Genomic DNA, 61,762 nt, shown 5'->3' with positions numbered 1-61,762 from the left:
GGACGAAGGCATGTCCGTGAGAAGCCAAGTGATTCGTATGTGTTTGGGTCGATGACTCAATATATATTAAAGTGTCTATGGTATGGCAAAGCCATGTGACTAGAGGATCCGTGGGACATGAGAGGACTTGCGAGTAAAGTTTGATCGCAGATTAGAGGTCTATCTGAATACTGGTCGAGTGCCATCCGTCCGACCAGGACATAGAGTGGTCAGCTGCAAAGATGCACGTTTTGACCATGTCTTAATGAAGTTCCAGAAGATATGAGAGTTACAAGATAACTCAAGTTACAATTCGGCAAGAGCTATTCCTACATCAACGTTCAAGAAGCTCAAAGGACTACAAGTTCAGTCATATGATATGTCAGCCGACTTCTTCACCATGTTTACACCAACCACACGCCCATGAAATTTATCTATCAGATTGGGACATGCCAATTAAAGGACCAGTTCAAGACTTGGCGCCCATGAAGCTAAACTATCAAATTGTCCATGCGCCAACTTGAAGAACATACACGGGGGTACAATTCAGAGGGAGTTCATGTGTTGTATTCTTTTTCCTTATCCATGGTTTTGTCCCACTGGGTTTTCCTGGAAAGGTTTTAATGAGGCAACATTAAGCATGTTACAAGCCCTGAACCGGATGTGTCGATCAAGGGGGAATGTTATAAACCAAGTGGTGATCGACCCATATCAGGCCCAAACCGTCCGGCCCATCAGCTATCCATCCGGCTCATTCGCTAATGACTTAGGCGAATAAAAATTTACATTTATCTATACTTGATGTTTATCATGTTTCATATGTATTTAGGATACGTACTATTTCTTATTCTTATTAGAAATATGATTTCTTTTTTTCTTATGACGATCTAAATAACACGGTCTAATACTTGTATAAATATAGACTTTTGGTCATGAGCAATAATAGGCTTACGCAACGTCTCTTTTATAACATATATTGAATTTTAATAATGTGGTATATGCAATGCGATGGGTATATCTTCGACATCTTATATTCCTATGTATGTATATGTACAGAATGATATGATTCCAAAATTAATAGGCTAGTTTCCTTGGAAATTTCGGAGTAAATACTGGAAATTTGCTTACCTTTATCGCACCTTCTAAATTATAAAGACTTCCTTTTTCCTCTCACAGTCAAATTATTTTTCATTTGTATTTAAAACATATTAGACTATTTCGTAAATGTAGGATAAACTTGGAAGGTTAAAACTTAAAAAGAGCCACAGTTATTGTTGACTATTTGGACTTTTGATTTTCCCTTATTTAATTAATTATAAAAAATTCTTTTTCTCTTTTTAATTTATACTTTCTCAGAAAACACAATATATACAATTTATATATTCATAATATAACTTGTTTATATTTCCTTGGCCGTCTACTAATTTATTCACACTACAATCACTTGTTTCTTTTTCTTTTTGCTTCTCCTCTCTCTTTCTTCTTCCCCAAGAACCCTTTAGATGATTTTATTCGAAGAAATATAAAAGTCTGCCCATCTGATCCACTGAAGGAATCCACTTTCTCATACCCAAATGAATCTGGTACAAACCCTTTATACATCTATATTTTTCCAATGAATTTCATCTGTTTTTTTCATTTGTATATCATTTCATCATAAACACCAATGAAGCTTCAAAATTTATGCAGATCTCATCCTTTTCTTTGCTTATAAATCACTAGATTCGAGTGTTTGGTTTCACAAAAAATGATATATAAGAAAAAATCTGCAGAATCCATCCTTTACGCCAGTCTAATATATTTATTCATTCTGTTACAAAAAAAAAATATTCATTCTAAATTTCATTAAATTTTCAAATTTCTGCGGATCCATCTATTTCTATTGTTTCAAACGAAACCCTCTAATTAAAGTTTCAAATGATTGCATGTAAAATCATTTTATATAAAATCAATAAAAGTTCTAAATTTCTACAGATTTGATATTAAATTTTGAAAATAAGTCGATTAAAATTTGTCGTACAACCATATTTATAATTCATATACATCTTAGTCAACTTTCCAAATTTCTTCTGATATTCACAAGAAAAGTTGTAACTAGAAAAAAATATAAGTTGCAGAGTGAGAAGAGAAGAGTTGATGAAGATTGGATTACGGCACTATTGTGCTTAGAGTTCTTTGGGATATGTATGAATCATAAGTATCTTCGAAAGAACGAGAAGAATGTCTTTTGCATTGACTGTAATGCCCAAATATGCAGACATTGTTGTGACACAGAAGCACACTTCCTCCATCGTCGTCTTCAGATTTGCAAATACGTTTATCAAGATGTTTTGCGTCTCCTCGATATTCAACACTACTTTGATTGCTCCGAGATACAGGTTTTTTCTTGATATTAAATCATTATAAAAATTAATTAAATTTATTTGAAACTACTTTTGTTTTCTAACTTCTGTTTTGATCGAGTCTTTGAAAATTCCAAATTAAATAGACATATCGCTTTTGCTTTTCTTTGTATCGGAACAATTTGTCTCTGGAAAAAGACATATAAAATAAATGGAGAACAAGCTATACATTTGAATTCGCGGCCGCAAGCAAAAGATGCAAGACCTTCAACAAAATCCAAGAATGCAGGTTCATGTGTGACGTGTAAAAGATATATTCAAGATCGTCCTAATCGATTTTGCTCTATCTCTTGCAAGGTAATATATGTTATTTCAATCTCTTTTAAAGTTTTTCCCCTATGCATTGTTACCCTGTTAGTTATGCATTGTTTTAGTAGTTTTTATATTAGTAGTTGGCAAAAGTATACAAAACGTTCTGATGAGAAGGTAACCAAAATGTTTTTTGATTATATGGTATACAAATTGTTTTCTTGAAACTTCAAAAGAAAGTTAAGTCTTCAATGAGACATATCTCTGACATAAGATAAATATGCGTGTTTTGAATTCTACACATTATCAACTATACAGTTCACACTTCAATATATACATTTTCTTGGTTTTAGAGTCAACAATATGCTATACTCGAGGTTCATTTTAGTTTCTTCTCTTAAAATAATTAGTTTTCTTTTTTTAGGTTATATTATATCATTCGAGTATATCTTTAATCTTTTAACATGGATATATATCTATAATTTTGACGTGTAACCTACATTGACATATGAGTATTAACTTCTTGAAACGTTAATTTGGACATAATTTATAAAGTGAATTGTATACACGTCGTGAACACGTTTCAAAACATGAAATTTGCACAATTCATTTGAAATCAAATAACGTAATTTATGTTAAGTTTATGGTCTGCTAATTCAATGACAATTGCTTTTTTTTTTTTGTAGATTTCAGCTTCTCCAGAAAAGCACAAATTTTGTTTCTCTCCGGAAATAAACCAAAGTGCTTTGAAGAAAGAACATTATAATCAAGAACAAAACTTAGAAGAGAAAAAATCATGCACATCATCACTCACAGATGTTTCAGAAGACTCGGATGTTTTATTGGGTAATTTTTCATTGAGACCACTCGTTAGGATACTCAAGAGAAAAGGAGTTTCTAGAAGATCTCCTCTTAACTGATTTTTTCCGTGGATTTTGTTATCAAAACCGTACATTATTTATATTTTCTATTTAAGAAGGATATTATATCGGTTTATGTTTAAAATAAAAACTTTTTTGAGAGAAATATAGTTTATATAAGTTTCTTTTCTAAAAAAAAAATTATAAACAGAAATAATGAATGTTTTGAAATAAAACTTTAAAAAGGACCAGAAAGATTGTGATGTGGAATGGCATATGAGTGATTTATTTATTATCCATCATAAAGAAAAAGAGGTATGGGACCAAAAAGTTTTCAGTGTTTTGGTGTGCATGAGATTGTGTTGATTCACTGGAACCCACAAATACAAAATGTGAATGTTATGCAATATTCTTAATGCTTTCCAGGAAAAAAAAGTTGATTGGTACATTCGTCTACAGAATTGACGAATGAAGAAAATATAAATGTATTACATTTTTTTTCAATGAAATGTGTATACTACATAATCTTTGGTATATACCAGAAGGCAGAAAACTAAATGTAAATCAATCTTTAATAAAACCTTGAGAAAATACATGCGTACATTATAACAACTGATCATGATAATGGTCTGCGGCGACCTGTTTTATATATTCATTATATCACAGAGTTTTATTCAATTAAAATAGTATCACCATCGTTATCATTTATTATGATAATATATACTCCGTCCGTTCTAAAATAGATGATGTTTTAAAAAGTTTTTGATATTTCAAAATAGATGATATTTTGATATTTTTATATTAATCTTAAAATTGTGTTACCGACGATGTTTTATACTTACTTTTAAGAATTGGTTGAACTAATTTTAGTTTATATTTTTAAAGTAATTTTTTAGAAAACAGTGTGTATCTTAATCGTTGTGCATACATCCAAAACATCGGTATGAATGGTGACCAGGGAACGGCGAAGAATAATGCATTCCCTAAAGTTCTTAAAAAAAATCACAATTCACGGAAATAATAATTCTCTTTCATTCTCTTTCATTCTTTTTTTTGTAGAGAATTAAAGAACAAAATTATTCTTTGTTAAATTTGATAAGGAACAACCATTCCTTTTCACTTCTGCTATTTTATTTCCGTACATTTTTTTTTTTATTCGTTCTTCTTGTTTTTCGAATGGTCACCAGTCAGACTCCAACTATTTTAGAATGGAGAGAGTATTTTTTATTTAAATATAGTAATGTTAGGAATTCATAACTAAAAAGATAGAAGCACCGACTGAGAAAAAGAACATACGCATAACATAATCGCGATATATTCTCCAGATTTATAAAATGTTTTTGCATGCTTTAGTAAATTTGCACACAAACAGCTGAAATTGAGGGCATTTCAAAAATATAAGTGAAATGAAACTCTTTAAAATATGAAGCCAAATATACATATGTAAGTAAAGTTAATATTGGACAACTCGCTTAAACTTCGAAGAAATTTGTTAAATTTTATACTTAAGCTATTTTGATTATTAAATGTCTTAATAGTTAAATAAATATAACAAAATATTTTAAAAGAATAATAACCACCTGGGCCTCGCTAGTCGACATGGCGCGTTTATTGGGCCAGACACCTTCGTCTCGTACAAAATAAAATAAAAAAAATTAGTTTTTTTTAAATGCAAATTTATCATGATATTACAATTATGAAAAAGATTACATAGACGATTCGACAACCGACAATACTACCTGTTTTATGAGGATCTACGCCTAACTGCATCACTAGAGCCGTCCTAAGAAGACATACGTCTGACTGGATTTACTTGCACCATGTTGAAGTTCTCTTGTAAACATTTCTTCCATAGTTTACATAATTGTTTAATAAATCATTTTTTTCAGGAATTGAAACATGAACCTCTTATAATGCGCAATCTGCAAAAAATTGCATATCCTAAGATTTAAATCCTAGACCTGAATGTAGAAACTATTAAATCTAACCACTGAGCTACTGTGCTTTCGCATGAAAAAAATAGTCTATAATTATCTTTTAAACCTACTCATAAGAATATAAAAAAATCTTTAAGCATAGAGCATCCTCGTCTTGTGGCTGGATCACTGACACTGTTATTGATAATTTATTGCTCAACTTATTAAAAGATATGTAATCAATGATAGAAGAAGAATGATGGACATAATGTTTTGGCAGCAAAATCCACTTTAGAAATTTAAAAATTCAAAAGAAAAAGTAACAGGAAAAACTACTAATTGGGTATGATTATGGCGGACAAAAAGTAAAGAATGAAAGAATGTTGTGTGCCAATTGAATATGACAGATTTAACCGAAAGAGTCTTAGAGACATTGGTTGGAAAGAAGATACCGTATCAAAAATATGAAATAGACTTAAGTAATATATAAGAAATTTAAGTTAATCAATGTACTACCAATTAGTTTTAAATTGAAAGCCTAAAAAACTTAACATGTTATCAGAGAAGGCCCATACCCTGACTCATTAATCTGGACCGGAAAATAGTCCGATCATCCCATTAGCTGATGACCTATAGAAGTCTCAGTTCTGCCGAGATTGCTAGAAAATAAAATATTGTCTCGTATGGGGTATGATGGATTATGTGATATTAATGGTTATACGCACTATTATCTCGGAGAAGGATGTTAGAGAGAAGATTCCACATTGGAAATATGGACTTAAGTAATATATAACAGACTTAGGTCAATCCACTTAATACCAATTGGTTTTAAGTTGGAAGACGAGCAAAATTGACATATATATATATATGAACATATGCTTTCAAATTGCTTAAAAGAATATAGAAAACTTTACTAAATTATTTATAACTTTTAAAATCTCAGGATCTACTTTTAGTTAAGTTATATATCTTTTGCTACAGTTATACAATATTTTCTACGTACATATATATGAAAATGCATATACATTTTTCAAATGCAATAAAGCAAACATAGATAAAATGGTTTGGAAATTTTCACTATGAAAATGCATGATGATAGAGGAAGCTGCAAAATTCAAAATATTCGATAAATGGTCAGTGAATTACACAGATTTTTTATCAATAGTTTTCAAAAGAAAGGAAGCTCCGCATTTCTTGTATCTTAAGCTATCTATATCCAAAAACCCTGCTACGCAAAGTTAGTAGCTAGAGCTAGCGAATGTCGACACTGCGTTTCTTGGAACCCAAAACACCTGTAGCAGGAAAACGCCGAAGGCACATCGTCACCGTCTTCTATTGAATGGAACTTAGTGTGGTGCCAAACCTTGCAAGCATCACAAGCCACCATTCTCTCACCGTCATCATCTATAGCTCCACATTTGCAGTCAACGGTCCAGTTATCAAACCCACCTTCATACCTAAGCACTGTTCATGTGTCCAGACCAAACCCAGTCACCAGAAACTCCGTCCTAATCTTATTACCACCTTCTGATTCTAGACTAGAGTTCTCTCCAATCTTCTCAAGATCTTTGTTTCTGATCTCCAACACTTCAAAACTCTCCATTATGCAGTAAGTGTCCCTCAGCGCTTTCTCTACTGCAGACTTCAGCACTCTGATGGTTGCGTTTCGAGAAACCGTCACGAGCTCTCCAGGAGGTAGCTTCCGGGTCAAGTCTCTGAGCAGCTCTTCGTGATTGGGCAGAACTTGGCAGCCTACTGTTATAGACTCCTGCTAGTCCTGGTGAGAAGGTAATGGCCACTCTTTGAAAAAGCTCTTGCAGTTCAAGATAACCTCAGAGGCATCACTGTATACTTCTAAATCAGGATACGTTAACAAGAGATTCCGATACAGATACAGAATGTCTTCTTCATACGGGTTCAGTCCAGGAGTGGTTGATGCTTCTTGATTGACTTTGATGAGGGGGAATCGGATCCGTGATCCCGGAGTTGTGAACCTCTGAATGATTTGGTCTCCCGTTAGAACTTTGTCAATGTGTTTGAGCAAGAAATTAATCAATCCTTTATCACGAATGCTACCACTAACAGCCTCATAAAGCTCTCGGCGAGTTAAGACGATGTTTCGGTCTTTAAACGCATTGAGAACCGCTTGTGCTGTCTCGCTCAACCTCTTTCCAGACCATTTACAGCCTTCTCCCGCAGCCAAAGCATTGAACGAGTCATACTTAGTGCGACTCATTGTGTGTTTGCCAGGGGATGAGAAAGAAGGGTTATCCCAAGTGTCCTCTCCAGGAACTGGACTTGAAGAGATTGCTGCTAGCGCTATTGCGGTCTTTCTCTCAATGGGAGCTTTGGACCTGAAGGCAAGCATGAACTGAAGCAACTCAGAAAGAGTGACCAGTGGGGTTTGGCTGGATTCTCTGTAAAAACCGATGATCATCTTCATCAGTCTCTCTTTTCTTACTCCGGAGAAATCTTCCATGAGCTTGTCAAGTTCCATAGAGCTGAGAATGAGGATAGCTCGAGTATATTGATCTTTTTTTACCCCAAAGTTTCCATGAGAGAGTGTGTAACCCATTTTCCCGAACCATGGGTGACCGTATGCAACACCATGGAGCAGCCTCAGATCCATTGATCCTTTCCTCGATGTATCATCCAGTGAAATCTTCCTGAAGCCATTATATATATATTAGAAAGACAAAATCACCGATTAACAGTTTCTTCATAAACACTATTTGGTTGGTGTTTTATAAAATACATTCTTGAACTCATAATGTATTTTAGTTAGAATATCTAGTAATCATAAAATGGACAACAACATGGTTTTTGATATGTTGGAAACCAAAAACAAAAGTAACGCTTGATTTTTGAAATTTATGTGATTCCATTTCAAAACTAACAGGTGTAAGACCATGATTAACTCGGGATTCTTAAAGCGGGGTTCTTGCCGGAAGTTAAGAAACAGTTTTTTAACTTCCGCTAAAAACCCTCATCCTAAGAACTTCGGGTTAATCATGCTCTAATAAATAGATTATTAGTTCAAACAACTAAAAAAAACTAGCCTAGCATGAAAATGCCACAATCTCTTTTAAATTTTTTTAATTGTCATATATCAATTCAACAATTTTTCTGATAGTCCAACGTGCACAAAAACACTTCTACTAAAGGTTATTTTATGTATATCTCATGCAAACATAAAATATAATTTTACTAAATATAAATAGTATTAAGAATTTCCTCAAAAAATACCGCAATGGATTCTTAATAGTAGTCGTCTAATAAATAAAATAATCTTTTTTTCCTTATTTTTTGTGAGATGCTATAGTTGAAAACCTTTTCAAAATGCTCTAGTACCACAATCTTTTTATAGTTAGTAAAAAAAAATTCATACCAAATATTAGATTCCATTATATTATACTATAGCATCAAATCTTATAAAAAACAGAGTTGTAGTCAAGAAACGTAAAGAAAAGAATCCAGTTGACCTGGTGTGAAGAGTAGAGCAAAGACGGTCTCAAAGATCCATGGCCCGGTCGCCAGAGAAAAAACTAGAAACATTATCACTCTTGATGCAGAGCAAGTGACCAAATCCATTGCAGTGAATCACACCATGCATCAAATGCCGAGAAGAAGATGAAGTAACCTCCAAGCTATCTTTCCTTAACGGCTTCATCCACTCATCACTCGCAGGATTATCAAATGATACTTCCTCTTCGATACATAATGATGACTCCAACCTGTACAATTCATAAATCAAAGATCAAGAAAAAGAAAACGATCACGAGAAAAAGATCGAAGTCTTTTTTTACCGACGCATCTACAGAAATCGCAGAGAGGATTGGGAGAGCAACCGACTGAGACTTGTTCTTCGATGACGAAGAGAGGGAAACCGACGCCGGTTGCTTGGCTGGCGAGGAAGAGACGTGAGACGGTGGTGTTGTTTCTGTCGAGGGTGTAATCTTGAGTCTCGGCGTCGTCAGTGAGGAGCGATCTGATGTTGTCGCGAAAAGGGGTTGCGGGGAGGTTGACTAGGGAGGCAGAGGAGGGGGAAGAGTCGTTGAAGATGAGGATCTTGGTGACTTTTTGCCTCTCCGTGGTTAATGCCATGAACTGTTGTAAAGGACTTTACGACGACGAGAGCAAGGTTTTGGGGTTTATATAGGAAGGAGTAATCATTTTGGGTAGATTACTACGTGACATTGCGATTTGCTGAGGGAGTGAACAGTACAAAGGGTCTCTATTTTCCGTTTTGAAGTGAATTGACGTTGTGGCCCTTATTCTGGCAGCGACGTTGCTAGTCTCGTACCTTTTTTGTCGTTTTGCGATTCTGGTTCTTTGGTAATTAATTAGTTTGTCAAAAGCAAGAGTGAGGTTTCCGGTTTATGTGGTTTACATTTGGTTTACCCGAGCTATTTTCATTTATTATTTATTTCTTTTTTTTTGTCGGCTTAATTCCATTTAAGGAAAGCCCAGTGGACCATGGTAAACTTGAGATTCCAGTCCCACCCAATTACATTTTTATAAGCCCAACCCAAGATAACCAACCTAATTTATCGATCGGATAACTATCAAACTATGTCTGCCCCCATGTTTGCCACGTGCCCTTCTCCTCTTCTTCCTAATGATATGACACGCGTCCACAGTCGAGGCTTCATTTACTAAACCGCAAACTTAAAAACCACATGTCAGACCACAAAGTAATGGTCAGCCCGTGGTCGTGTATAACAATGTGCATATTTTTAACAAAGTAATGCTCAGTCCGTGGTCACCCTTCGTTAAGCTTGAGACCAGGGTTCAAATCTCTTGTTATGTATTTTTTTACAAAAAAAAAATTACTCAAAACGACGTAGTTTTAGTTTCAGTTAAAAATACACACTCTTATACACCAATACATGACCTAAGGCTATATTGCGGGTTGACCACTACTTTATGATTTGACCCGTAGATTTCTAAGTTTGCGGTTTAATAAGCAAAAAAATCATGTTAGTGCAGAAAAACCCTTTGTTTAATTATGGCTATCTTTTTTTGGAAATGTGTTTGTCAATAGTTTGCTAATAAGTATAGGTATTAAGTTTTTTTTTAAGTTTAGTTTGAAAATTTTCAAATAAATGTTTTTATATATTTATTAATAATCAAACCTGAAAACGCGCACCAGACCTCCGGATAACCGACAGAAAAACAGTAAACCTCAATAACAGATTAAGGCTATCACTATCGCATATGAAAAAGGTAAGTAAAAATAAAGTGGGAAGAAAAAAATTTAGACTCCTAGGATTGGGATTGGTCTCTCATAGATCCGCGGCCAACGACGATGCCGACTAAAAGGAAAATTGATGAATAAATTGTTTTTACAAACATGTAAGAGAGTTAAATTATAGTCTTGGTAGAAAGTGTATATGATTTTTGGGTCATAGATTGAAAATTATTCAAAAAATACACTAAAAACTATTCAAACAACTGTGCAAAAGAATTTGGTTTTTGGTTGGTTAGAGAGTTGATAAGGCAAACAATCATAAGAAACTTTATGGTGAAATATGTCCGGAGAATACTTTGCAAGGTTGGTCCACGTCATTCTTGAAAAGATTCTACGTTAAAAATAGGATTTTTAACGTTAAAACCACTCAACTAAGTTTGTGTAGGATAAAAACCCTCAAACTAAGTATTTAACGAAAAAATCCTCAAACTAATTTTATTTAATGAATTAAACCCTACCAGGTCATAATTACCGTTACTATCGGTAAATCTGTAGTTTAGGGATTTCTACATTAAATAATCATAGTTGAGGGGTTTTACCATTAAAAATTGAAAAAAAAATCAAAATTTTTATAATATTATCTAAAAATATTAGTAACTGAAATTTTCAAAATTACCACTTTTAATTGTTTTTTGTAAATATATAAGTTTGATATGTTTTGAACATCAAAATCATATATGTATAAATTTAAAATTTAAAAACCCAGAAAATATAATAAAAAATTATCTAAAAATTTACCTGTGATAAAATTACTAAAATGTTAAAAATGTAAAAGACAAAAAAATATAATAAAAATTATATCTTATCTGGTAAAAATGTAATAAAGATTTACATGTAATAAAATTACTAAAAGGTTAAAAATGTAAAAAACAAGAAAATATAATAGAAATTATATCTTTTCTAATAAAACTGTAATAATAAATCTTTAGATAATTTTTATTATATTTTATGAGTTTTTACATTTTTAATTATACATATATAATATTGATGTTAAAAACACATCAAACTCATATATTTACAAAGAAAATTAAAAGTGATAATTTTGAAAATTTAAGTTACTAATTTTTAGATAATATTATAAAATTTTGAATTTTTTCTTTTTTTGATTTTTAATGGTAAAACCCCTCAACTATGTTTACTTAATGTAGAAACCCTCAAACTAAAGATTTACCGGTAGTAATGGTAATTATGACCTGCTAGGGTTTAATTCACTAAATAAAGTTAGTTTGGGGGTTTTTTCGTTAAATACTTAGTTTGGAAGTTTTTACTCAAAACAAACTTAGTTGAGGGGTTTTCACGTTAAAAATCCTTTAAAATACTATAGAAGCATTCAAACTGTTGCCCAACTTAGACTAACTCAACAAAGAGCATCAATCATCAAACACAGAACTCTATAAATTTATGAAAATTTCAGAGTGGATAAAGAATTTGATAGGCGAAATTAGAAGTCATTCCGTTGGTAGGTTAAATTTATTGAAAAATGGACAACAAAACAAATAAATTTCGGAATTTTGAAAGTATTCTAAAATTTAATCAAGTTATAAAATCAGTTTTTAATGTAGAGTTTATCACTAAACAAATGAAAATTGAGAAGACTATTAAAAAGTTTAAACGAGAGCAAAAATCTAGCTTCTCATGCCTTCAACTTAGAAATTCGTTTCTTCTTTTTGGTAAAATAACAATAAAATTGACATGTAATAATAAGATTTTTACTTGTATTTTAATTAGCTTGATTAAAATCTCAATAAAATGATCTGAATGGAATTGGAATGGTTTTCGCTTGTACTTTAGTTAATGTTTTAATTAATTACTAGATTCTCATCAACGCTTTGAAAGCGCAATTTTTTTTTATTAACGAATTTGTCAATTCGCCTGGTTGTTCTCTAATATATTTAAGCATGGACGTTCAATTTTCTGTTCAGTTTCAGTTTCTTTTAATTCAGTTTCGGTTCTGTTCTGTTTTTCGGTTCAAAAGATATAGGAACCGTTTGGTTATTATGAATTTAGGTTTGGTTTTGGTTTGGTTCGGATAACCATTTTAGATACCCGATAAAGTTTTGAGTTCAATTTGGTTCTGGTTCGATTTCTGTTTTCGGTTAATTTTGAACAATTCAGGTAAAAATCACATTTTAAGATTTTTGATAAAATATCGGATAATTTGAATAATTTTAAATATTTCAGATAAAAATTAGTAGGATAAACCAGTTTTTTAGTTCCGTTTATAAGAACTATTTTTAGAATATTGATAATTTTTAAGACTAAATATAATTTATATAGATTTATATAGGTTTTTGTTTTTTTGTTATGTCTTGTATTTAATAAATAATTGATTTAAATTATTTTTAACAATAAATTTTATAAATAAAATGTTAGGACTGTTGTCAATTAAAATCATTGAAAACATCCACTTAATAACTATAGACTATTGTAAGTATTTTGATGTTTATAACTATGAGTTTTTATTATATCTCATATAAATCAAGATGTTATTTTTGAGAAAATATAAATCAAGATATTACTTTCTAAAATAACATATATGTGAAACATTTCATGGTGGTAACACAATATAAAGTTCAGTTACATGTGTAAATAAATATATAGTAGATGATAAAAAGTTCTTAATATTTTTAAAATATAATACATCTCAATGTTCAATTAAAACATTTTGACATGTATGATACCATTTGGTCTGCTGAATGAAGATGATAGTATGGAGGATATTTATTGTATATATAGTATATATATAGATGTGCTAGGGCTTGCTTACGTATACTTTAATATGTTTATAGTATGTATTCAACTAAATGAACTTAAATAAGGTCACAAGAAAACTTAAATAAGGTCGAATGATTTATTCATAAATGGGTTTATTTATTGTTGTATAAGGTCAAATGATTATTCATAAGTAAAATAACCTAATATTGTTTTGAGATACATTTATATCTATATTATTATTTGAGAAGTGATTTTTAGCATCCAAGCTCTCATGTTAAAACTAGAGCAGTTAATATCACTATTACCTTTAATTAATTTTTATATATAATTTATTATATAATTAAAAACGAATAATACATACTACAGATTTATATGTTCTATTAAATAGCTGATTTTAGTTTAATATACTAAATTTTACAAAAAAAACTTATTTGAAAAAATTAAGATAATTTTTATATATATTGTGTTATTATCTAAAAATAATAATTTTCTATCCTAACTTTGAAAAAATTAAGATATAAAAAAATTTATAATTAAACACAAATCAAGCAAAAACCTTTTAGTGTAAATATATTTTCTAAATTATTTTTAATACGTGATTGCTTTTAAAACTTCAATACAATAATAAACATATATTGATTGATAAAAATCAATCATATGTAAACAATTTGAATTTTAAATTGATTTTTAAACATAAATAATAATTTTTTATGCTAGTTTTTTTTAATCAATAAGATATACCCTTATAAGCATTCATAAGAAGAGTATACATACATGCCCGGGCAAAACACATAGTTTAAAGTAAAAAAATTTACACTTACCTAACGTGGATTTTGGTAATAAATAAAAATATTATTTATGTTTAATTAAAATTTAAAGGCAATATTGCTCATGTAAATACTATAAAAATCAAAAGAAAACTTCAAAAGGTAATTCAGTTTTAATAGGTTAAATTGAAGTTAGTTTTCTACGCGTCAGCTAACGTTAATTTTCACAATGGTTGATTTCATACATACCCTTAATGAACTAAAAATATTATTATTGCAATTAATAACAATTATTTATTTTTTTTTATTTTTCTTAATAAAATTGTGACTAACTTTTTAATTTAACTTTCTTTTTACTAAAGCACATAAATAATAAAAAGGAAAGATTTGTAAAATATAAACATAGACTTTTATATAAAATAATTTTAGTTTTATTATTCTTTATGTTTCCAAAAAACCAGGAATAAAAAATATCTATAAATTTTGAAAATATGTACTTATAAATATATATAAAACATAAATTCACAAAACAAATGAAAAAATAAGATAATATCTTTTCTATAAGATGAAGACATTTTTATTATAAATATCTTTTAATCAAATAATTAATAAGAAAATAATTTTAAACATAATAAATTATTATTATTATATTATTTTCATAAATAATTATATATTATGATTATTTTAAAACCAAATAAATATTTAAAAACATATTTATGTATTTTTAAGTTTTTGATTTAACTTTCTTTTTTTTACTAAAGCACATCTCTATAATATTATTTGAAAAGTTTGTTTATTACGTGTCACGTTCACGTTAATTCTCATGATAGTTAATTACATTGTCAACCTAAATAAATTAATATTATTTTTTATTGCTATTATCAAAATTTCTATTTTAGCTTTTATTAATAATTTTTTTCTTAAATAAAAAAATATATATATCTTTATATTTAAAAATATATATTATATATTTTTATTTTTGTTTATTATATATATGTATATATATATATAATCATATCAATATCATAAAGAAATTTAGTAGAAAAAGACAATATCTTAAAGGTAAAAATACATAGCAATTTGTCATATTTAAAACATGTAATTTGACAATCAGGAATTTCCTTTTATATAAAACTCAATGTCATAAACTATTTTACTAATTGCCATTACTAATATTATCTATTTATATTTTCGTTCTCGATATTTTTAAATAAGATCATATCAATATCATAAAATAATTTAGTATCAAAAGTAATATCTTAAAACTAAAAATATAGTCATTTTTAATATTTAAAACATGTGATATAAAAATAAGGAATTTCATTTTATATAAATCTCAATTTCATAAAAATTCAATTTAGTTACAAATCAGTATTTACTTTAATACACTAAAGAAAATTATTTTTTCTTAATTATAAATTTGCTAAAATAATATTTGATTTTTTGGGTAATTATTCAATTTCTTATTTTAAACAAATTCTCTCACAATTTCATACAATTGTTCTTTTCCTAATTACAGATTCTCAAGCAATTGTTCTTTTTGGTTAATATTATGTTCTAAAACTTTAATGATCGATGTGTTTTTAAGAGATTGCAAATTTGATTCACTTATACAACTTCTAATCAACACTTTAACTTTTTTCTCATAAATTTAAGCCAAAACAAGATATATCGATTTATAAATACAAATTTAGAAATTTAAGAAAATAAACTGAACTAAATGAAATTATAAATAATCTAATTTAATATAATTAAAATTCAATTTGAAAAATAGGGACAACTCATTATACCACAAAATAACTTAACCGATCCAAATTATTATACCCTAAATCATATATTTAGTTAAGATAACAAAATAATGTATTTTAAAACAATATTATATTTGTTTTTATAATATATAAACTACAAGACAATTTAAAATTATCAATAAATAGAAATAAAAAGTTAATCAATTATATTGATTTTATTATTTTGTAGATGTTTTTATCCGTGCACGAGCACGGGAAAATCACCTAGTAAATAATAAAAAAGAAAGATATGTAAAATATAAACATATAATTTTATATTAAAACGAATTTTGGTTTTATTATTCTTTATGTTCCCAAAACAACAAGAATCAAAAAATCTATAAATTTTGAAAATATTTAATTCTATATATACATAAACATAACTTCACAAAACAAAATTAAAAATAGGATAAATTCTTTTCTAAAAGAAGAAGGTATTTTTATTATAAATATCTTTTTTATCAAATAATTGATAAGAAAATAATTTAAAACAGCATAAATAATTATTTAATATATTATTTTCATAAATGATTATTTTAAAAGCAAATAAATATTTAAAATTTGAGGGTGCAACAAAATAAATAATATTTCTAATTATGAATATATTTTTGATTAAATAATTAGAGTTTTAAAAACATTATTTAGTAACACTTTAATTTTTAATTGTATCGAAAATGACATATATTAAACTATACGTAATCTTGCAATATATATTTATCATCCTAAGCTAAAAGTAAAGAATATCTAACTTAACAAGATGTTCTGATTTTAGTTTAATTGTAACAAAAATTGTGATCAGAAACAAAATCTAATATACTAAAATATGAATAACCAACCATTCTTATTATGAACAGTTGAATCAACCATTTACTATGATTTAGTATTTTAGCGTGTAGTAGTGTTAAAAAAAAGGTGTGGTATGAATTTTCAAAATATTACAAGTTATGTTTATCAATGCAACTCTGATTTAAGAGTTATGTTTCCTATTTTTTCTAAAACAATATATACCAACTTATACAAAAAACTACAAATATATTTATAAATATAAGAGGATTAACTGAACTACATGAATTTAAGAAAATAAAGATCCAACTTTAATATAATAAAAATCATTGTTGAATTTAAAATAATATATTTAATTCAACACATCAAAATAAATATTTGAAATAATACAAAATATTGTATGTGAAATATCACATATCTAATTAAGATGGAAACATAATAATACATAATATATTTTTATTATATATATAAATTACAAAATAACTTAAAACTTTTAAATAAAACGAATTTTTTTATCAGTTGTTATAATTCAATTATTACATAAATGTTTGTATTCGTGCATTAACACGGAAAATCACCTGGTGATAATGATTTTATAAACCATAGAAATTTAGATAATCTCTTCTTATATGGTTCATGTCACATGAGACTTTGAATGTTTCTAATAATCTCAACTCTGCTCAGAAAAGGTAAACAAGAAATACATTAAAGTGTGTGAATTGGAGCGTCGCATATGGCTTCATGTAAATAACATTTTCTCATCCGTTATTCTTTTGCAGACTTGTACACTATAATCTGTAAAGATTTGTAGGCTTGTAGCTTTCTCATGTAACTTTACGCAGAAAGTTTCCTGTGTCCACTCCACGTAGAAAAGGCATACGTGGTTTCTTGTTGTGGACGAGCATGTGGCAAACACGCGCACTTTCACCTGAGTTCTGATCAAACCTCAAAACCTTTTCCCCTTGTCTTATATAATTTGTGTGGAACGCATAGGATCTAATCGGTGAATACAGTTTTCGGAGATGAAGTCAAAAGATTTTAGTGGTTGGAGTTAACTCATAGTGTTAGCTCGTGTTGGTTTTCCGTTGCATATTAAGTTCTCTTCTAACGGTCGAACCGCCTTCCCGCGTTCACCAAAAATCTGGCAACATCGACCTTCTCCGATTAATAATCCCCACAAACTTAATCGTTAGATAGGTGGATCCCAAAGTTTTGTGTCAAACACTTAACTATATTTGGAAAATTTATCATTTAAATCACCAACTTTCAAATTTGGTTGGAAAAAAAACATAAACTTTCTCGTGGACCATTTAATGTTGGAACTCGTTTTTGACAAAGTGGTGTAAACCATTTTTTCGATGGGTTTTTCGACGGAGACGTCTGTCGGAAGAACCAGAATTTGGGCACGATGTAATCGTCACCGTAAACACTATGAGTTAGTGTATTTGTTGGTCAAAATCGGTGTTGTTTTGAATGAGAAATGAATGTTTAAAGTGAATGATAAGAAAAGCTTGTAAAACTATTATTTGGCTAAATATAAAATTTAACAAATATTTCACTTTAGATAATTGGGTTTGAATTTTGATTTAATAAGTTGATTAGACTTTAATGTCAATTAATTTGTTTTAAATCTTATTCGTAAAATATTTTTATATTTGGTTAAATATAAAATATAAACTCAATTAAAGTATATTGTTGGCTTTGATGTGGTCAATGCAACTTTAAGACTTGATATACTAACGTCTTTTGAATCGTAGTCATGGGAATCAATTTCCTTTATTGCTATTATGGTTATATACGTTAGTCGACTCATTCAATTACATAACGTGTTTCATTCTTATGAAGTTATAAAAGGAGCACTTGTGTTTACTGGTACACACACCAAAATATACAATCCTCCATATTTCTTTTTATCTTTCTCTTTAATTTTCTTTCGAGTCTGAGAGTATACACAAAACTAGTTTCGCCAGGCTTCTGAAAGAGTGACGCAAATCAGAAGATTTTTTGCTGTTGTATCTTGGGACTCATTACGTTATCGAACCGTCGCACTACGGGACGTATTTTGAGTTAAGGAAGGAGATAATATCTCGCTTCTGCAGTTAAATCATCTTTTTCTTAATCTTTGGTATAATCTTATCATTTTTATTCTTTACAATATTTAGTTCTTCGTAGTTTATATAATACGGTCCCATCATTTAAAACATCAACTTATCTTGACTAGCCGTTTTAACCTCTAACATATTTTGACTAAGCCATTTTTAAGATGTTGTTAAAATGGTTAACAGATTGAGTTAACGGGGTTAATCTCCGTCTATAATCTCTGTTAAATTCATACGACGTCATTTTGGAATTTAAAAAAAAAAAGTATTCAGAGGAATTGAACCCGTGACCAAAGCTCCTCATGTTACAAAGCTAAACCACTAGACTACTTACAATTTCATTAACATATATGAATACTAGTAGTTAATATTATTATACCTCCAAATCATCTTCTATCCCCCTAATTCATTTATGAGTCTAATAATCCCCAAATTGTTTCTTCTAAAAACATGCAGAATTGAATTAGGGATTTAGGATGAGAAAAGATGATTAGGTTCAAATTCACGATTTGTAGTTTCTAATTCCGACAAAGTTATATCCTTTAGAAGCTGAATTTGTCACAAGCAAACAAAATCTGGTTTGGTTTCCGAATTCAAAACCAACCAATCACCGCCGGATTCATCATATTCTTGTTTCTTAAAACCTAACAGTAACGAATTAGGGATTCAGGTTGGGAGAAGATGTTTTGGAGTTATAATAATATTAACTATTAGTATTTATATACGTGGTTTAGCTTTGTAACAAGAGAAGCTTTGGTCACAGGTTCGATTCTCCTTGAATACAATTTTTTTTAAAAAAATTCCAAATCGATGTCGTATGAATTCCTTAACCCCGTTAACTCAGTTTGTTAACCATTTTAACGGCGTCTTAATAATGACTTAGTCAAAATATGTTAGAGGTTAAAAAGGCTAGTCAGAATAATTTGATGCTTTAAATAATGGTCCACGAGAAAGTTGATGATCTTTTTTAACCAAATTTGAAAGGTGGTGATTTAAATGACAATTTTCCGATATGTATTTATATTTTTAATTCCTTTCCATATAATTTACACACAAACCATTTTATGGGAATGTGATTAATTATCATTATATTATAATTAAGCTAGCTTTCTGTTTTTTTAAGCGTGAATATGCGATTTGGTGTTTTTTAAAATAAAATAAAAACAAAACAGAAGTATTTTATATAAAAGCTTAGTAAGTTTTTGAGAACATGTCTTTTTGGTACATATTTTAAGCATATTTAAAACTTATTGTACTCAAACTTTAAACAGCCATAAGGTAAGAATTAAGATAAATTTGTGTAGTCTTGGTGTATACATGTGGCAGACTTAAGATAAGATATAAAAAATACTCCCCTGTTTCGTAATGTATGATGTTTTAAAAAAAAATTTGATGTTTTTATATATAATATATTATCATTTTTCTAGGTAACTTTCATTTTATTTAAAATGTTATAACCAATAGTATTTTGTAATTGGATAAATAATTTTTAATTTATATAATTGATAATTTTTAGACAAAAAATAACATTTTTTGACAAAAGTAATTTTTTAATAGTTGTGCATATGTCTAAACATCATATATTTTAGAGCAAACGAAGTATATTATAATCTTATGGGGTAACTATCTGTAGAGAGTTATTATATTTTATCTTTAATACTAGCTTTCTTATAAAAGTGGTAAGAAATATATAATTAAAAAAAAATGAAAGTAGATTAAACTGAAATAAATCAAAAAGAAGAGTGTCTTACTCTTCTCAGAATTTTAAAGGAGTATGAGGTAGTATCTGGCCAACTTATAAATTTTGATAAGTTTTCAATTCAATTTGGGCACAAAATTGAGGAATCGGCTAGACAGGAACTACGAGATATATTGGGCATCCAGAATCTTGGAGGTATGGGGTCTTATCTAGGCCTTCCAGAAAATCTGGGGGATTCCAAGATACAGGTTTTTAGTTTTGTGCAGGACCGGTTAAATAATAGGGGTAATGGATGGACATTTAAATTCTTTACAAAAGGAGGAAAGGAAGTGATTATAAAATCGGTGGTTACAGCATTGTCAAATCATGTGATGTCTTGCTATCGACTACCTAAGGCAACAACCAAAAAATTGACGTCTGCAGTCGCACAATTCTGGTGGAGCCCAGAGGGCAGTACGAGAGGTATGCACTGGAAATCATGGGACAAAGTATGTGTTAACAAGGAGGATGGATGTTTAGGATTTAAGGACATCACTGATTTCAATACAGCGATGCTTGGTAAACAGTTATGGCGTCTGATTGAGAAGCCAAATACTTTATTTTCTCGAGTTTTCAAAGGTCGGTATTACATGAATGCTTCACCCCTAGAACCGATTCGTTCATATTCTCCGTCATATAGTTGGTGGAGCATAGTTTCTGCTAGATCTCTGGTAAGCAAAGGACTAATTAAAAAGGTGGGATCATGATCATCTATCTCTGTATGGAATGATCCATGGCTTCCAACCACTCGCCCGAGACCAGCAAATAAAAATCAACACATTTTCGATCCAGACTTTACAATGGATTCTCTTATCGATTCTACTTCGCGAACTTGGAAATCGCAGGTACTCCGGACTTTGATGGATCACCAGGATGTGAAAATTATAGAGAGTATACCATTGAGTAGAACTCAGATGTTGGATAGGGATGGATGGCATTTTACAAAGAATGGGAAGTATACGGTTAAATCAGGATATCAGATAGAACGAGTTTACCCAGACAGGGAAAACCCACCTTTAATGTTTGGACCTACAATTGATGCATTGAAGTCTTACTGTTGGAAAATACGGTGTCCTCCTAAATTGAAATATTTTTTTTGGCAATTGTTAACAGGATGTATAGCAGTCAAGAGAAATCTGAAAGCGAGAGGAATACAAGGGGATATATGTTGTGCACGATGTGGAGCGGAGGAAGAATCGATTAACCATGTGTTTTTTGAATGTCCTTAAGCACTTCAGGTATGGGCTCTATCCAAGATACTATCAAACCCATCTACTTTCCCAACATACTCTCTCTTCACAAATATGGATCATCTTTTCTGGAGAGTTACACCACAGATGGATGATCATCAGTTTACGTGGATTCTTTGGTATATTTGGAAAGGAAAGAATAATAAAGTTTTTAGTAATTGGACATGGATCTAGGGATACACTCAAATTGGCAGAAACAGAGTCAACACTTTGGGATGCGGCACAAGTATTGAATGAAAACAGGTTAGTATCATCGGTTGAGGTTACGACTATCTCATTTATCGCAGGAAGATGGTGTTTCACAGATGGTTCCTGGAAGGAGAATGATATTTTTCTGGACAAGGCTGGTGTAGTACTTTAGAAGGTTTTGATGCCCTGTTGGGGGCAAGGAATGTCCGAGCTTGTTTAACTCCTCTGCATGCGGAGATAGAAGCATTAATATGGGCAATGGAATATATGAAGAACTTACGTCAATTTCAGGTTACGTTTGCAACATATTGTTCTCAATTGGTGAAGATGGTTTCGGAACCAGAAGAATGACCAGCATTTGCAAGTTATTTGGAAGATATTAGAATCCTGAAAGGAAGTTTCATACGATCAGAAATCATCTATGTACGAAGGACGCAAAATTCAATGGCGGATCGCTTAGCACGTAGTGTTAGGAAGCAGTCGTCTTTTGTCGTTCACATGGATCAAGATCTACCGGTGTGGGCCACATGGTCCATATGAGTCTGTATAAATAGGTGACAAAAAAAAGAAAATTAAAAAAAAAACTGTTTGATATTCCTCTCGTTCTTCGCGTATATATACACAGAAACATTTATCATGTTTGCACACTTCAACACTTCAGAAAGAAAAAAAAGATTCGATCTTCCAATGGCTACGGACGAAGATATGATCACGAGGATCTCTATAGAGCCTGAGAAGCAATCACTTCTCGATCATCACACCGAGAAACACTTCACCGCCGGAGAAGTCGTCCGTGACATCATCATCGGCGTCTCCGATGGTTTAACCGTTCCTTTTGCACTCGCCGCCGGACTCTCCGGTGCTAATGCCTCTTCTTCCATCGTACTCACCGCTGGTATCGCTGAAGTCGCAGCCGGTGCTATCTCCATGGGACTCGGCGGGTTAGTTAAGTTTTGATCTAATTACATTTATATTTATTCGGCTTAAATAAACTATCGTAACATTGCCTACGAAATTACGAAGTAATGACTAAAATTGGGTTTATTTGACCACACATGTTATTGAGAAAACGAATCCTACATGCAATGATGTTTGAATCCTACTAGTCACATAATTATAAGAAAATGAATCCTGCTTTGTAAAAAATGTATCCTGTTGGCAGAACCGTATGATTCTTTGAAAAAACTAGTTACATATGATAACTTGATGGTTGTCATATACTTTTATCAATCCATCATCGAGAAAAAATAGTCCCATTTTCGGATTTAACATATATTCAAATTTTATACTGGTCGGATTTGGTTCGGGTTCATATAATATCCATTATTCGGAAAATATTTTACGGAATCCGTTCAAGTATTTTTATAATTTTGGAAGCCTAATTTTTTTTTTAACAAATTTGAGGACCTATTTGCATTAAAAAAAATTTTGGGGTCTGAAGCAAATCTTTCATCATGCTTAGCCCAGAACCGGGCTTGGGTATGGATTCAAGTGTTCGGCTCAGAATTTGTTTGGATTTAGTTACAAATAACGTAGTCCTGCATTCATGTTCATGTTCATGCAACATGCATTTATGATTTATACTTATGTTTATGCATGTAACCATATGTTATATATATCACTTGTTAATTATAGCATGCGGTCTAGTTAATAAATTATATGTGATTTGAAAAATATAATATATTTGGTAAAATTCGAAATGCAACTATTGTGTTTGACATCGTTCTCAAAAAAAAAAAAACTATTGTGTGAGATACAACTTAAAAAGTTTGAATTACAAAGAGTAACTTTAACAAAAAGTTTGAACTACACGTTTAGGTACTTAGCGGCCAAGAGTGAAGCGGATCATTACGCGAGAGAGATGAAACGAGAACAAGAAGAGATCGTGGCCGTTCCTGAGACTGGTAAGACCATTGTTCAACTCAATCTAAACCGTCCAACGGATGAATTATCCGGTTTAACGCAATTTACAATACTGATTTAACAGAGGCAGCTGAGGTGGCAGAGATTCTGGCACAGTATGGAGTAGAGCCACATGAATATTCACCTGTTGTTAATGCTCTTCGTAAGAATCCTCAAGCATGGCTTGATTTTATGATGAGGTTAGTCCAAAATCACTTTAGTTACTCGTTTTTATAATAATAATTACCTTGTTTGTATTGGATTATTAAACTATTAAGTAGAAAATCGAGGGAAGCTTTTAGTTTTCTGAAAAAGCTGGGCTTATACTTTCCAGGTGTGGGTAAGATTCCATCTTTAAAAAAACTATGTAAATGTTTGTTCAGTTTTCAAAAAAGAAAACCCCCAATATAAGTGATAAACTTTTACTAATATAAATTGTTATAAAATAATTTCTTTTGTTTATAAGTTATTTTCATATCCCTAAACAACCTTTGTATTTATTAAATATTTTATGACAAGTTAAATTATATAATGCGCTTTCATAATTGGTTGGTTGAACTATCAATTATATATATACATATATATTACATGATTATATATATATATTACATGATTATTTTTTGAAAGTTATCTTTTAATCTTTTTAATTTTAGGTAAAACAAATTATATTATGAACACAGAAATGGAGTATTAACTAGTTTGGTATGGTTTTGACATATAGTTGAAATTTAACGTTCTTAGCTATTAATATATATTGACATTCGAACACACACATATACATTTTTAATAGAGGTGAGACTTTATTCGTTGAATTATGACGTTAACTTGTTGTTTCACGCAGGTTTGAGCTGGGATTAGAGAAGCCAGATCCAAAGAGAGCGTTACAAAGCGCGTTCACGATTGCAATCGCTTATGTTCTTGGCGGTTTAGTACCGCTATTTCCCTACATGTTCATACCACAAGCCTTAAATGCGGTAGTGGCGTCTGCGGCTATAACTCTGATCGCTCTCTTCATATTTGGCTATGCAAAAGGGCATTTCACCGGCAGCAGACCCTTTAGGAGTGCGTTTGAAACCACTTTTATAGGAGCGATAGCTTCAGCAGCTGCTTTCTGTTTGGCTAAAGTGGTGCAACATTAATCGTAGCAAACAACTGATGTTGCGTTTAATGTTTTAAATTTGAGACTTGTTTGTTGCATTTAATGTGGCTGTTATCACGGGGAAAGGAAAACTTATTGCGACAAGAAAACCCCAAAAATAAAATAAAAAGCTTATTGCCACAGAAGCCTGCGTTTCTAAATAAGAGTTGATGGTCTGCGTTTGCATGTTTGCAGTTGCATAGTATGTATATTATTCAGTGTTCTAAAAACCGGTTTATGCAGATGCTAATCGAAACGATTTTTCAAACGATTTTAAAAAGTCAGTATAGAAATTCAATAAATATTGAATTTGTTTTTGTTTCTTTTTGCTTAATCAAAAAGGCTATCATTACCGATTGATTTCTTGAACATATTGATAGTTGATATTATTTCTGCCCCTAAAATATGACACAGCAAGAAAGAAAGGGGTAAAGTGGTCATTGTATTGATTCAGACAAAATTGAATTTGTTTTTGTTTCTTTGCTACTTTTGCTTAATCAATCTTGACTTTGTTGTCTATGTTATGACTAACTCGTCCTCGCAATGCTTTAACTCTCTTTAGTACAAAGACAAACTTAGAGCATCATTAACCAGATGTTCTTAAGATGTGGTTCTTAGTGAAAGTTAAAAAACTGTTTCTTAATTTTTAATTAAAAAAAATTAAAAATTGATTCTTAAATAAAGATTTTAAGAACTGGTTCTTAGTTTTTTTAGTTAAAAGTTAAGAAGATTTTAAGAACCGGTTCTTAATTTTTTTAATTAAAAGTTAAGAAACAGTTTCTTAATTTCTGCTAAAAACTTTACTCTAAAAACCTAGAGTTAATCGTGGTCTTAACATCTGTAAACATTCTTTTGCCATCCATCCATGTAAGCTTCGAAAATGCATAAGTGTTCACAGTATCAATATCTTAATTAGAAACTGCATCAAACATATATTTGTGTAGCCAAGAACCTATATACATATATTGTATAGCCCATATTAGAGATCTTGTTTTAATGCGAAAACCATTCACTCGAGTCACTCTCTTATTATCCACAGCTAGCTCCAACTATTTTTTTTTTCTATATTAAAAATTTTGTTACTAAGTCACAGCTCGGTGGTTTCCTAGTCATACATTTGTCATTTCTGTTATCTTTTTTTCTTTTAACATTTTCAAAATTTGATTTTTATTCCCATATTTCGACCTTTAAAACATGTGTTACGTTCCATTTTAATATACTAATACTAGGATCCGTATGTATATGTCTATATTATTGTATATTTTCTTTGCATGTGTTTTATGTTAGGATTTGAAAAAATGTATAATAATGTTTATGGTTGTTAAGATGTTTGGGCATGGAGAAAATACGTTTTAGCTCTTATTGGTAGTATCTTAGATTTGCTTTGGAACTAATATATGTTAGTGTTGTTTGCTTTACAAAATGATCTGTGCGAGGAAATGATTACCACAGGTCAACCGCATGAAAAATTAAATGTGGTATGAGTGAGGTTGTATGCTTTTGAATTAATATGTGCTAATTTTGTTTAATTCTTACATAATAGTAGAAAAGAATCAATAAGTTTTAAATAACTAAATAGGGGTAAACGGAACATTTAACATTTTTCTTAATTAGTGTGAAAAAATTAGAACGACATCTAATCTGAAAAAAGTTGAATATTATATAATATTGGTATAGTTTTTTATGTGTGAGTACAGTTTCAATTAGAAAAAAATGGTCGGCTAATATATATTATAATAACTCCGTGAGCTTTCAGGTTGTTTAATTGTTTTGTTAAAATAATTTAGTTTAATAGCTAACGGTTAATATTTTTAATGGAGTTAATAAATAAAATACTTTTTTTATAGTGGCATTAAAAAACATAAGTATTATAAATATGTTAAATGAGAAGGAGAGAGACTACCTACGTTTCAGAGATTTGGAAGAAGCTCAGACGTTTCCAAGCTCCGCAGAAAAAAGGAGAGAGACGACCTACGTTTCTTTGCTTCATTAGATTTAGGGTTATCGAGGTTGGGCCGACGGACCGCATACATAATCAGAAAGTAGTAGCCCAAAACACTATAGATATTCCCCTAGCGATAAAAGCCCAACAAATTCTCAGATTAAATGAAATGCTGCGTTTAATACAGCTGGGACACGTGTCGGTCTGTCAGGCATCGACTTTCCACGTGGCAAAGCAGGAGTGAGACGAACATATTTTTATATATATAGATAGATATGTATTTGTTAAATATCATTTCCATATTTCATGTCTCCTTCTATTCCCACGGAATGAATATCTTTGCATATTATATCACTTCACTGTGTCATAGTCACTGGATTTTCTCTTTATCATTACATGGATTCTGTCTATAACGGTATAGAGTTGTAAATACTCATCCATCTTCATTCATAGACAGTCTCAAGCCTCCACATTAAAACGTAACTCTACTTGTATTAGCAATACAAACACAGGACTTTGTCCTAAACTCTTCATCATCTTCTTACACTTACCCCTAACATTTTGCAGACATACAAGTTTCCTTAAAACTTCAATCCATTCTAAAGATTTGAAGGAAACAGATACATAACCAATGCTTGTCTACTCCTCTTAAGCCTTTCGCTGTCTTAAAGGTCTTCCCAAGATCCAAGATTCTTCACTGATGCCTGACCCATTCCCTTGTCTGATTCTGTAGTCTGTGCTGTTGCTGAAACCATCAGCTTGCTGTCTTACATTTCCAGAGGAAGATAAACCATGAACAGACATCGAAGCAGCAACAGATGAAGGACTGTCCAAAGCCCCAAAACACCGGTTAGAAGCTGATGATACATTAGATCCACCAAAATGATTGTCAGTAGGTATCCAAACTCCAAAACCACCAGACATATGATTGTCTATTGGTCGACCATACAAGGCAGCTAATGCCTGCGGATGTATCTGTCCAGAGGAAACCATAGCTTGAATGTTTTCATATCTTTCCATAGACTCAGCGTCCCTACTCTGAGAAGCTGCACCACTTAATCTTTTCAAATACAATCGGTACTTCTGCAATTAATCAAGAAATGTTGTGAACAAACACAAACTAATTTTGAAGAAAGCAAGCAAAAAGAATTGAGACAAATATTTTTTAGGTTTTGTATATTGATTATGTGAATGAATAAATTTATAATATCTTATTTTGAAGAAAGCAAATAAACTTAAGAGAGCAAAACGAATTGAGGCAAATACATTTTAGAGTTTTGTATATTGACTATGTAAATGAGTAAATTTACAATATCTTACACCTATATTTATAATAGTTTCAAAATCCGATTTTGTTTTCCTTTTAAGAAAATATCCTTATTTTAATAAAATTACTTTTTTCTAATTCTAATACACATCCAGAAATAAACAAGAAACCTTAAAGCTAGATTGAAAAGCAAACAAAACAACCAAACCTGTAAATGACTAGCGACGTTTTCTCTGCTTAAGCTAGGCACATTCATCAACTCAAGAATCCGCTTTGGTACAGCTTCTGAAACAAAAAGGAGAACTGTGGTCAGGAACACACACCTGACAAGCAACAAACAGTGAACATTGGTCAAAAGGTCCTACTCTCAATTCCAAGATGGTTTATAGCCTTGACGAATTGTTGATGTAATTCCATTGACCAAACAACACGCGACTTCTTGGAACTGTTTCCAGGATCAAGAAGATCGTCTTCTTCACTATCGACCCTTCTCTTGTTCTTCCTACGTTTCAAACTCCCCTCTGAGACTCCACTAACAGAGAAAAGACTCTCCAAGCTGCTGCTGCTGCTGATACTGTTCTTGTTGATTGTGCACTTCCTGCGAACCACGTGTTGCCATATGTTCTTGAGCTCTTCAGGACGAATCGGCTTAATAAGATAATCACAAGCTCCCTGGTTGATTCCCGTCATGACTGTCGCTGTTCTTCCATCAACAGACATCACTAAGATAAAAGACAAAAAAAAAACAGAGCAAACTGTAAGGAAACAGAGAACAGAAAGAAAAAAAAAGGTCAAAACCTTTGAGAGTGAGAGAGAGACGAGACTCTTTCTTTCTTACTTACTGATGACAGGAAGATCCATCTCGAGACCGACTTGCTGGAGGAGTTTGTAGCCGTTCATACCAGGCATATGAACATCGCTCAAGACCAGATCGAAACAGCCTTTTCTTTCTCTCAAGAGGGTTAAAGCGACGTCGGCTTGGGAGCAGATGGTAACTGCAAAAAGGAAGGAACTTTAGAGAAGATTTTGAAGAGAGGGAGGGACCGTTAGGTCCGTTACCTTGGTACATGAGGCGGAGAAGCATTTTCTCGAGGATTATCAGACAGGAAGCGTCGTCGTCTACGACAAGGACTCTTAACCCACAAGGAAACTGATCGCTGATGGTCATGCTTTCTTTGAACTCACAAAGAAAGTTGTTTAGGTTTGGTTTGATAATGAGAGAGGTGAGGAGGAAGATATAATGATTGAAGCCGTACAGTGATGAGTAAGTAGCCACTGGTTTGAAGAGAGAGGCCTTCGAAAGCGACTCGTGATAGCTGTAGTAGTACCACGCATCTGTAAATATCCACATTGCTACTGCCCTTATTTGTAAAACAGTAACACAATATTTTGTAGTTTTAATTATAAAAAGTTAAAAACAAACGAAATACACAATACATCTCTAAAAATAGCTGCATCTGAAAAAATAAAATAAAAATATTTATGAACCCGGGCACAAATATTCCGGAAAAACAGTCATTTCGTACCCGGGCACATATCGCAATGTGTTCAATATAAAATTTCTAAGAACATATATAAAAAATATCGGATCAGTTCGGTATATTTTCGCACAGTGGTATAAGTCGGGTACGAATTCAACATATTGCGAAATGTTGGGTATGAATTGACTGTTTTCCTCAAATACTCATTACCAGACTGTTATTTTTGTTTCATATCCGACTTAAGTTTTCAAGTACTCATTGTTGTTGAACGGAATATCAAGTACCAGAGTTTAGATACTTGCAAATACAAAACAAATAACAAAAATGATTTTTTTTAGCTATTTGGTTTGGTATTTACTCTTTACTTGTTTAGAAAAGATATTTTGTTGTTGTAAAAAGTAAATGATAATTTTATATTAAGAGATTCATATTTTTTTTCAATCTTTTTCTATAATATGCACATATATCTTATCTTATTATATAAAATTTAGTTGTTCAAAGTTGTTAATTAACATTATCACGACTTGTGTCAGTAAAATTTTAAAAATTATGACAAGTGTCAAAAATATAATACAAACTTTTTTTTAAGATTTAAAAGAGATTTAGAAAAAAAAAATATTATTACAGAAAATTTTTTTAACGGTTTCTTTTAGGATTTTAGAAAATTAAATTACTATAACACAATCTTTTACAATTATATCTTGTTTATAATTTTTTTTTAAAAAAGATTACTATCCAATAATTATTTCCAGTTAATGTTAAATAATTTTTTAAAAATAGATATTTTTACAATTCGTTTTTTAATATCACCACTATTTTTACAATTTGTCTTTGTCAATTAAATAGGTTTTAGTATCATGTTTAGCATAAAATTACTAAAAAGAAAAATTACTATTAAATAAAATTTTACAATTTTCCTTGATCAGGATTTAAAAAAGAAAGAAAAAATAATAATCAAATTCTCTTTTGGTTAGGGTTTAAAAAGGAAAAAATAATAATTTTACCAATCTATTTTATTAGGATTTCAGAAAAAGAAAATTATTATCACATAATCACTTAAAAATTTTCTAACTAACATGATCGTGACATGTGTTTAGTTTTTTTTATATCATAAATATACAATTATCTTACTCAAAAATATATGATAGTAATTTTAATTTTTTTAAATCCTACACAAAAAAATCATTGTAAGAAGCTGAAAGTAGTTTTCCTTTAAAAATTATATAATATTATAAAATAAAAATAGTAACTTTTTAAAAAACAATCTTAAACAAAAATGAATTATAAAATCCTACAAGCACAAGAAATTATTTTAAAAAGTCATAAAGAAAACTAATCATAAAATATGTAATATTCCTTTTTTAAACCTAATCAAAAGAAAATCGTAAAAATACTCCTATTATTTTCTTATAAATAACTAATCTTCCTTTTTAATAGATAATTGTATGTTAAAACATTATAAACCAAAAATAACTACAAATATTTCACATCTATATTTTGGTTTAAGGTTTCTCGTATTATTTTTACAACAAAACAATAGTGTTTACCAGAAAAAATATTACCTAGATATACTTTTTTAATTTATTGATACAACTCAATTTTACAACCCTTACTACATCTTATGATTCTGTCATAGTTTTTGTAAATTATGATGTTGTTGTCGCACATGAGTATGTGTGAATATGATGAATATGTGTTTGTATGTATAAGAAAAAAATATATATAACTAATTAAACATAAAACTTTCTATTAAAAAGAACTTAGTTGTTTAAAAAACTCAAATAAAAACGAAATATAGAATCCTTACAAATACAAAGAAATTGTTTAATGAAAAATTTTAAAGAAAACAAATTATAAAATAAGTAATTTTAATTTCTTAAAATACAAAATAAAATAAAATTGTAAAAGTAATCTTATTTTTTTATAAATAATTAAATTTCTATTAAATATATAATTTTTGAGTTAACAAAGTTATAAGCAAAACAAACTTCAAATATTTCAATTGATATAATTGTAACATGTGTGTTAATAAAAACTAGATATTGACATGTGCAACCGCACGAGTGTTTTCTTTATCTTTTATATAAATATATATTTGTTGTAAATAGAAAGTTTTATATATTTCTATTAAATGTTTATTTTGCTTTTCTTATCAGTATAATATAATATTCCATACATTATTTTTTTTCAAAAATATGTTGCTATTTATTTTTCATGTCACTATTATATATCATGTATGTGTCATCATTTAATTAATGTATTTTATATGTATCATCATATAAGTAATCATATAATTAATAGTATTTTATACATACCATCATATAAATAATCATATATATTATATCTCTAAAACTTAATGTGAAATTTAAAAACCATAATTTAAGTTGGTGTTTGAAATTGGGCTTTGTATTGTATTTTTCTTATATATATTTAAAACAATTTTTTAATGGTTATTGAAAAATATTTTAGTAAAAATCAATTTTTGAATATTAGTATATTTTTGTATCAATTGATTCACACCTTTTTTAAAAAGTATTTATAAAAAATACCTTTATAAGACTCTCCTCTTCACACCTTTTTCTCGCTAATAGGTGAGTCTATTATCTCCATTATTGTTGAGTGCAATCTCCCAGCAATCAAACCATGGTGGTTTTGTATTGTCGGTGTATTTCCATGGCTTGTTAGACATGGTGGTTTAATCCATCCAGAAAATTCTTTGGAAGGATTACTAGTTCTATGGAACAAAAAAAGGAATCTTAAACCACCATGGCCATGGAGAAGATTGTGTAGGTCATTTTATTTTGACATTCTGATATGGACGATGGTGACTCCATTAATTCAAAGAGATGCATTTCATCTCTATTTGACATCAAGAGGAAATAGGGCACGTTTATGTGAAGACATGGAGTGGGAGACGATGGAGTTAAGTGCTTGTCATTGTCAGTATGAGGGATTATTTATGATGTGGATAGGACTACAACAAATCACATTATCTCCTGGAGCGGGGAGTGTATGGAATGGGCAGCCATGTAACAGATGTATCGCATCCACTGATCTGTTAAGTGGTAAAAGTGTTGGATCACAAACACAAAATCATATAAGATCGAGAACAAAAATAGATAAAGTTAGTGAATCGGTTAGAAAGCATTGTATTATTACTTTTTTATTATCATGTTTTACTTAAAAATGTATTTGTTGTATGTTTGGATTTATGTACTCTCTTAATCCTCTTTTGAAAATAATAAAGATAACATGTTATAAAAAAATGTATATAATAAAAAGGAAAATTTTACAATTTTTATAACTGGAATTTAATAATATTTTTATATAATGTGATTTCATAAAAAGAAAATCTCTATAATATTATTTGAAAATTCAGTTTCTTACGTGTCGCCCTCAAGTTAATTTTTACGAAGGTTAATTATGTACATACCCTTAATAAATTAAAAATTTTACATTTAATTACCATTATTAAATTTATTTTGCTTTTGATTTGGTAGTTTTTTGTTAATTAGATTTAAATTTAATTTTTTTTCCAGAGTAACGTATATAATAAAAAGGAAAAATTTTAAAAATTTATAATCGGAATTTTATAATATTTTTTTATATAATGTGAATTCATAAAAAGTAAAATAAAAAAAAAATCTTGATATTAATAAAAACAATAAAATAAAAATATATTATTTTATAGTAATATATTATTTATTTTTATACATATAAATTATGGAATACCTCATAACAAATTAAAATTAAAATAAAATATTATCTAATATTTACAATTTATTTCTTTTGCAAAATATATATGCATTGCATTCAAAATAGTATCTTTATATTCCTTTAGGTAAATTTTAATCAACAACACTTTAGTTTATTTTGTGTATTTAATATTCAATACAAAATATTAGGTTATATTAAATATTACAAAAATATATTTATATATTAAGAGAACAACCAACCTAAATGTAAAATAACGTAATTAATCAAAATTTATATGTTTGTTACTATTATGGTAGAATTCAAAAGAAATAGATGCAATCTAATATAATCAAATGATAATTAAACTGACTAGATATCTCATACCACATATATAAAATTATATGTCTAATCAAAAATATATTATTATTATATAAGTAATACATATAGATTAGAGAGAATTTTATGTTTACCATTTTCATGGTAACATTATTCATCCTTACAACCAAAAAATAGACATTTTCAAAAATAGCTTATTCATTAAGTGGCAAAAGACTTTTATATCATTGTTCTCTATATATATAATAAAAAAATATTTAAAAAAATAAAATAAAAAAATTGAAAAAAAATATTTTTTTATGTTTTCGAATTATACTTTTTCAAATTCGAACTGTTTTATAATTCTTTTTTGAATTTTGATTTTTTTCGAATTTATGTTTTTTTCAAAATTCTTTTTGAATATCGAAAATTATGTTTGAAACGATTTTCTAAAAAAATTATATTTTTTCAAGTATTTATTTATATAATTATTAGAATCCTAAATTTCATATTCCAAAAATCATAGCGAAATTTTATGTTTACCATTTTCATGGTACAACTTTTCATCTTTACCACCACTAAAAAGACATTTTCAAAAATACATTCTTCATTAAGCGGCAAAAAACTCTTATACCCTTGTTATCTATATATATAATAAATCATTATTTAAATAAATAATTAAAAAATTAACTTCTTTTTAATGTTTTCGAATTATACTTTTTCAAATTCGAACTTTTTTATAAATATTTTTTTTCGATTTTTTTTTATTTTTTTTTCAAAATTTCTTTTTGAAAATCAAAAATTCTGTTGAAACTATTTTTAAATTTTTTTTATATTTATTTATATATTTATTAGAATCCTAAATTTCACATTCCAAAAACCCTACTCCACTCCTCTACTCTGAACCCTAAGTCTAGATTAGTTAACCCTAGATGTATAAATGTCTTTTACTCTTCATTAAAAATGAGGGTAAAAGTGGTTAGTGTAAATATGAAAAGTGGTACTATGAATGTGTTATTTGTGGCAATTTCCCAAAAATCATACCACACCCACTCAACTCTAAACCCTAAGTCTACATTAGTTAACCCTAGGAGTATAAACGTATTTTACTCTTTATTAAAAGTGAGGTAAAAGTGGTTAGTGTAAACATGAATATTGATACTATGAATGTGATATTTGTAGTAATTTCCCCATAGATTATAAAATTTTAAATTTAAATATTAATCAATTATTATAACATTTTATTTTTAAACTATTTTTACATGTGCATGAGTACGGGAGAATCACTTACTTTTAGATTGTGAAATACGTCAAAAAGAGATTTGTAAAATTAAAGATTTCTTTTTCTTTTGAGGAGTTTTCATTTTTACCACTTTCTTGGTACCATTATCCATGTTTACCACCGCTAAAAAGACATTTTCAAAAATACATTCTTCATTAAAATGCAAAAGATTTTTATACCATTGTTTTCTATATATATAAAATAAATAATTATTTAAATACATAAAAATAATAATAAAAACAATTTATGTTTTCAAATATTACTTTTTCAAATTCAAACTTTTTTATAAATTTTTTTTGAATTTTTTTTCAAAATTTCTTTTTGAAAATCGAAAATTATTTTTGAAACTATTTTAATTTTTTTTTATAAATTTTTAAGCATTTATTTATATGTTTATTAGAATCCTAAATTTCTAATTCCAAAAACTGTACCCACCCCTCAACTCTAAACCCTAAGTCAAGATTAGTTAACCATATTTTTATAAATGTATTTTTCTCTAGAGAGGGTAAAAATAGTTACTGTAAACATGAAAAGTGGTATTATGAATGTGGTATTTTGGATTCTAATAAAAACTTAATTTTTTTTAAAAAAGTAGTTTCAAATATGATTTTCATTTTTCAAAAAGAAATTTTGAAAAAAAAATTTCAAAAAGAAAAAAATTATAGAAAAGTTCGAATTTGAAAAAGTATAATTCGAAAACATAAAACAAAAATATTTTTTAATATTTTTAAATTTTATTTAATTAAATAATTATTTATTATATATATCTAGAAAACAATGGTGAAAGAGTCTTTGCCCAGTTAATGAAAAAAATATTTTTGAAAATGTCATTTTAGTGATGGTAAATATGAATAATAGTACCTTGAAAGTAGGCCTAGGAATTTGAATCATAGTCCGCGGGCCCTGCCCGTTTGACCTGCCGCGGGCCCTGCCCCCGTTTGACCCGCCGCGGGCCATGCCCCGTTTGACCAGCCACGGGGCCTGCCCCGTTTGACCCGCCGCGGGGCGGGTCCGGTCGAGCATTTTGGAAAAATCGAGTCGTGGGTGCGGGTTAAGACTATTTTATGCGAGGCGAGTGCGGGTTGGTGGATTTTTATTCGCGGGTACCCGTCAACCTTCAAAATTAAAAAAAAGATTAAAAAGTTTTTCTTAAAAAGATTTTGTTTTCAAAAAATACAAATTATCTTTAAAAATAACTAAAAATATTTAAAATAATAGAAAAAATTATTTATAAATATATTATTTTATAGAAAATATAATTAAATATTTATTTTTTAATTAAAAATATAACCCGCAGGTCCCGCGGGTTACCCGCAGGTCCCACGGGTTACCCGCAAAATAAAGTGGGGGCAGGTGCAGGTATTAGTTTATCTCTTTGCAAGTTGAACGGGTCGAAATTTTAAGTAAAAAAAAAAAAGATAAACTGGTAAACATGAAACTCCTCCAAGAAAAAACTGTAAAAGAATATTTGATATTAGTTTTTTTTAAATACTAAAAAGTGATTTGTATCATATTTTTTTAAGTCATAACCAAAAGAAAATAGTAAAATGTTATTTGATGATATTTTTTAAAGATAATTTGATGATGAATATGATATTAAAAATTATTTAATCAACAAAAACCAATTGTAGAAATAGTAGTGATATGAATTGTGAAAATTTAATTTTAAAATTATTTAAAAGCAACTAGAATTAATTATTGGGAAATTGTCAAAATACAACATTCATAGTACCATTATTCATGTTTACACTAATCATTTTTACCTTCACTTTTAATGAAGGGTAAAAGACATTAATAACTCTAGGGTAGGCCTGGGCGTTTGGGTCGCCAGATCGGGTTCGGGCTGGTTCTTTTCGGGTCCGGGTCTTTTCGGGTCCTAAATATTTAGACCCATTAGGTACTTAGAAATTTTAGATTCGGGTTCGGGTCAGTTCTTCTCGGGTCCGGGTCGGTTCGGGTCTATAATTAAAATATCCATAAAATACCCGTAATTTTTCGGGTCCATATCGGGTCCGGGTCGGATTCAGATATCGTTGTCCGCTCTTTCCGTTTTTTTTTCGTTTCGGATCTGAAAAGGACATGATATACCCAATTCCATCAACTTTAGTTGAATATTTGTCATATATATCTAAAATTTTACAAAACAGCTTAAATGAAACTATTAATAATTAAAATAAAACATTTTAAAACTCTAAATTTTATATTTTAAAGCTTTATATTACTTAAAAATGTTTAAAAAATAATAACAAATGTTGTTCACAAAAGATATTTCAACTAAATCATAAAATAATATATATAAAATAGAACACAAAAACATCATAGTTTTAAATATACATGTTTTTAAGTCGGATACATATTGGTTCTTATCGGGTCGGATCTATTCGGGTCGGTTTTTTTGGGTCCGGATCTATTCGGGTGGGTTCCTTTTCGGTTCCTGTTCTTTCGGGTAAAAAACATTTAGACCCAAAAGGTACTTGTACATTTTTGGTCCGGTTCCGGGTCGGGTATTTTTGGGTCGGTTACGGTTCGGGTCTTCGGGTCCAGGTTAAAATGCCCAGGCCTACTCTAGGGTTAACTAATCTAGAACTAGGGTTTAGAGTTGAGGGATGGGCTAGGGTTTTTTGAATGTGAAATTTAGAATTCTAATAAATATATAAATAAATACTTAAAAAAATATAATTAAAAAAAAAAGGAAATTGCTAAAAATACTATTTTCAAAGTATCATGTTTACACTAACTACTTTTACCCTTATCTTTAATGAAGGGTAAAAGACATTTATAACCTTTTGATTATTTTTGACAAAAAAAAAAAGGTTAAGTAATCTAAACTTAAAACATCAACTCTAAACCCTAAACCATGAAACATCAACTCTAAACCCTAAACCCCGAAACACAACTCTAAACCCTAAACCCAAAAACTTCAAATCTAAACCCTAAAACATAAACTCTAAACCCTAAACGTAAACCCTAAACCCTAAAAACCTTAAACCATCAATTATAAACCCGAGTTTTTTTTGAAATAAACCCTAAACCCTGAAACATCAACTCTAAACCCTAAACCCAGAAACATCAACTCTAAACCTTAAACCTTAAACCTTCAACTCTAAACCCTAAGACATCAACTCTAAACCCTAAACGTAAACCCTAAACCCTAAAGCTTATATTTTTCTGAAATTTGAACCCTAAACCCTAAACCCTAAAGCTTATATTTTTCTGAAATTCGAACCCTAAACCCTAAAACCCTAAACCTTCAAATCTAAACCCTAAAACATCAACTCTAAACCCTAAACGTAAACCCTGAAACCCTAAATCTTCAAATCTAAACCCTAAAACACCAACTCTAGGGTTTAGAATTTAGGATTTAGGATTTAGGGTTTAGGGTTTAGAGTTGAAGGTTTAGGGTTTAGAGTTGCTGTCTTAGGGTTTAAGGTTAATTTTTTAGGGTTTAGGGTTTAGAGTTTACTTTTTAGGGTTTAGGGTTTAGTGTTGATAGTTTAGGGTTTAGTGTTGATGGTTTAGGGTTTAGAGTTGAAGTTTAGGGTTTAGGGTTTAGAGTTGATGTTTTAGGGTTTAGAGTTGAAGGTTTAAGGTTTAAGGTTTAGAGTTGATGTTTCTGGGTTTAGGGTTTAGAGTTGATGTTTCGCGGTTTAGGGTTTATTTTAAAAAAAAAATAGGATTTATGATTGATGGTTTAGGGTTCGTATTTCAAAAAAAAATAGGATTTACGATTGATGGTTTAGGGTTTAGAGTTGAGTTTTAGGGTTTAGGGTTTGAATTTCGAAAAAGTATAATTCAGAAAAAAATTAAAATTTTTTTTTTTTAGATTTTTATTTATTTAAATATTTATTTATTATATATATAAAGAACATGGACGTAAGAGTCTTTTGCCACTTAATGAAGAAAATACTTTTGAAAATGTCATTTTAATGGTTGTAAAAATGAAAAGTGGTAGCATGAAAGTGGTAAACATGTAATTTCCCAAAAAAAAAAAATAGTTTCAAAAATATTTTTTATTTTCAGAAAGAAGTTATGATTAAAAATTTATAAAAAAGTTCAAATTTGAAAAAAATATAATTCAAAAACATAAAAAAAAAATATTATTATTTTTATTATTATTTATTTAAATAATTATTTATTATATATATAGAGAACAAGGGTATCAGAGTCTTTTTCTACTTAATGAAAAAATTATTTTTGAAAATATCTATTTAATGGTGGTAAACATGAATAATGGTACCAAAAAAGTAGTAAACATGAAAATTCTCCATAATTATTTGATAGTAATTTAATTTTTCTAACATTCTAAACAAAAGGTAATTATAAAATAATATACGTTAGTATTTTTCTTATTTTATATTCTAAATAAAGTTTTTTATGTAAAATATAATATTTTCCATTTTTTAAATCCTAACAAATAAAATTTTAAAAACTTATTGAATAGTAACTTTTTAAAATGAATTTGATGACAAATATTATACTAAAACTATTTAATTAACAAAAATAAAAATAGGATGTTATAGTGATTGGTCTTTATGTGTCTGCAAACGAAAATCAGATACATGTTTATAGAGAAATTGCCATAAATATCACATTCATAATACCACTTTTCATTTTTACACTAATCACTTTTATCCTCATTTTTAAAGAGGGAAAAACCATTTATAACCCTAGGTTTAACTAATCTAGACTTAGAATTTGAGGTGTGGGGTAGGATTTCTGAAATGTAAAATTTAGGATTCTAATAAATATATAAATAAATACTTAAAAATATATATATTTTTAAAAATATTTTCAAAAATAATTGGAGAAAAGAATTAAAAAAATTTATAAAAAGTTCAAATTTGAAAAAGTATAATTCGAAAATATAAATAAAAATTATTTTTATTTTTTATTTTCTTAAAGTTTTTTATTTATTTAAATAACTATTTATTTTATATATATATATATATATATAACAAATGTATAAAAAAAATTTGTCTCTTAATGAAAAATATATTTTTGAAAATGTCTTTTTAATAGTGGTAAACATGAATAATGGTACCCAAAAAATAGTAATCATGAAAATTGTCATGTTTATATATATTTTTCATGTTTGGTCATAAAAATAGATTATTATTATTATTATTATTACTGTCACAGTAAATGACCCCTTTATGTGTGTTTGGTCAAAAACAAATCAAGCTTCATTGTCGTCTTATTACATTTTTTGTTTTTCCTAAGTAATATTTGATTGGGGAAACACAATCAGACCAAGAGATAAATAAATTTTAGTTAAATGATTAAACATCAATAGATTTTGCTTAAATATTTGTTAAGCAAGTTGTCCACGATAACTTGATAAGCTCTCTCAGTTGGGTGGTAGCTATCCCAAAATATATAGGCTGAGGAATTAGAACATGTGAATGGATTCAATGAGTTACACATGTAGGATATTGCGAGAGAACCTCTACCGCAACATCCTCTATCAGCTACCTCAAAACCTGAAACATGATAAGCTAAATTCACTTATACTTCTGTAGTTTGGTTCAGATTTTATAATACAAATGAAAAATTTATAAAAATATATTTTATAAGATGAGCTTACCGTATTTTGCAGGATTTTGGATCATGTCAAAAAGAGTATCATAAACATCAATGTAGAGGATGACACCATCCAACTCTTTATCTAAAGATTCTAGTGCTGGTGAAAGCCTTGCGTTGAATTGTTTTGCCATGTTGTTTAAAGGTTTAACACATCCTCTTGTAAACAAACCTCCAAACACTGTTCTTTGAAGTGGTACACATCCAACCGGCACTGCGCTAAACACTCCGATTTTTTTAGCTCCAAGCTTATGTAATTCCTAAGTATTATACATAAGATATATTATAATTAGTGTTAGATATAAGTTTATTATTGTTTGATTTTTAGTAGTATATAAATCAGTTTAAATTACTTACTCTTACGAATTTGACTGCTGAGTCAGCCAAGAAATTGGCATATGAGGTACGGTCATATTTATGTGATTGAGCTAAGAAAGTGTGAGCAAGGTCGTTACTACTAGAACACACAACAAAAAAACTATGGTCCAAGATATCTTGAGCTTTTTTCTCTCCAAAATGTTGTTTAATCGTTGATATATATTGCTTGAAATATGTTAGTTGATCCCAGACTGATATCACGGACTGCAAAATAACAAATAATAGAAAATGAATCAATTAATTATAATATGTAGCCAGCGTTAACAACATAATAGATTATAACGTACCATAATCTTAGCAGTTAGCGGATCGTAACCAGTTCCTCCAGATGCAAATGTTACACCCTTAAGAAGATCTTGGGGCTTCAAATTCGGGTTCATAAATGCTGGTAGTGACTTAGCCAATCCCAATTTTTCAGCTGAAAAAAATTGGTGAAAAACAAATGTATCATGAGATAAAAATAGCTATAAGATTTTCTATAAAAAATATATATATAAACAACTTCGAATTGTTACCAATGAGATCAGAGGGAACTCTTCCATCAGAAAATCTTCCGGTGGCCAAGCCGCCGGGAAAGTCTTTGCCGTAGGGAGGAAAATTGCACTTCAAAAGAGTTGGAAGTCTATTGTTATTACCAGTATCCATGATTGAATCTCCAAAAACTATTAGTGCAGGGATTGTTGCATTCTTTCCTTGCTTCGCTGGATTAGCTTCGACGGCAATGAATACCAAAGCAAGCCAAAACAACTGAAGCTTCATTGTCTTAGTTGATTTGTTTATTTTTCTGCTCGATATGTGTTTGCCTTCTACAAATTTGAAAACATGCATGTATATATATATTATTTAAATTTGTTGAAACTTCTAAAAATATCTCTTTTGACAATAGTTGTGTTTGTTGGCTCTAGTTACTTATTACATTCCTTATGGTTTTAAAGACAACAAAGTTTAATGGTTATTTCTTACCAATAACATCGAAATAAGTTGGTTGTCACAACTTAAATTTACTATGTTTGGGATTTAGACCAATTACATTAATGTAACCGCAAGGCATAAAATGTTAAGCCAGACTTGGTTTATAAACTACTATCATATGTTAAATTAGAAACTCGCATTTTACTAGGTTTCTTTTACCAATTTATAACTATCAATATTTTTATTAATTATATTCACACACATGTATATATATATATGTAATTATAAATCACATATTATCATCATTATCTAAATTTTTAATATAATTAGGAACAAGCCATTTTCCAAATTCCAAAATAAAACAGGTATTCTTTTTAAAATAATTCTTATGTTCTTTTCTTAGTAGAGTAAACAAAACAATTTCATATTTATTTCTAATAGAATATTATTTAATAAATAATTCTTAAATACTTAAAAATATTTATAATTAATTAAAAATATTTACAAGTAATTCACAAATATTTGAAGTATCTCACATACAAGTAATTCACAAATACTTGTGAACATATGAATTACTTCAAGTAGAAAGTAATAAAATGGAATAAATAACTTGCAAGTATTTCATTTTTGAGTAAGTCTTCAAAATATCAAATACTCGTTTTTATCACATTAAATACAAGTCTAAAATTTTAATATTCACTACTTTTAATATTCATTCGAAAATAAGTTAATATATGGATTGTGTTCACCCCTAACCAAAAGGGAAAAGCCTGAAAGACTTTTTGGCCCAACAAATCATTAAAGAAACACACGATGCATATTAAAATGAGAATTCGGCCAAAAAAAACTTCAACTTTGTACGAATTGCCAAAATAAACATAAACTTTTGGGCTGACCAAAAAAACACCAAACTTTCATTGACTTTAAAATTAATTAACAATGTTTTCGCTAACTTGCCAATTTAGCACACCGTCAACAAATTTAACAGAAATATATAGACCCCTGGATTTGAACCCAGGTTGCTTGGTCAAATGACAAGTTATTTTACCACTGGGCTACTGGCACTTTCAATGTACTTACTAACATGTTTACTTTTATTTGGTATATATTAAATATAAAATTTTTTAAAAAAATTTAATAAGATCTTTAAAATTCCAAAAAAAATTAAAAAAATAAAGAAGATTTTTATAAAATTAATTTAGAGCATAAAAATTAAAAATAAAATTTATTTTTATTTTTAAAAAATAAAAACTCTTCCAAAATTTTCTAAAAACTTAAAAAAATCTTTAAAATTCTAAAAAATTGAAAAAGTAAAGAATTTGTTTATAAAATTAATTTTGAAATTAAAATAGAATTTTTTTATAAAATTGTTCTTATAAAATTAATTTTGAAAATAAAATAGAATTTTTTTATAAAATTAATTTTGAAATTAAAATAGAAATAAAATTTTATTTTTTCTTTTAAAAAAAACATGAACTTTTCACGAATTGAAAAGAAAAAAAATAAAATCTTATTTTCTATTTTAATTTCAAAATTAATTTTATAAAAAATTTCTTTTTTAATTTCAAAATTAATTTTATAAAAAAATTCTATTTTATTAATTTCAAAATTGATTTTATAAAAAAAAAATTTATTTTTCAATTTTTTGGAATTTTAAAGATCTTTTTAAGTTTTTAGAAAATTTTAGAAGAGTTTTTATTTTTTAAAAAGAAAAAAAAATTTATTTTTAATTTTAATTTCTAAATTAATTTTATAAAAATCTTCTTTATTTTTTTAATTTTTTTTTGGAATTTTAAAGATCTTATTAAGTTTTTAGAGAATTTTTTATATTTAATATGTATCAAATAAAAGTAAACATGTTAGTACGTATTTTGAAAGTGACAGTAGCCCAGTGGTAAAATACCTTGTCATTTGACCAACCAAGCTGGGTTCGAATCCAGGGGTCTACATATTTTTAATTTCAAATCATGTAAAACGACGTCGTTTCACTTAACGCCAACAATAAACGACGTCAAATATTTCTGTTAAATTTGTTGACGGCGTGCTAAATTGGCAAGTCAGCGAAAACATTGTTAATTAATTCTAAAGTCAATGAAAGTTTGGTGTTTTTTTTGTCAGCCCAAAAGTTTATGTTTCTTTTGGCAATTCGTGCAAAGTTGAGGTTTTTTTTGGCCGAATTCTCATATTAAAATAGATCCATCTTCTTTTTTTGAACACAAAATAATTTCATCTACAAAAATCCAAAACCGAGTTGTGTAGAGAAAACTTTTCTGTTGATGATGTGTAGAGAAGAAGTAAACATTTAGTTTTTGTACATGTTCAGTGAATGTTGCGTTTGGATTACATAAGAATGCTTCAAGGTAAGAGAATCACACAAGCCTACTCAATTGAATTCCAACATTTGTATGCCTTTTTTATCCTTCAAAATTGAAGTTGGTTACTTCTTTGATTACAGCGTGCTTCTTGTTATCCCCCACTCGTCCTGAGGCTCTGCTAAAAAACAATTATGTGTGTGTAGAGATGGCAATGTTGGACTTGGACCGTGGGCCTGGCCCGCAAAGGTTTGTAGTGGGGCGGGATTGGACCTTGTATTTGTAGGCCCGCAAATTTGCGGGACTCGCAGGACGGGTTGCTGCGGGATTGGTTTTCAGCGGGTTGGGCCAAAGCGGGTTTTGCGGGACGTCCCACTGGATCCGAAACAATTATTCACTTCGTCTCTTTAACTGATGAAAGGCAAAAGAAACAGGAAAAAATGGAGATTCAAGAGCCGATAACTCCTCCAGACATCTCTTATTCTTTGATCCATCACAACAACTCATTTCCTTCTTTCCATTCGCTTCATGCATCTTATTCATCTTTTCATTTGATCAAGGTATTGTCTTCTTCTCCCCTTCATCTTCTTTCTCATCTTTTGAGTTACGATTCATGAACAAGTGGTCTTTTGAGTTTAGATCAAACATCTGTGTACTCACCTAAGAAAAGAAATAAGATTTGTGGGTTTTTTTTGCTCTTTACTGTCGATATAATGCTTAGGGAAAGAACATGGATTCTCGGCTAGAATGACATTGAGAGTAGTACTGTAGAAAGTGGAGATTCGTCAAGGGTTTAAAGAGTTATGTAGTGCATGGTCTTGTAAGAGTTAGAGCTATGATTGAAGCTAACGTGCGTGGGAAACTTGTAATCGTTTGGGACACTGGACACATAATTTAAAAACTTGTAATTGTTGAAAGAGGTAGAAACTTAGAGCTATAATTCCTTGACCTCTCCCTTGGCTATGTGAAAACTAAACCACATAATTCAAAAACGCACTAAATGTAGAATACACTTATCAAAGTCAGATGAGGGTTATAGACTTATTGCCAATTCAAAAACGCACTAGATGTAGAATACACTTTATCGAAGACAATTATACCTTGCCATCACCACTGATTGCCACAATATCAATGGCATAGACTTCATTCTCTTGAAACTCAGCACTGATCGTGTTTGTATGCAGTTTGGTCTTGAAGGAAGCAGTAGCAGACAGCTTAAGATAAGACGTCCCGCGGGCCGACCCGCGAAGACTTACTAATATTGGGTTTGGTCAGCCTTTCTGAGGACTGCAGCCCGCGCGGAACAGGCCCACCGTGAGCCGCTTGAAGATGAACCCGCTGCGGTTTGGGACGGGACGGGAAAGCCCAATTGCCATCTCCATGTGTGTGTGGTTAAACCATTGACGTATCAGTTAAAAACTAACATAACCACTTTGGTCATGACTCATTGGATCCAAATACCTTCCAGAAAGCAAATGTACAGTAGCTGTTTTACATATTATTAAATAATTAAAATAGTCCGTTTTACATAACAAAATTGAACACTTCTCAGAGATTTTGTTTCATAGCATTGATGATTCCCCAACCAAGCTCTAAATCTGCAACAGACCAGTTGCAACACAAGAACTTAACTTCACTACAGCTACTACTTATCCCTCTTCTATGCACACACTCCTCTTTCAGACACAAAGAACCCTTGAAAGATCCAACCTGCAAACAGGTCTCAGATTCATGGATCTCATCAGCACAAGACACTGTCTCCGAGATTTTTTCCGACAACTGTTTGATCAGACCAACATCATCTGATTCTCCCTTAACTTTGACAGGACAACAATAAGCCAAAGAGACCACATGGTCTTTCTCATGTAACACCTCAGAGACTTCATCTTGGTGAACCATCTTTGCCTTTTTGCTCTTCTCTATTACCAAAACCCCATCTGCGGTTCTCTGGTCCGTAACACGGAGCTGAGTAGAGGAGTTTGAGAATCTGAAGTTTGGGTTAGAGCAGATTTTAAGAAACATATCAGAAGCGTTTGCTTTTACAAAAGTGGTCGAAGCGACTGAAACCGTTTCGCCATTGGCAGGGACGAAACAGGGGATGTCAAGCTCTGAGGTTATCTTGTCCTTGAGAGACATCATGCTGGGTTTTTCTCCGTGCACGAGTACAATGTTCTTTGGGGAAAGAAACTTTGTGAGATCCATTATTCCTTTTGCATCTGTGTGAGGACTGAAAGCCACTTGATGTATCTGATAAAAAATAACATCAAGACTTTTAATTTGTGGTCTACTGTTTGAATAAGATTTAGGAAGAAAGAGCAGACAAACCTTGCAACGGACATCAACCTTGGTGCCATTGTAGAGATCAACCGTTGTTGGTTTACCAGACATCAGTTTGTGACCAACAGTACCAGCCACAGAGTAACTGTAGGGAAGAAATGAGATACAAGTGTGCCTTAGATGCTAAGAAAATAACATGAAATGCTAAGAAAGGGGAACAGTTTAGGTTAAATACCCGGGCAGGGCAACGAGATTTAGCGGTGAAGGAGCCCAATGCTTGAACACTTCTAGTGAGAATCCGGCACAGAGCATACCGGGTGTGGCAAAGAGAACACATGGCCCAGGAGCATGTATAAGAGATCGATCGAAATCTTTAACTGCAGAGTATGAAGGTATCAGTTACAAAGCGAGCAAAGACAAAGCACTGAGGTATTTTATAAGAACTATGAAAGAACAACTAGATTCCAAAGTTTTGATAGTCTAAATTCTTTATCAATGCGTTTTTCAACGTTCCAGGTTAATCAGCATACCATTCTTAAAATCAAATGGGTTATGCGTAACATGCTTTTCTTTGACGTTCTGGCTTGTCCAGCTTATGAGCATTTTGTAATACATGTTTGCTTGGATGGTCAAACCTGAAAAAACACACAAGTTCAACAATTCTCAGAAGATGGATAAATCTGCAGACTTGATTTCACATCAGGAATGGTGGTGATTTGACAGACCTGACGAGAAGTAAATTGGAACCTTTATATTCATGCGTTCCCAGTAATCATCGAGCAGCATGCATAGTTCCTGAACAAGGAAACGCAGGCCCTTTTAGTTCTAAGAAAGGGATAAAGCTATCACAGAGCGCCATTACTGTAAGAAGACATACCTGAGCCCTTCCAAGAGCAAATGAAGGAATCAGAGCTTTCCCTCCGCCAGCAACACATTTATGAACCTGGAAGATTTTTATCTCAGATATCAGACAATTAACAAAACGAAAGACGAAGCCTCCTAAATGGGTACTTTAGTACATTGATGAAGGAACAAGACAACAATGATATCATCAAGCAGACTTACAGCTTGAAGAAACTCTCTCTCCCTGGGATATTTTGAGCCGCGAGTGGTAGTTGCATATGTAGACCTAAAACAACAGTTAAAAAAAAAAAATCAAATACAGTTTTATGAAAGGGAAGGCTCGTAATCACACCACTGAACAAGATTGAAATAGTTTTCCATACTCTGATATGAGAAGATCCAACTGGAGCCTGTCGATTTTCGCTGCTCCAAGATGTCTATCTGTAGTCATATTGTAATCTCCGGTGTACACAATCGCCGCATCTCCCACCTTTGCATACACCATCACTGCTCCAAGTACCTAATGACAACAATCACAAGAGAAACTCTAAGAAACACAGAATAAGAAACTTAAAGTCCAAAGTAGCTCTGGACATGAGTTTCTTACATGCCCTGCATAATAGGCACGGATTTGAAGGTCTTCATCAACTTGAATCGTCTGCTTCAAGTCCAATGGAATTACTAACAAAAATGCAAAAAAAAAAAAGGAAGCCAAGTTATAGACACTGCAAGCAAGTCACACATTCACCAAGATAAAGATCGAATCCAATGATCAAGCACCTTTGTTCATGCAACTAGCGATATGGGCCGAAGTGAAAAGCTCCTCCTCGCCTCTTCTATCCACCATAATCCTCCTATAGTCCTCAAGCATCAACGGAGACAAAGCCTTCGTGGGATACTACAAAAGAGACAAACAAGTAAAAAAAACCAACAACTCGCTCAGACATTTCATCGAACACCTTGAGTACAATAAAAACTCACCGACATGTAAACAGGACCATTGTACCCACAGACCTCCGTGAAGTAAGGAAGCGCTCCAACATGATCCATATGACTATTATAAACTCACAATTAGAACCCACACGATTTCATTCATAGAAATAAAGGAGACAACTTTAAGGAGGGGTTTAGAGATGAATGAATACAAGTGAGTGATGATGACACAGGAGATGGTGCTATCGAAATCACCGGAATTGGAGAGGATAGAGAAATCTGGGTATCGGTTGTGATCGTCGCAGCCCATGTGCATCCCACAATCGAACATTATCTTTTTGCCATTGATCGTTACTACTACACAGCTCTTTCCTATCTCCTGCCCAGCACCTGAAAACACTCGCATGGAGGATAGTGTTGATACTCTTATTACCCAATCGTGAAACTTTGAAGAAGGGAAGAAAAGAAAGTGTTGTTACCGAGTACGAGGCAATCGATCGCCATTCCAGATGTTACAGACGGAAAAATAAAATAAAATTAAAATATTGGGGATGAAACAAGTTAGTTAGGTTGAGCAGATGCGAATGGCGGCAAACGGGCAAAGTGTTTTTTTTTTTTTTTTAAATGCTTTATACCTTATAAATGGGCTTGTATTAGTTGAAAGCCCACCAATAGCAATTAGGCCTGAGATCTGAATATAAAAGTTAGAATTTGTAGCCAACCGCCCACGCCTAGTTTAAGGCCCATTATCTTTTAAAATATAAAACGACATTGATTCATGTCATTTCGGTTACGAGGAAGAAGAGAGAACTCATTTTACACTCATCCATAAATCGTGAGAGACTTTATAGTTGACCGGATCATCGTTCCTCCTTCTCCTCGCTTCGCCGGCCGTCGAGATCTAGCTGTTTCTCTCTTCATCGGTCTGTAATCCCCTCCTATCAATTTCCCATTCTCCGAGTTCTTTGGTTTAATGAGTTTTCTTTTTAGCGCAGTGACGAAATGGCTGCTCGTATCTGGATCTTCTCCGTAGCTGTAGCTCTATTCTTATCGTTTTCGTCCGCTCAGGATCTCCAGATCGTAAATGCCGAGCGAAGGGTATCTATCTATCTCATAAAATCTCTCTACTTTCCTTAACGTATCCGTTTCTACTTCTTACGCAACCTCAAGTTGATGAAGCTTCTGTTGAGCGTTACCGATTCTCCGATCTATTTAGTACGATTGGGTTTGTAGAAGTACTGTGCGATTGGTTTATTAATTTTAGGCATCAGATTTGAAGTACGTTGATAGATAGATAATGCGACTCTTTCCTTGTAGAATTTCATCAGTTGTGCGTTTAATTTCCCCTTTGTGTTGGTGTTTTTGTTTGCAGATCGATTTAAGCTCACATATCGTGAAGGCCTTCTTCACCCTTAAGGTATCTCTCTTCAAAGCTTATTCCTTTCTTGATAATAATACACTGAAAGGTTGGAACTTTAGCTCTGGAAATTGTAACCCTTATGTGGATTTGTTTGTTTCTTATCTGAATTCTTTATTTAGGTGGAAAATATTGGGAAAGATCCTGCGGCAGATATGCTTCTTGCTTTCCCACCTACCCAGATCAAGCATTTGTCTATGGTCCAAGCCATGGCAATTACAGGCAAGAAGAAGAAGAAAACCTACTTGCCTCTAGATGTCAAACCAACCGAACAACCTGACGCACCAAACGACACCGGATACTTCCTTGTTTCCTTTGCCACCCCCTTAACCCCGGGCGAAACCGTTACACTCGAGGTGCTATACATACTGACTCATTCCCTGGAGCCTTTCCCATCAGAGATAGCCCAGTCAGAATCTCAGCTGGTTTACTACCGGGACAGTGCAGTAATACTCTCACCTTATCATATTAAGCAACAGACGACTTTTTTCAAGACTCCTAGTGCTAGAGTAGAGTCTTTCACTAACGTCGAGCCTGCTAACCGAGCTGGAAAAGAGATCAAATATGGACCTTATGAGGACCGTGCTCCGTACTCCTACGCACCTGTGAACGTTCACTTTGAGAATAACAGTCCGTTTGCTGTTGTTGAGGAGCTTGTGCGTGAGATTGAGATTTCGCACTGGGGTAGCCTTCAGATAACGGAGAATTACAGGTTGACTCATGGGGGAGCTCGTCATAAGGGTGTCTTCTCAAGGTATGTAATGGGCCTAATGGCTTGTTGTATTCATACGTATGACATTCTCCTGAATTGGGTTTCTGACGTTTTGAGTTTTGGACAGGGTTGACTATCAATCTAGACGTTCCATCAGTGGTTCATCCTCATTCAATGCGCTCCTTGCAGTACTTCCTCCCAAAGTTAACTCTGTTTACTACAGGGATGACATTGGAAACATCTCAACTTCACATTTGCGTACTGGCTTTAAGAAGGTATGGTTTGGTTATCCTCGATGTTTTTAAAACCGGGCAATTATTTGGGTCATTGTTCAATATGGTTTGACTGGGTCAAACATGGTTCAATAACTTGGTTCAGTATATTTTTAATATATAAATTTATAATTAATATTAGTAAATATAATACATAATTAAAATATAGATAAATACTTATCAAATATAAACTATTTTTTTGTTTTAAGCCAATCCACCAAGTGTTAGTCAAACCGCAATATAAATCATTTGTGTATTGATAACGTGATAACTATTTAATTTTTAAAAGAAATCAAAACTACATCATTTTTATACTAAGCATTAACTTAAATGACTAAATCCTAAGAGATTTGAACCTTGCACCACAAAACAAGTTAACAAGCTACCTAACCATTATGTCAATCGGACATATTCGTTTATCGAATAAAAGAAAACGTATATATATTAACATCATCTTTTCCATTTTAATGTCGTTTTCAACCAAAAACTTTGCTAAACGCCCATAATGGACATAAACTTTTCTAGGAACGAGTTCTCGTACGTTAACTTTCTAATCACTCTCACTTCAATCTGATATTGCATAATCCTCTCCATAGCGAGATTCCCAACTTTCAGCTTTTGATGCTCGTCTTTTGCACCATGTCCTATATAAATAATCACATCTTCTCAACCATCGTTATCCTCATACCCACATGAAATAACCACACTAGTAGCAAAGGGCTCCCATTAGGGCTACAACTCCCAGTGACAAAATCAATTCCAGCTTGTCTGTCCATGCAAACCTATAATGCACCACTCAATCATGTAAAAGAAAATATCTCTAACTTGCACACCAGTAATTGAATCCACGATGCGTTTGTCACGATTCAGCCACAAGGAACATTCATCGTCGACGACCCAACTTTTACTGCTTTCCTCTTGTATTTTTCTGAATATCAAGAAGATCCTACGAGAATCGTAGATCATCCTCGTCTTCCTCACAACTTCTCAGAACTGTCTCTCTCCTTCAGGACTAAGCTGACGACCCTTCAACGTCCCTCATTAAGCTGCGAGGAAGACAAGGATGATCTACGATTCTCTTAGGATCTTCTTGATATTGAGAATACAAGAGAAAAGCTGGATAGTAGTAAACCTGGATCGATGACGAATGAATGTTCCTTGTGGCTGAATCACGACAAACTCATCGTGTGTTCGATTCCTGGTGTGCAAGTTGGAGATATTTTCTTTTACAGGATTGAGTTGTGCATTATAGGTTTGCATGGACATACACAAGTTGGGAATGATTTTGTCATGAGAGTCGTAGTCCATTGCTACTAGTGTGGGTTTGAGGAGATGTGATTATTTATACATGACATCGTGGGAAAGACAAGCATCAGATGCTGAAAGGTGGGAATCTTGCTATGGAGAGGAGTATGGGATTGAAGTGAGAGGGATTAGAGGGTTAACGTATGAGAACTCGGTTTCTAGCAAAGTTTATGTCTATGATGGGCTGTTTAGCAAAGTTTTTGGTTGAAAAATGACATTAAATTGAAAAAAGATGATGTTTTAATGGAAAGCAGAGTGTAGATACGTTTTCGTTTATGTCTGATTGGCATAATGGTTAGGTAGCTTGTTTCGTGGTTCAGATCCCTTGGGATTCAATTTTTTAGTTTAATACTTAGTATCAAAACGACATAATTTTGATTTGTGTTAAAAAGTAAATGGTTGTCACGTCATCAATACACAGATGGTTTATTTTATGGATTGGCTTGTGGGTTAAATTGCAAACATTGAGAGAAAACCCTTTATCTGTTTTGAGATATAATCCAGACCCAACCGGGTTACGTGACTGGTTCATGTTCCAACCATGTGGTTTTAAAAACATTGGTTATCTTCTTCTCTTGATCCAACCATGTGTGTTACATCAAATTCAAAATGGTGGTTAGCAGCGTATACCTCACACTTTCTACCTAAATGTTGGTCTTTGCAGTCAGAACTTGAATTTGAACCGCGATACCCGTTATTTGGAGGGTGGAGAGCAACATTTATCATCGGCTATCGAGTTCCATTGGAAGACTATCTCTTTGAAGCACCAGATGGCAGACGTTACTTGAACTTTACCTTTGGCTGCCCGCTCGTTGAAACTATAGTTAACAAGTTGACTATCAAAGTGGGTTTCTACCAATATTTATCGTTTATCCAAGCTCTGTTGTTAGCAATCACTCGCTAACACAGGAAGATTCTGTCTCAGGTCGTGCTTCCTGAAGGATCAAAGGACCCTTCTGCTGTTTTGCCCTTCACAGTCAATCAAGACTTACAGGTCAGCCGCACAGATACATGAACTGCATTTGCAAACTATAAACATGTATCTAATATGGTTCTGTGTGTCAGGTCAAATACTCATACCTTGACATCGTGGGAAGAACCGTGGTTGTGTTGCAAAAGGATAATGTAGTTCCCACTCACAACGTACCCTTCCAGGTAAAGTTTACCTTTAACCTTAGCTTCTGTACTAGCCTAGATTACATCAATGATGATGAACAAACCAACTGATTAATGTTAATGTGATGGCTTTGGCAGGTGTATTATACGTTCAAACCAATATACATGCTTGCGGAACCGTTCATGCTTGTATCGGCTTTCTTCTTCGTCTTTGTGGCTTCTCTTGCGTATGTACACATCGATCTCAATATCGTCAAGAAATAGAAAATCTCAAAGAGTTCATTTATAGACTCCTAAAAGATGTAGACCGTTTATAATACTTTTTTGGTTAAAAACAAATAATTATGTAGTTGCTGACTTTCGTAGTTGTATCTTTGACGCTCTTTGTCCTAAAGACCTTTTGGAGATAGGATTGTTGTTGAGAGTTAATCAAGGACATTCAACTGCTAATGAGAGCTAAAATGCTCGGTCTTGATAAAGAACAAAGTAGTGGATCTTCATTGTCGAGGATAACCTCATGCTTCATAAGGATAAAATAGTTACAAAAGCTATTTTCTTAGTGTCTGTGTTGGACACTGCATATAAATCCATTAACAGGTTTTTTCTTTTTTTTGTCACTGCCAGTTAAACAGGTTAAACAGTGTGCTCGTACATATTTTTTTGCCAGATGATTATTAAGAGTAAAATGTACGCAATGTCAGAGACAATCCTTTATCAATCGTGTAATCCAACACGCAAAATCACCGAGATACTTAACCGGTACCAAACATCTGTGGCATTTCAACAAAAAAAAAACACATTGTCACTCTCTTAAGACAAGTAATAAAGACACTAGTGCTAAGTTGGATTTCTTATGTTCTTAAAACCAAACGCCAATATATACTTTTGAGACATGTTTGTTTTTAAAAAACACAGATTTGTTTGGTGCATATTTATCTTTTTGATCTACACTTGGAGAATGTTAAAAGAGTTTCATGAAAACAAAAACTAATGTAAAAGTAGTGTGTTTAAATGATGCAATCAGAACATACCATCTTCAAAGCAGATTATGATACAAGAAGATGCCGATTAAGATAGGCAAATGAAGATAAAACACAGGTAGCTTGATGCCAACAAGTTACAGAGAAAAATTGCCAGAGAAGAACAAAATGCATAAAGTTATAACAACTTAAATTAACAAGTTACATGAAGAAAAAAAGATTAAGCTACAAACACTGATGATCCTCCTAATCTTCATCTTCTCCAAACTTCACCCTCACACATTCTTCTTAGGCCTCCCTCTTCCTCTCTTCTTCGGCATTCCATCAGAATTAACTCCACCATTGTCATCACTCCTCACCGCCTCCGCATCTCTTTTCCCCGAACCACTTGACCATCCATCAAAGCTAATCGGAACACCACGAGACGAACCCGCCCCGTTAACATTAGAACCAGGTTCAGTTGGAGTAACAACACCACCATTCTGTCCGAACACAGGAGGCATCCAGTTCGGAAACTTCGTTGTATCCCCCGCAGCGGCTGCAGCTTCTTCTCCTCCTTTACCTCCGACGAATCCCATCGGAAAAAACCCCCAACAGCAATAATACTCGTCCTTTCCAGGCACCAACGGAGGCAACTGAGGAACACTCGCCGCGTGAAACGCACGCTGGCAGTTTTGGCATCTGATGCAATACTCCTGATAAACCCTAGGATACTCGTGAAGCGCGTAACAGTAAGGACACGCCGTCCAAAACGTACTCATCCTCTCGCTCGTCCCTTTCTTCTTACTCCTCCCACCACCGAGATCCACCTTCGTGAACACGAGATCGAACTGCGACTTCTTCGACGCCGTCGACAGCACCTCCCATGCGTCCACCACGAACCGGAACGCCTGATCGGCGTAAGGGAGGCGGTTTTTGTCCGGGTGGAGGAGGAGAGCGAGGCGGCGGTACTGCTTCTTGATCAGATCGGCGTCTGCTGAGGATTGGTCCGGATCTTCGATCTGGAGGATTTTGTACCAGTTCGGTTGGTTGTTGATGCGATTCTCCGCCGCGGAAGCGAGCAAGACGTCGACCACGGCGAGGATTTGATCTGTGCCTTCGAGGAGAGGCTCTGTCTCCTGAGCTAAGATGGCGAACTCTTTTGAGCCGTTCAGATCTCGCGACTCGAGGAGCTTCTCCGAGATTCCGAGGAGGCGTTCGGCTTCGGAGCGGTTAGTGTTTTCTCCCATGTTGTTGCTTGGAATCGGCGAACCTTATCGGTTAAATTACGGCTATGGCGGAGAAATGGAAGCAGATCTGTTCTTTATTGAGAAGACGATGAGGGGAAGAGCTCTCATTGGTGGATTGGTTTGGGGTTAAAATGGAAACAAGTTACATTGGAATAAACGTAAATCAACTTAATAAGAAAATAATCTTACATTGTATTCAATTTAAATTTTTTTCCATATGTAATTAAATTTTGTTAACTTCTTCCTTGTATAAGAAAATTTAATAAGATTTATAGAAGTAATTTTTTTTTTTTGAAAAACTGCAAACATCTCTAAATTGTAATAGAAAATATATAGATGATTGTTGTAATATAATTTGTTTCGTTAATAGTGTCCACAATAACTTGTAAAAATCTTATAAAAAGAAAATTTAAATGAATTAACCATTTTTGTTAAAAGGATTAAACTCGGATCTATTAAACACACAAACCTAATCTATGGATGGAAGGTGTAGTTCGCGAATAGACTCTCTTATGGGTATTTAAATGGACCGAAATGCACTAGTCCATATCCGTGTAAAGTGACTAGAAAAATGTGATTTAGTTTCACATGACAGGTGGATCGAACTTGAAATACGGTGTCATCACAAGTCATTCTCCTTGTCATTTTTATTAATTATTGTCAACAACTAATATTTATAAAATATATATTGAGTACTTTTTAAAATGTAAGTAGCCAAGAATAAGTTTCAAGAACTAACTGTTAAGAGACAGAACTAAAATTTAGATTGGTAAAATCTAGCTTTGTGCTTCTAACAATAGAGATTTTGGTTGTGAAATTTTTAAATATTATTTAAATATTTAAAAAATGTGATACATAATACAAACTATAAAAGTTGTGAATATTTTTTAAATATTCCTTTACAAATATAAACTATATTAAAATGAAAAATTTATATGAAAACAAAGTAAAACAAATACCGATTTTAAAGTAATAAAAAGAAAACCACGACAAATGCTTGGTATGAACTTTTGACTTCGAGTTTTTAAAGTTGTAAAGAATTTAGCGGATGTAAGTTGTAACCTTTTTCTAAAAATATCATGTTTTGTAGGCTTTGGAAAAATATATGCTGATCAGTGAACAAAATCATAAATATGACTATCAAATTTGTCGGTTAATGAAATAAATATGTTGAAGTTCTTTGTTACCTGTGGTTCTTAATATGTTTGGGCTATTCACTATAGGAAGATTTTCTATGCGGTGGTTTGATCTTGCTTGGCTCCATCTGCTTGCTCAAAGGAACTCTTGTAGATTACATGCAATTATGTTTCATGTATGGTTCTGTTTTCATTCGATGTTTGTGGTTATGTTGTAAATTTTAGGATTAGTTTTCATCATATATCCCTTATGTGGGCTTTGGTCTCTGGAAATTTTGTGATAGTTCGCCGGCTCCGTCTTCCGGGATTGTGTTTAATCGTCGACATGGTTTGTATCAGTTTCTATGCTTGGTTTTAAAAGAGAAAAAAAAAATCATTTTCTTTTGCAAGAATGAGAATTAATGAGAGTTCAGTCTTTTGAAACTTTGATACCATGTTTTCAATTATTTGTTGTTCCCGTGTCTTCAACCTGAAATTGGATGAAATAAAAAACATCAAACTAATTAAGTAAATCCACTTACTTTAACGTCAACAAGAAACCACATGATTTACCTTTAGAGATACAAATGTATCAAGAGACGTGTCTACAGTGTATTATAAAAGGCATTCGCCTTAGACCCTCGAATAATATTACGTTTTCTAGGGCCCCAAAATTTAAAATATTTTTTAGTCTAGTTGCTTAAATTTATTTCTAAAAATATTTTCACGAGAATCAAATAACTTAATTTCTGAATCCATATATTAATTTCTTATATGACATAATATAGCATATTTACGTAATAAACTTATTCTTGTAAGTGTTAAACTTATGTATTTGGTGAATGTGATATATCGTATTAGAAAATTGTTTTCCTTATAATTGTATATAAATTTATTTTTGAAACGTGCCTTAGGTCCCTAAAACCCTTGGCACGACACTTATGTACCATCTTTATTCATAGAACAAAAAAACTCGAAAGTTAACCTTTCGTCGTAGCCGCCGCCTCATGATATCCCTACCAATTAGGCTACATCCTCTCTTATAAGGGTTTGTTGGCTAAATGTACGCCAACCCTTACCAATCGTTGCACGGGAGTGGTAGTCGTTTTTATAAGACAAGCTCTCCATTGTCTTACTTTTGTACTTTAATTCACTACAAGAAAACATGAGATTAACGACGGTGATATTCCTCGTGAGTTCGTCGTAAAAGAGGCTTTACGAGGAATTAGCGAGGAAACACGTTTCGTCGTTACTCGTTCGTCGTAACGCATATTTCCTCGCCAATTCGTCGTAACTTAGCTAGGAAAACATTTCGTCGTAAAGACGAAGTACATCATTTCGTTGTAAAGACGAAGTACATCATTTCGTTGTAAAGACCATGTAATCATTCCACGTAAGGAGGTCGCTATATTTCCTCGTAAATACCTTGAAAAGAGTTCCTCGTAAATTATACGTAAATATCTCGAAAGTATTTCCTCGTAAAATACACGTAAATACCTCGAAAGTATTTCCTTGTAAAATACTCGTTTAATCTTCCTTGTCATTTCCTCGTAAACTTTCCACGTAAATAAGTAGTAATTTAGTTACAAATTTACTTCGTTTTTTATTTTACAGAATTTAAAAATATAATTAAAAAATAATTAAAATTATTTAATTTATTAATAAAATTATAATTTAAAATAAAAATCAATACGAAAATATTTTTTTATATAAATAAGTTTTGAATTTATAATACAACAACCGGAAAAAAAAGAACTAAGAGTCGTTCATCGCCTGGTAGAATTTCTCACTCCTCCTCGCAACATCCGCCTCGTTATGTGTGCCGGATGACTCGCCTGGAAAGGGATGTTGTTGTCGCATGTTCCTCAGCATGGACTCCCATTCCGGATTTGTGGCCGCTATAACGTTCAAGAAGCCCTCGCCTCCACTCATATGAGCTGGGAACGCAGTTTTTGTCGAGGCCGACTCGTTGCGCAGCTCAGTGACTTCCTCATCCCGTCTCTAACCATAAGACGATGTCGCTCTCGGAACATCGTTGACGGAACCAATCCCCAACGTACGTTCCTTTTTCTTAGGGACAACCTTAAAATATATATATATATATATATATATATATATTGTTAGTAAAAAATTTAAAGTTAAATTATATGAATAATAAAAAAAATAAAATTTAAAAAAATTTACCTCTTCATAAATTCTATCCACTTCAAGTGTGGATAAGGTGACGGGTAATCCGTCGGTGGACTGCTGGGTCAGCTGGGTCTGGCGGTCGTCAACCCGAGCAACCAAGTCGTTGAAGATTTGCTCGGACTTGCCATCAAGAAATTGGCCCGTCTTGTTCTTGTGGGTCCTCTCGTAAAGTTGCAAAATTGGCCTAAAAAACATTTAAGAAAGTTAGAATAAATATATATATATATTAAAAAAATAATTAAATAAAATATTTAATTACCATTTCCAAACGGACACTGGCGTGGAGTTTTTGGCCCGTAGAGTGAAGCATCGGTCCGTGGCCGTGCTCATCTACCGTGTTACGAGAGGCAGAGCAAGACTGAGCGATTCTAATGGCGTCAGGATCCCGCCAATAACGGATGAGGCCATCCCACACATTCGTGGTGAGCTCAGCGGGTTTGCCACGCTCATACCTCTTCACGATCTAGTCACCCTTCCAGTTGGAGACCGTGTCCAACAAGCGAACTTTCGCCTTCGCGTAAAACGCTTTCCTCACCCTCTCATTGAACCCCATGGACCAATGATATTTTTGCTGTACAAAAGAAATTAAATTAATAATTAGTTTTTAAAAAATATATATATATAAATCATGAAAAATTAAAGTATATATAATTAATTAATAGTAACTTACAACGTAATTTTTGAACCACGTCAGAAAGACGTAAATCGGCGTCTTTTTCCAGTTCGGATGTGGCATGGAGAAGTAACCTTTGATCGTGTCGGTTACGTCCGATGCAAGACATCCGTCAACCCCAAACCTGAAAAAAAAACAAATTTAAAGTATAAATTATTTATTAATGTTATAAAAAGTTTTTAAAAGAATTAAAAAATAATAATTAATGTAACATACCACAAAGTTCCGTCCGGTCGATTGGGGTCTATGACTGGTAAACCTTCTCTGCATGGCTGACCGAGAAGGTCCTCGACAGTATATTGCGAGTAAGGAGCACTCGGAGGCATCATAAAATCGGGATGAATTTCGGCGGGCATCAGAGGAGCCACAGGAGGAGGCATCGTCGGAGGAGCCATCGGAGGAGGCACATGATGAACCGATGGTGCACTAGAAGAAGGCGGCCGAGAGACTCTCTGAGAAGACTGAGTCTCGGGGACAGTCTCCGGACCCGAATAACCGGGAGCTGAAGAAGAACAGGGAGCCAAAGAAGGCGGGTCTAAACGACTATCAGGCTCACCGAACAACTCTCTGTAATGGGGAGTAAGCATGTTCTTTCGAAGGCCCTGCAAAAAAAATTAATATTTGAAGTTAACATCAAAACAAATTCTATAATTAACAATTTCTATAAATCTAGCTAAATTCCCTACATTAACCACCTAATCAACACTAATTAACATAAAATCCGTAAACCTATCTAAATTCTCTACACTAACCACCTAATATATCCTAAACTAATCAAATTAGAGAGAGTTACCATTGCTACGAAATATAGAAGAAGTGGAGAGGAAGTTGAGACGAAATGAAAGTGTGAGCGTTCGCGAGTATATATAAGATATTAGATATCCTCGTAATTTCCTCGTAAATTTACGAGGAATTACAAAGGCCCACGTTTTGTTTCCTCGTAAAGCCCATGTTAAATTACGAGGAAATAGCAAGGCCCGTGTTTTTATTTTACGAGGAAATAGCAAGGCCCGCGTTTTCCGGTTACGAGGTCTTTACGACCATTTCTGCTTACGTGGAATTAATGAGTCCCACATTCTTTATTTTTTAATTTCGTCGTTATTTCGTCGTTATTTTACGAGGAAATTACGCGGATTATGTTTAAATCCCTAAAATCCGAAACCCCAAACCCCATCTTCCTTATCTTCTACTTCATATATTCCAAACCCCAAACCCTTCTTCCCTATAACCTCAATCTATTCTTCCCATTCCAAACCCCTAATTCTAAAACCACAATTCCTTAACTTATAATCTCAATCTCTTATTTCTAATATAAACTCCCATTACCTTACACAAAATCAAATTATATAAATAGTTTTTCATGATTAAATCCATCAAATCACATGCATTAAGTCTGAAAATCAATCTTATTAAAAACAAATACATCAATCGGATACATCGACATTCTCGTCATCACTAGAAACATCATCATTTTCATTAAACTCGTCTTCAACAATATCGTCTGTGGCATCGTTGGTAAGATCTTTGTACTCATGATTATGCGGATCAATGAGAAGGATGTCATCAATTTCTTGTTCAGGTTCCTCGACTTCATTTATCTGTTCTACTTGTAATGGTGGTTCTTCTCCACTAATGATTCGTCCTTGAGGTGTAAATTTGATCACGGCTAACCAATTTATTCCCGATTCTCTCATCCGAGGGTATGGAAGGAAGCTAACTTGGTCTGCCTGTGAAGCTAAGATGAAAGGCTTGATTGCAAAATAAAGAAAACGTAGAAATTAATTTATTTTGCTCATGTATGGAAAAAAATAATAATTTGTTGTACCTTCGTCCACCATTGACATCAACTACACCGAATTTGTTAAACCGAACACCTCTGTTGACGACGGGGTCGAACCATTCACATTTGAAGAGGACGCATTTCAGCTTCAGTATCCCTGGAAATTCGACTTCAATAATCTCCGTCAAGATCCCGTAGAAATATGTTTCCCCTTTCACACATATTCCATAGTTACTAGTCGTCCGCTGTCTACCATACGCATATGTGTGAAAAGTATAGCCTCGTTTGAAATACATCTGTGATGTGGTGACCTTTACAAGTGGAGATTGAATTACTTTGTGGAACCATTTAGGATAATCTGCATCGTTGACATAATCAACCTGCAAAAATAAAGAGAACGTTAAAATACATATCATGTATGAAAAAAGAGTTTGATCAACCTGAAAAAAAATGAAGAGTTTGAGTTAATACCTGATTCTTCAACCACTTAATAAAATGTTGATATTTCCTTTTGTCTACGTCACTTGTGGATATACCACAAAATGTTTCCTCGACTTGAGAAACAAATAGGCTGTAAAATCACATTTTATAGGAATGAATCTCTCGCAATTATACAATTAATTATACTTATATGTGTTTCGAAGTGTCAATATATGTTACCTTTCAAAATAACGCATCAATGGATCATCACAATTGAGTAGAATATAGGTGTGTGCACTATGAGCGTCTT

The 61,762-nt window shown here is 31.8% G+C and overlaps 7 protein-coding genes and 1 pseudogene across 12 annotated transcripts; 3 read left to right on the top strand and 5 right to left on the bottom strand.

Annotated features, from left to right (window-relative positions):
* The first annotated feature begins 1,405 nt into the window (after nucleotides 1–1,405).
* On the top strand, nucleotides 1,406–3,603 carry LOC106325697. Its single transcript, XM_013763755.1, has 4 exons — nucleotides 1,406–1,562; nucleotides 2,097–2,357; nucleotides 2,520–2,678; nucleotides 3,317–3,603. Exons 1-4 carry the CDS (start codon nucleotides 1,554–1,556, stop codon nucleotides 3,548–3,550), a joined length of 663 nt encoding a protein of 220 aa, XP_013619209.1. The 5' UTR covers nucleotides 1,406–1,553; the 3' UTR covers nucleotides 3,551–3,603.
* A 1,637-nt stretch (nucleotides 3,604–5,240) lies between these two features.
* Nucleotides 5,241–9,510, bottom strand: LOC106324284 (annotated as a pseudogene).
* A 13,148-nt stretch (nucleotides 9,511–22,658) lies between these two features.
* On the top strand, nucleotides 22,659–25,130 carry LOC106326405 (vacuolar iron transporter 1). The gene is made up of 4 exons (XM_013764393.1): nucleotides 22,659–22,926; nucleotides 23,804–23,889; nucleotides 23,973–24,087; nucleotides 24,729–25,130. The coding sequence occupies exons 1-4, from the start codon at nucleotides 22,673–22,675 to the stop codon at nucleotides 25,024–25,026; spliced, it is 753 nt and encodes a 250-aa protein (XP_013619847.1). The 5' UTR covers nucleotides 22,659–22,672; the 3' UTR covers nucleotides 25,027–25,130.
* A 2,257-nt stretch (nucleotides 25,131–27,387) lies between these two features.
* On the bottom strand, nucleotides 27,388–29,511 carry LOC106322664 (two-component response regulator ARR14). 2 transcript variants are annotated; one of them, XM_013760760.1, is made up of 5 exons: nucleotides 29,294–29,511; nucleotides 29,077–29,229; nucleotides 28,600–28,956; nucleotides 28,443–28,519; nucleotides 27,388–28,050 (listed from the first exon to the last, which is right to left on the bottom strand). In XM_013760760.1, exons 1-5 carry the CDS (start codon nucleotides 29,400–29,402, stop codon nucleotides 27,616–27,618), a joined length of 1,131 nt encoding a protein of 376 aa, XP_013616214.1. In that variant the 5' UTR covers nucleotides 29,403–29,511; the 3' UTR covers nucleotides 27,388–27,615. The 2 variants fall into 2 exon arrangements, with proteins under 2 accessions (XP_013616214.1, XP_013616215.1); XM_013760761.1 differs by having other exon boundaries at nucleotides 28,443–28,516.
* A 10,783-nt stretch (nucleotides 29,512–40,294) lies between these two features.
* LOC106326513 (GDSL esterase/lipase At3g43570) lies at nucleotides 40,295–41,725 on the bottom strand. 3 transcript variants are annotated; one of them, XM_013764482.1, is made up of 6 exons: nucleotides 41,482–41,725; nucleotides 41,254–41,384; nucleotides 40,946–41,170; nucleotides 40,761–40,848; nucleotides 40,593–40,673; nucleotides 40,295–40,488 (listed from the first exon to the last, which is right to left on the bottom strand). In XM_013764482.1, exons 1-6 carry the CDS (start codon nucleotides 41,723–41,725, stop codon nucleotides 40,295–40,297), a joined length of 963 nt encoding a protein of 320 aa, XP_013619936.1. The 3 variants fall into 3 exon arrangements, with proteins under 3 accessions (XP_013619936.1, XP_013619934.1, XP_013619935.1); XM_013764480.1 differs by having other exon boundaries at nucleotides 40,593–40,848; XM_013764481.1 differs by having other exon boundaries at nucleotides 40,295–40,467; nucleotides 40,593–40,848.
* A 3,912-nt stretch (nucleotides 41,726–45,637) lies between these two features.
* Nucleotides 45,638–48,827, bottom strand: LOC106323061 (cleavage and polyadenylation specificity factor subunit 3-II). Of its 2 annotated transcripts, none has more exons than XM_013761228.1 (13): nucleotides 48,723–48,827; nucleotides 48,456–48,633; nucleotides 48,292–48,364; nucleotides 48,091–48,208; nucleotides 47,918–47,991; nucleotides 47,694–47,830; nucleotides 47,533–47,596; nucleotides 47,345–47,410; nucleotides 47,193–47,262; nucleotides 46,998–47,102; nucleotides 46,703–46,844; nucleotides 46,516–46,612; nucleotides 45,638–46,437 (listed from the first exon to the last, which is right to left on the bottom strand). In XM_013761228.1, exons 1-13 carry the CDS (start codon nucleotides 48,745–48,747, stop codon nucleotides 45,739–45,741), a joined length of 1,848 nt encoding a protein of 615 aa, XP_013616682.1. In that variant the 5' UTR covers nucleotides 48,748–48,827; the 3' UTR covers nucleotides 45,638–45,738. The 2 variants fall into 2 exon arrangements, with proteins under 2 accessions (XP_013616682.1, XP_013616684.1); XM_013761230.1 differs by having other exon boundaries at nucleotides 48,325–48,364.
* Nucleotides 48,828–49,035: 208 nt separating this feature from the next.
* LOC106327915 (dolichyl-diphosphooligosaccharide--protein glycosyltransferase subunit 1B) lies at nucleotides 49,036–53,472 on the top strand. 2 transcript variants are annotated; one of them, XM_013766225.1, is made up of 9 exons: nucleotides 49,036–49,166; nucleotides 49,239–49,341; nucleotides 49,616–49,660; nucleotides 49,783–50,414; nucleotides 50,500–50,647; nucleotides 52,614–52,793; nucleotides 52,875–52,943; nucleotides 53,015–53,104; nucleotides 53,204–53,472. In XM_013766225.1, exons 2-9 carry the CDS (start codon nucleotides 49,246–49,248, stop codon nucleotides 53,327–53,329), a joined length of 1,386 nt encoding a protein of 461 aa, XP_013621679.1. In that variant the 5' UTR covers nucleotides 49,036–49,166; nucleotides 49,239–49,245; the 3' UTR covers nucleotides 53,330–53,472. The 2 variants fall into 2 exon arrangements, with proteins under 2 accessions (XP_013621679.1, XP_013621680.1); XM_013766226.1 differs by having other exon boundaries at nucleotides 49,048–49,166; nucleotides 49,234–49,341.
* Nucleotides 53,473–54,077: 605 nt separating this feature from the next.
* Nucleotides 54,078–55,410, bottom strand: LOC106318721. Its single transcript, XM_013756838.1, has one exon. It carries the CDS (start codon nucleotides 55,272–55,274, stop codon nucleotides 54,321–54,323), a length of 954 nt encoding a protein of 317 aa, XP_013612292.1. The 5' UTR covers nucleotides 55,275–55,410; the 3' UTR covers nucleotides 54,078–54,320.
* Nucleotides 55,411–61,762: the final 6,352 nt, after the last annotated feature.

Source organism: Brassica oleracea, chromosome C2 (assembly GCF_000695525.1).
Source record: "Brassica oleracea var. oleracea cultivar TO1000 chromosome C2, BOL, whole genome shotgun sequence".
Lineage (NCBI taxonomy): Eukaryota > Viridiplantae > Streptophyta > Magnoliopsida > Brassicales > Brassicaceae > Brassica > Brassica oleracea.
The sequence above is the reverse complement of the archived record's forward strand: the minus strand, read 5'-3'. Positions and strand labels throughout refer to the sequence as shown.

Bases quoted from the DNA above. Each gene is read 5' to 3' on its own strand.
- LOC106325697 (XM_013763755.1), top strand. The intron at 2,358-2,519 runs GTTTTTTCTTGA...CTCTGGAAAAAG, and splicing joins TTGATTGCTCCGAGATACAG to ACATATAAAATAAATGGAGA. The intron at 2,679-3,316 runs GTAATATATGTT...TTTTTTTTGTAG, and splicing joins TTTGCTCTATCTCTTGCAAG to ATTTCAGCTTCTCCAGAAAA.
- LOC106326405 (XM_013764393.1), top strand. From the start codon at position 22,673: ATGGCTACGGACGAAGATATGATCACGAGGATCTCTATAGAGCCTGAG. The intron at 22,927-23,803 runs GTTAGTTAAGTT...CTACACGTTTAG, and splicing joins ATCTCCATGGGACTCGGCGG to GTACTTAGCGGCCAAGAGTG. The intron at 23,890-23,972 runs GTAAGACCATTG...CTGATTTAACAG, and splicing joins CGTGGCCGTTCCTGAGACTG to AGGCAGCTGAGGTGGCAGAG.
- LOC106322664 (XM_013760760.1), bottom strand. From the start codon at position 29,402: ATGACCATCAGCGATCAGTTTCCTTGTGGGTTAAGAGTCCTTGTCGTA. The intron at 29,230-29,293 runs GTAACGGACCTA...TCCTTTTTGCAG, and splicing joins TCTCCGCCTCATGTACCAAG to TTACCATCTGCTCCCAAGCC. The intron at 28,051-28,442 runs GTTTGGTTGTTT...GATTAATTGCAG, and splicing joins ACGTCGCTAGTCATTTACAG to AAGTACCGATTGTATTTGAA.
- LOC106326513 (XM_013764480.1), bottom strand. From the start codon at position 41,725: ATGAAGCTTCAGTTGTTTTGGCTTGCTTTGGTATTCATTGCCGTCGAA. The intron at 41,385-41,481 runs GTAACAATTCGA...AATTTTTTTCAG, and splicing joins AGTTCCCTCTGATCTCATTG to CTGAAAAATTGGGATTGGCT. The intron at 40,489-40,592 runs GTAAGCTCATCT...ATCATGTTTCAG, and splicing joins CCAAAATCCTGCAAAATACG to GTTTTGAGGTAGCTGATAGA.
- LOC106323061 (XM_013761228.1), bottom strand. From the start codon at position 48,747: ATGGCGATCGATTGCCTCGTACTCG. The intron at 48,209-48,291 runs GTGAGTTTTTAT...TCTCTTTTGTAG, and splicing joins ATGGTCCTGTTTACATGTCG to TATCCCACGAAGGCTTTGTC. The intron at 47,411-47,532 runs GTAAGTCTGCTT...AAAATCTTCCAG, and splicing joins AGAGAGAGTTTCTTCAAGCT to GTTCATAAATGTGTTGCTGG.
- LOC106327915 (XM_013766225.1), top strand. From the start codon at position 49,246: ATGGCTGCTCGTATCTGGATCTTCTCCGTAGCTGTAGCTCTATTCTTA. The intron at 52,794-52,874 runs GTGGGTTTCTAC...ATTCTGTCTCAG, and splicing joins TTAACAAGTTGACTATCAAA to GTCGTGCTTCCTGAAGGATC. The intron at 52,944-53,014 runs GTCAGCCGCACA...TCTGTGTGTCAG, and splicing joins CAGTCAATCAAGACTTACAG to GTCAAATACTCATACCTTGA.
- LOC106318721 (XM_013756838.1), bottom strand. From the start codon at position 55,274: ATGGGAGAAAACACTAACCGCTCCGAAGCCGAACGCCTCCTCGGAATC.